Source organism: Miniopterus schreibersii, assembly GCF_964146895.1.
Source record: "Miniopterus schreibersii genome assembly, chromosome: 1".
In the NCBI taxonomy this organism is placed as follows: Eukaryota; Metazoa; Chordata; class Mammalia; order Chiroptera; family Miniopteridae; genus Miniopterus; species Miniopterus schreibersii.
This window is the reverse complement of record NC_138101.1, coordinates 155872066-155944154: the sequence shown is the minus strand read 5'-3', so window position 1 is coordinate 155944154 and position 72089 is coordinate 155872066. Positions and strand designations below refer to the sequence as shown.

Below are 72089 nucleotides of genomic sequence, written 5' to 3'. Positions count from 1 at the left end.
CCTGACCAGGCCTTTTCTTCATTTTAACAGTTTATTTTATTTTTTCTATTCTGACATGCTTGCAATTTATTTTTCTTCTTTGACTAGAACAAGGTTGATTTTTATTCTGAATGTGTATTACAAGTTTGGTATAAAAATTTCTAAACACTTACCCCCACTCTCCCCACCTAATTGTTGCTTACAATGAACCTCTTTTCAATGAATATCTAATGAAGGTAGCTGTTAAGTAAAAATGAATGCTATATATAAAGCTGAGAAATGTTGTTTTCCGCCTGTCAAGAAAAACTGTATCAGTGTGGAATGTGTAACGTATAGTCAAGCTGGAAGACTGTGGCATCAGACATGGAGTGGGCAGAAAAACCTAAAGTCATCAGGGAAAGTTGGGGGATATTCTAGATATTGCGAAATAATCCCGGAAGTTCCCTGTGTTTGCTGAGTAAGGCCCTTGGAAAAACAATCCTGTGGGTTTATATTATTGGCACATCCCCTCCAAATGAGAAAGGCACTTTCTTCTCCTGAAGTTTTCGGGCTGAGTTTCTCAGTTCTAGAATGTTGTGTGTCTGCATATGGAGCTCTAAAATTAGCTGTAAAAGCAGGCATAACAAGCTGCTGGCCTGGATTTTATTTGGTTTGTGCAGTATTTTTAAAAATCAGAAATTTGCACATAAAAACCCAGATTTCCAACTTCTCTTGACATGTTGGGAAATCTGGCAACACTGGGCTTGAATTTCCTCTTGGTAAAGGTTGAGTGTCTCCCATGAACTCTGTGGTTTGCCACAGTCCCTAGAAATCCTTGTTATCATATATCCAGGCAGCTTTATTTAAGTGGCCGGCTCCTGGAAGCATCTGAGTTTGAGACCTATCTTATCCAGCTCCAATTCATTTAGATAAAACCATTTCTTTTTGACAAAGATAGGTGTTTACATCCAGTAAGGTATTTTACATTACATCATTTTATTTAATTCTCCCAACAACCCTTTGAAATAAGTGTAATTATTTATAACCACTTTAAGATAGGATTCTGAATCTTGGAGAAGCTGTGTACCTTGCCCATGGTCACACAGTTAGTAAGGAGCAGAGTCAGGATTCAAACTCAAAGCCTACACTGTCATGTAACTGAGAAAAAGTGAATGTTGAGGTCACAGTTATCTACAACTAATTTCCTTGAAGAGCAAAAAAAGCAACATAGGAGTATCGAACGGACCATGGGGTCAAAGATCCAAGAATTAGGCCTGAGAATACAGGCTTTCTTTCTTTTCTTTTTTGAGGATCTTGCCACTTATTAGTTGGTAACCTTAGGAAATTCCCTTTCCTCTCTTGGCCTCAATTTTGCGATATATAAAATGAGGGGGGTTGTGGGTATGGGGGGGGGAGGGGAGGGCAGTGACCTCTAAAAGCCCCTGGCCTTCCATCTTACTCCCTGTTTGACACCTAATCTGAGAAAAGAACTTGTTCCTTTTCTTTGGCGCCCTCTGCTGGACATGGAGCCAGAGAACACATTTGTCGCCCAAGCTAGTTCATATTTAATCCAATTATTATCAAAGGCTTACCCTATACAAGGTCATGGTGGGCTTCTGGTCGCTTGTTGAGGAGACTTAGACTGGGAGTGAGTATGAGTCATTTTTTGATCACCACTGAGCGGAGCAAAAGGAGCGAAGGTCTAAAGTAACTCAAGATTGTGTTGTACACATGGAAATCACAGACTCAGAAAACACTCTGATAATCATCATCATGGAAATAATGAGCGCTAATATTAAGTACAATAAGCCAGCCAATATCTAAAGTACTTTACCCACTTTCATTTCCATTTTATCCTTAATGTAACCATAACAAAGTTTATTATCCTCACTTGGCACTGGGAGGGAGGTTAGAATTCAATCCCCGCCTCCTCCAGATAAAGAAATTGAGGCCCAGGGACGTTACGTGACTTACCCGAAGTCACACAGCAGCTGGCTGTTGGCAGAGCTAAGACTAGACAGTAGTCCAGAAATCTTTTTATTGCTTTATCCAGCTTCTCCAATTTAAAATCTGGCTGAGGCGCTAGGACTCACACCAAGAAATAATTAACAGAAGGAGGCCTGTAATTAGAAGCTGAGGTTTCCAGAGTTGAAAGGGGCCTTAGAGGCTATGCAGGAGGACTTTCTGCTCAGACAGAAACTTCTCTGCATACCCCCAGACACCTGGGCACTCAGCGTTGTGTTGAGAACGACTTCTAGTACTGATTTTGTTCCCTGGAGCGATATAGGATATATCTAAACCCTCTTCTCTACCTAGGCCTCCAAGAATTTGAAAACAAGTCTTGTGAACCTATAAAACGTCACGTCTGTGCTAAAATTCCTAAGTTTATTTAAGTCTCTCGCCTTATACAAGAATTTTAGAATATAATTTATTATAAACCTGGTTGCCTTCCTCTGATGGACTCCAAAGGTGGCCTCCTAAATGACACCTCCTGGTATGCACGTCCTTGGTAGTCTGTCCCATACTGAAGTTTGGCTACCCTTGACCTACATAGAATAGTCAGGGGTGACTGTGCCAGTTTGGGTGCTAAGCCTTAAAAAAGTCTAACAAATCTTACCTCTGTGCTCTTGGAAGCTAACCACCACGTGAGTTTAGCTACCCTGCTGGAGAAAAAGCTCTTAGAGGATGAGATGCCATGTGGAGAACTGAGATGTCACCTCTGCGAGTGACAAAGCCATCGTGGATGTCCTGCCCAGGACTGCAGCTGCAAGAGAGATTCCAAGCCAAACCAACAGGGCACCCAGCTGAGCGCAGTCAACACACAGAATCATGAGAGATAAGAATACAATTTTTTAAGCCACTAAGTCTGAGTGGTGTTTTACATAGCAATAGATAACTAGAAACATATTCCCAGAGCCAGGATTGATCTGCCTGGTGCTGAGGATGGAAGGAACGGTGCCTCTGTTTATCCTGACACTGCTAACATGGGCCAGGATTTAATTTACATTTAGCAAGCCCATCATCAGATTGAATGTGCAGCCAACTCTACATCCCTGGCATTTGTCATAGAATGACTGTTTGGCTACTTCTCTCCAGTGTTTTCCTAAATGGTATTATGGACCTAAACAAAGGATTTTCATATATCTTTTTCTTCATAATTTCATCTTGTCTGCTGTGACATCATTCCAGCTTGATAAGATTTTTAGAAAATATTTGAGTTCTGCCATCTAATATAATAATTATTCCTTGAGTTCTCTGCAACTTGGCAAACAAGTCATACATATTTTAGCCAAATCATTCATAAAATTGCTCAAGAGGGCCAGGCAAATTCAGTCTCTTTGCAGGGCACTAAATATCTCCTTCTGAGTACTTTTAGATACATGAATTGAGCAACATTTTTAGGAAATGGTCATTCCAGCTAAATAATCTATACAAGTCTGTCATCCAATATAATCATTATCCCCTGTGTCCCCTGCAATTTGACAAACATACCCTACAAATTTTATTAAACTCATTGGTAATATTGTTGAATAGGACCAGGAAAATTCAGAGTCCTTAGGCAGGGCACTAAAGACCTGCTAGGCAGGTTTGTTCTATTGATTGAGCAATACTTCTAGAAAATGGTCATTCCAGCTACAAATCTGTTCAATCTCTTGTCCATCAAGCTGCTTTTCTTCTTTTGATTCACGATGACATTGCAGAGAATTTGCCTTGCTAAAAGTCAGGGAATATTTGGTCGCTTGCTTTCCCCTGAACTTTCTGGGTAAACCTTTCCAATAAAGTGCTTCAAATGTAGTCTGACACAACTGGCTGCCAGTCAGTCTCCTAGTGAACACTGCGTTACTTCCTACGCAATCAGGAACAATTTGTTTTAGCACTTGATGAGCCCAGGCTTGGCAGTCAAACCCACCTGCATTGAAATCCTAGTTATTTCTATTGTGAATTAAGGCAAGTTAGTCAACTTCTCCGAGCTTCAGTTTCTTCACCTGTAAAATGAGAGTAATAATACTGTCTTCATGGGTTTGACGTGACAATTAAAATGGAAAACAGTATGGAGTTTCCTAAAAAAATTAAAAATGGAACTACCTTTTGACCCGGTGATCCCTCTTCTAGGAATATATCCTAAGAAACCTGAAACACTAATCAGAAAGAATATATGCACCCCTATGTTCATAGCAGCACAGTTTACAATAGCTAAGATCTGGAAACAGACCAAGTGCCCATCAGTAGATGAGTGGATAAAAAAGCTGTGGGACATTTATACCATGGAATACTATGCAGCTGTAAAGAAGAATAATCTCATACCCTTTGGGACAGTATGGAGGGACCTGGAGAATATTATGCTAAGTGAAACAAGACAGGCAGAGAAAGACAAACATCACATGATCTCACTTATATGTGGAATCTAAAGAACTTAATAAACTGATGAACAAAATAGATTCAGTGACATGGAAGCATGGAACAGACTGAGGAATCTCAGAGGGAGGGTGGGGGTGGGAGAGTGGGTGGGGAGAGATTGACTAAAGAGTTTATCTGCATATATGCATAACCCAAGGACACGGACAATAGTGTGGTGAAGGCCTGGGGTAGGAACTGGGTGCAGGGTAGAAGGGGTCAATGGGGAAAAAGTGGAACATCTGTAATACTTTCAATAATAAAGATTTAAAAAACCCACAAAAACCTCAAAAGAAAAAGCAATGCTGTATGGTAGGCACACAGCACCGGGCCTAGCATGCAATAACTCAATAGATGTTGAGTTTCATTATTGTTACTGTTATTGTTTTATTATTGTAATGACAAGCTGTTACTCAATCTGTAGTTTCTAAATCTGACCTCTTACTTGTCACTTATCTGAAAATTTGAATGGCACATGCCTATCCCTACTCTTATGGCACTATGTTGAAGAATGTAGCAAAAATAAAAATAGTGTTGCTTTCTCTCTGCCATCTGCTAACATTAACCATCTGCCCAAAGCTGTGGGCATATCTCTTTTTTTGTTCTTCCTGCTCCAAACATTGATTAAAATGTGCCCTCTACCCCATGCCCAGCTTACACCTTTTGTAACTTACGCCCACCATGTTTCACACGGCTCAGTGCCCTGGGGCTCCAACCACCACCAAATAGACCCACTGGGATCACTCTCTGTGTTCCATATTTTGTATCAGTCTGTCATCGCCAGGAGTGAGCTGAGTGAGACCTAGACAGCATTTAGCTCTGCCAGGAGCTCATGGGGTAGGAAACCATTCAACATTGAGAAGTCATGGGATCTAGAGTTAGGGAGCAGGACTTGGAGAAGCAGGAGAGCACCCTAGTCATGGGGAACTAGGGCACCAGGAAGGGAAATGGAACAAAATTGTAGTAGCAAGGACCTGGGTACCAAGTCGCAGAACCATGCACAGGCCTAACATAGTAAAATACCAGAAAGTGTCAAAGCCAGGGTTTCTTGTATCCGCCTCCAAAATTGGTGGCACCAGATCTTGGGTCTGAGTTGAATGTGTAAGCACTATTAGGGGGCCCCCGCAGTGGGGGTTACTGCGCTGCTCCAGCAGAGCCAAGCAAGGTACTAAGATACCTTCTAAGAGAATTTCCAAGATTCCTGACCCTTGCTCATCCCATTTGTCCCAGCTGGTCCTGAATGAAATCCTGGAGAGCCTTTCCCTTATTGATGTCTGGCTATCCTGAGAGATGATCTTATTTTAAGGCCAGTCAGAAACCTATTAGGTGCCTTTCTTTCAGCAGGATGACAATATCTGACGACAGCTGAGTGGGATCCAGGTCACTGGTGACTTTCTGAGTACTCAACATGTCAATTTAAGGCTAGAAAAGATCTGATAAAAATGGAGAGAGGCAGTGTTGGGTTATACCTCACAAGGCAGTCATTTTTAATCCACTTTAATGACCCAAGGGAATGATATTGGTTATAATTCTCTGGCTGTCTGTAGCACCAAGGTGTCCTTAAATGTCACTCAAAAGCCATCTAAGACTTCTGCCACTTTTTTTTTTCAAATCTTTAAAACTAAAAAAATATTTTTAAAAGATTTTTTGTGTGAAAGAGATGGAGGAATAAACCTCTTCACAATTCCACCTCCTGGAGACAATCTGTTGAAAATTTGGAGTGCGTCTGAGCCACCTTCTTTCTGCCCCTGTCTCCTCCCCGCCCCACTTCCTTTTTGTCCGCCCCCTTGTCGTTCTCTCTTAGGATCTCAAGGTCAGAGAGCTGAGTTATTTATACATCTCAGTCATAGCACATTAGCAACATTTGCATGTCCTTGGATTTTGCTTCTATTTTATTTATTTTCATCCTGGGTTTTACTCCCAGTCCCCCTCCCACCACTGGCAGCCATTCTAAGATGCTATCTGCTTGCATTTGCGTGCATCGTTGAAGAATATATCGTATTTATGTATTTTCAATTTACATAAATGGTGCTTGCTCTGGGTCCTGTTCTGTTTCTTTTTATTTTTAACTCAACACTGTTTCTGTGATCTATTTATAGTGTGGGCCGCTTATCTGGCTCATTGCTGCTGACGGCTGCGTGGTGTTTGATAGCCTGTACCCACCACATTTCAATAATCAGTTTCCCTAGTGATGGACAAGGTTGTTTCTAACATCCTGCTGTCAAAAAACAACAATAAACGTCCCCATGCATATGCCACTATGGATCTGATTATCAGAAGTACAGAGACAGGAGTGAGATTTCTGAGTCATAGGGATACAAATATTTAGTATCACCAAGTGCTTCCATATTGTTCTTCAAATGGTTATAACATTCTTTTTTATTGAGAAATGATTCACGTACCATAAAATTTGCTCTCTTAAAGGTATATAATTCAGTGGTTTTTAGGTTATTCACAGAGTTGTGCATCTAATTCCAGAATATTTTCAGTACCTCCAAAGCAAACCTGGTAACTGTCAGCAGTCATCTCCCATTTCTTCTCCCCCTCGCCCCGGTCAACTTTCTGTCTCTATGGATTTGTCTATGTTGGACGTTTCATATAAGTGGAATTATACTATAGGTAGCCTTTTGTGCCTTGTTTTTCACACTTAGCAAATTGTTTTCAGGGAATGTACTTCATTCTTTTTAGCTGCAGAATAATATTCCATTGTATGGAGATACCACATTTGTGTATCTGTTCATCAGATGATGGACATTTGGCTGAATTTTTTTTGCCTATTATGAATAATGCTGCTATGGGCACCCAGGACAAGTTTTGGGTGGTCATACATTTTCAGTTCTTTTGAATACAGACCTAAGCATGGGATTGACAGGTCATATGGTAACTGTTTAATTACTAGGGCCGTTTTCCAAAGTAGCTGCACCATTTTATATTCCCACCAGCAATAGATAAAGGGTCCAATTTCTACACATCCTTATCAACATTGGTTATTGTTCATATTTTTTATTACAGCCATTCAAATAGGTGGGAAGTAGCATTTTATTGTGGTTTTGATCTTCATCTCCTAATAACCAATTATTTTGAGTGTGTTTCTATGTGCTTATTGGCCATTTATATATCTTCTTTGGAGAAATGTCTATTTAAATCCTTGGCTCATTTTAAAATTGGGTTATTTGTCCTTTAAGTATTGAGTTGTAATAATTTTTTTATATTATGGATACAAGTTCCTTGTGAGATATATGACTGCAAATCTTTCCACCCATTCTGTAGATTCGCCTCACTTTCTTGATTGTGTTTTTAGGACACAAAATTTAATTTTCAGGAAGTTCTAAGTTAACTGTTTGTTGTTATTGTTGACTATGCTTTTGGTGTAAACCACTGTCTAATCCAAGCTCATAAAGATTTATGCCTATGTTTTCTTTTAGGAGTTTTATAGTTTTAGCTCTTACATATAAGTCTTTGAGACATTATTAATTAATTTTTGTATATGTTTTAAGGTATGGATTCAAATTCAACCTTATGCAAGTGGATATCCAGTTGTTCCAGCACAATTTGTTGAAAAGGCCATTGAATTGTCTCAACACCCTTGTTAAAAATCAATTGACTGCAAATGTGTAGGTTTATTTCTGGGCCCCCAGTTCTGTCCGGTTGTTACATGTCCTTACCTAAGTATTGGTCACTGCAGCTTCCTGCTAAGTTGTAGAACCGGGAAGTGAAAGTCTCTAAGTTGTTCTTTTTCAAGATTGGTTTGGGAGTGTTTGGGGGCATTATCATCTGTATTAATTTGCTATGGCTTCTGCAACACATTAGGACCTATCTAGTGGGTTAAAACAACAAAGTTTTATTAACGTACAGTTCTGTAGGTCAGAAATCTCACACGGATTCGCCAAAACGAAGGCACTATAATTCATGAGCTAAGCATGGCCTGTGGAGGTTCTTCGCACCAGAGTACATGAAAAGAATTAAAAGCTCAGTCAGTCCCATGGACTGGATTATTTAAATGTCAGCAAATGTACATGCCTGGAGACTTTTCTTCATTAGTTTTCTTGTTTTTAAATGTTAGCAAAGCTGCTATATAGCTGAGTAAGCAAATGTGAAATAATGATAGAATTAGCTGACACTTATGAAGAGGGAAGTAAATTCCAGGCACCACGTGCAATGTTTCACAGCCATTTTCTTCATATTTTCAATAGAAAGCACGTGCCAGCATCATTCCCATTTCACAGATGAAGAGACTGAGGTTTAGAGGGTCTCACAGCTATTCAGCAGTGAATCAGAATTCAATCTGGCTCTCTCTAGAGCCTGACCTCTTGAGCACTAGCCACACAGACTCCCACCCGTGACCGCACAGACTCCCTTCATGGTCTTGCTCTGCGGTTCAGCAACAAAACACCCGTTCCCTGCCCTTGGCCCCAGGCTAAAATCAGGCTCCCGTAGGAGCCCAATGCAACGCATGTCCACTCTTTCCCTCGATCCACAGAGGCCTTTGGGGTTATCTCATCTATCAGATCAGAACCCCGTTCTCCGAATGTCGCCAGCTGAGGTCAGCCAGCTGAGGGCCATCTAAAGCCCCTGTCAGTAGAGGTGGCTTCCTTTATGCAAAAGCTGGGAAGCATTGTGCCACTTCTCATTTGCTTTTATTTTCAAAAGTCTTAAGCCTTTGGGTAAAAAGTATAAAATAAATGAATAGGAAGTCTCAAACTAGCACCGATGCTAAAGGGACAGTGGCTTAGGAGCCGTTAGGATTTCGCTGCCTTAATCAGCCACAGTGTCTCCCCCGGGCTGCGGGACTGTTAAAAACTTGGACTTCTTTTCACAGTGCATTTTAGCTTTTAAAAGGTGAACATTAAGTGGACTATGCATTTTTTTGATTTAACAATAGTTACTAAAGATCTTTCCCACAATTTCAAGGAAATTGGAGACTTCCTCCCTGCCTAAACATAGTTTCACTCCTGCCGGATGGCTACTTACAGCAACAGTGGGCAAATGCATTTCCTTTTGGTGTCAAAATGAAAATATTTTGCAAAAATCTTACAGAAGACTCTGGTACAAAGGAACAAAACACAGGTAAACTAGTGCTACGAAACCCAGTGTTCTCCTGAGGAACTGCCCCCCCATGCTCACAGGGTCCACGTTGTTATTCCCCAGTTAAAGGTCAGTCTCACTGGAAATAGGAACTTTGGATTTTGATGATATTAAGACATCACTGATCATTATTTTTATGTGTAATACTAATATTTTTAAGTGTGATACTAATATTTTTTAAGGCTTCTTACCTTTTAGAGATACATATTAAATATTCATGAATACGATGATATCATGTCTGGGATTTGCTTCGAAACAATAATCCCAGGAAAGTAGGGAGACAGAGAGGGGGCACAGAGGAAACAATACCGGCCATGCGCTGGCAACCGTTGCAGCGGGTGGAGAGCACATTACACTATTGTCCCCCCTTTATCCTCTTGTCTCTACTGTTGCATATTTATTGGCACAGTGGTGGGAAGTGTGTGGGTCTTGACTCAGGACTAGGGTGACTGACTCTTCACAGCTTCAGCAGTGACTTCACACGTCCCAGAAAATCCCCGAGTGCCAGGCAAACTGGGACAGTTGGCTACTCCGCTTAAGACGTGATTTGCATTCCACCTTGTCACTGTTCACTCTGGAACAGTGACAGTGGCTTCTGAGCCTCAGTTTTCTCATCTCTAAATGGGGCTAATAATTTACGTGCTGGGCTGTTCTCAGAGTCTTATCAGGTACTAGATGTGAACGTGCTTTGTAAAGATGCTACACAAGAATTATGTGCTAATAACACAGTGCAGGGCCTCTGCCGTTTATGGTCCCCAGGCCTCAGGACCTCCTTGCTTTCTTCTCAGGAGCTCAGGAAGTCCCCTTTCCTGCTGGGCGCTTCACAAGGAGGGAGGGGCCAAGACGTGGAGAACCCCCATGGCCGTGGGCCTGGCCTCTGGGGCATTCCTCACAACCTCCAAGACTCCCAAAGCTCTCCTCTGTCCCCATCCCCACCTCAGGTCTCAGTCTTCCCTGGGCTGTATTTCCTGAGACCCTACAGCAGGGAGGTGAGGGCCATGAGGAGGTGGCTGCTGTGTGATTGGGCTCCAGACACCAGGGGCGCGGCAGGGGGTGGAAACAGGAGACAGGGACAACGCATTCATTCAGCACAAGACCTAGGGCCCACCATAGTTTTTGTAGTCCACGGAAATGTTTTCATCTCTTCTAAAGTGATATGAAAACTATAATACAATCTATCTTATCACCAGTACAGTCATAAAATTTAATTTATAATTTGTGTATGTGTTGGGAAGGGGTTGGGTGTGGGGCAGGTCTCCCGAAGGCAAAAGTGCCTAAAACCCACAAAAGACATAATATAGCCATGGAAGCTTGACAAATTTTGCTTGGTAAAGTCCACACACAGTTCCATGGATTCTTTCTCTCTCTCTACCTACCTACCTACCTATCTACCTACCATTTATCTGTATAGATTTAGAGAGTCAACACAGTAAGCCTGGCCAGGACTACCATTGTTTCTCTCCATGATTAATAAACATGTATGGAACATACAGCTCCAATTTGAGAATTGATATACAACATCTCTTTGTGGGTGATGTTTGGTGGGTTGAGTAAATCTGTTTAAACTATCTAATTCATTTATTAAGAAGTCTGGAAAATTAGTTGAGGTTGAACTAACATAGCTTTGGTAGGTTCTACCCTTGAAACTTTTATAAAAGCGTTCATCAACAACTTGTCCCAAGTCTTTTATCAATGACTTTAAAACTGTGAAATTGTGTTCTGAAGATTAACCCCCAACACCACAGAGTTTCTCTTCAGAGACTTCTCAGAGGCCGTGTTGGGTTGGGGGTTGGTGTAAAATGGTATCACAGGGAGAATGAAACTCCCATCCCTTTCCCCACTCTTTCTCTATTTCCAGCAGCTCTGGTGGTTTACTTGTGGGTTCCTACATGTTTTTATTTGAACAACAGATTTCTGTAACTGCAAGTGGTAATTCTTTTTTCCATGATGACATTTTTGAGCTCTGATATACCTTTAAATGAGACAAGCATGTGTGTGAAAGCAATGTAAAGGAAATAATAATTTATATATTAAGGATCAGATTTTAAATGTGACACTTTTACTCCTCTTATCCTGTTCAACAGCTGAATATTAACTCTGCCTCTTACTGGTTAGAAAAGTCCTACAAACTTTGACATGCCTTGAAATCTCAACTGGTTGGAAAAATTATAAATTCTGCTTTTGGCATTAAAATAAATGCTTCTATTAAGCGTTAGGATTGACAAAGAAAAAGAGAAAGGGAACTTGTTGCAATTTTAGCCCCTAAAGGACCTATTTAACAGGTAAGTCAGTTGTTTCTATCAGACCAACTCCTGATAACAAATCATTCAACCTTACAGACCTTCTCTTGAGTAAGAACCGGGTGCAGGCAAACCCACGGGGAAGGTGGGGGAGGGGAGGACTTGAATGCGAGCACCTGGAACAAGAGGGCTTTTCCCCATTAAAAAAAAACTTCCTGGGGTTGGTTTCCATAAGTGAACATTTCCTCTTCGTAATCCTAGTCATTAATCACCAACTAGTGTATAACGAACACCTGCGCGGATCATACTCCACAATCCAACCTGAAAACCCAAACTTTGGGTTGTCTCGTCCCTCTAATAATTATAACCCACCCCCAGGGGCTGCGACTGACTTGTTTGTCATCTCTGTTTTTGGCAGAACTTGAATCAGGGAGTAGGCTTTCGATGTCTTCTCTTACTCCTCTCCTCACCTTTTCTCGAATCCAGGGTCTCTCGACCTCCACACTATAGACATTTGGGGCTGCATAATTCTTTACTGCAGGGCTGTCCCATGCATTGTAGGATGTTTAGTAGTATCCCTGACCTCTACCCACCAGAAGCCTGTAACACCCCTTCCCCAGTTATGACAACCAACTATGTCTCTAGACATTGCCAAATGTCCCCTTGCGAGGGTGGTGTGTGGGAGTGGGAAGGGAGCAAAACTGCCCCCCGTTGGGAACCACCGCTCTCTAACCCATGAGGATCCCAAGACTGAGAACCCTACCAGGAATCAGCTGGCCCCCACCAGTCTCAGCTCTGAAAGAAACCGTAGGCCCATGTCATTTACCAAGTCAATGCGCTCAACCCTGGCTGCACGTCAGAATCACCCGAGACAATATGAATGACCAACTGGGCATTACCATTCTTTCAAAGCTCCTCAGAAGATCTCAGTTTGTAGACAGGATAGACCATCTCTGTACTAAGTGTACTTAGCAGTCTTAATACTTCTAGAAACTCAAACAGAAAATGACAGTTTTATTTTAAGATAAAAAAAATCCATATGTCGGTAGATTATAGAACACAGGCCACTGGAGATACTTCACATTTGCATTTTGTTGATCTGTTATCACAGAGCAATTGGAAAACTGGATCCCTCTGGGAATTCTGGGCTTTTTAACAGTTTGACTGAAGGTACATCGCTTGATGTAGAGCAATTTCTCTGGTGTTTGTAACCCAGAGAGTCTTTTTACCAAAAAACATCAATTATAGAAGTTTAAAGGGAAGAGCCTAAGGAGAAGGAAGTTTCCTGAATGTAATGTTTGGGATTGGCAAGGAGGGAAGATCGAGACTGAGCAATATCAACGGTGGCTTTGGGAACGAGGCCTAGTAATGATTTTCAGCAGATGAAAAATATGATCAAACTGCAAGCTTTTTCCTATGTTAATGCTTTACAACAGCAGGAATAAAAGCAGACAATGAAGGTCTTTTACCTTAGGATCCAGGAGAATTATGCCCAGAAGGTGTACATATTCTGGCAGCTGCCAATCCCACTTCTTCTGGCTGGCCAGTAAGGGCTGGACAAGATTCTCATCTAGTTATCGATCTTCTGAAAGGTGTAGGACACATGAGAAGATGTTCAGCTTCCCACCTGACCTAGGACACTCACTTAGCTTCCCTGAGATTGTGTTTCCTTATCTGAAAAATGGGCAGCAGGGTGTTTACCTCAGAAAGTCCCAATGAAGCTTAAATTAGATAATATGTGTGCAAGTACGTTGTATACTGTTAAGCCCAATAGGTATGCTATTTCCAGGGATCTTCCATCCTGAAGATTATACCAGACCAGGAGCCAGTGGCTTTCCATTTTGGCTTCCAGGGCATGTGTAGAATAATGGATGAGTGCAGTCATTGACTTAACTTGTCAAATGTCTGTCCTCAAGTGGGCAATTAGGAAAAGACATTTGAGCTAAAAATACAGAGTGATGTATTTTTCATGACTGAGGTTATGACTATATTGTAGGTTATTACATACTAAAGACCAGGAAATTAATTGGTGCCCTCTAAAAATGCAAAGAGCAAGAGATTAATCTGATAAATGGTTTCCATTAAAAAAATTCCATTTGGTTTCCCAAATTTATCTTGTCTCCTGAGGTTTCTGAATGCCATGGTGTCCTTCTCCTATGCTTTCTAGCTGCATCCTACTGCTTCCTACATCCCTGGGTTTGGAGAATATCAGTATTTCTAGAGTAATACTGGCATCGCAAAACAATAGCATTAACCCTTTAGTTACCTAATTCACGGATATGTTAACTGAAACCACTGCTTTTTCTTTCAATTGAGTTTTGGTTGATATTCAGAATGTAACCTTTATGGGTTTGAAAATAAGGCTTTTGGTGATGCTGTTTCATACAGATAATGCAGTTGAGACCATCCAAATAAGTCCATGGTCAAAGTCCCAAGTTATTAGTGTTCACCCAACAATAAAAATTCACATGAAAGAATGAAATAAACAGGGCGGAGAGAAGGCTGTTTCAGGGGACAGTCCATGCTACTGGGGGGGGGTGGGAGCTCGTAGAGAAGACGTCAGTGTTTTCAAAACTTCATTCAGATGCTTTTCCAATCAGATGTCCCAAATGGCTAGCAGAGAACGTTGGGCAGGTCCACCCCAGTCTTATGAAAACATAGACACCTCAGGCCATCTTTCCTGAAGAGAACATCAGCTCAGCGCACTGTAAACCTAGAACTGAGCACCCTGCTACATTATCACACTGAGTTCATGTTTCTCTGGTTTGTCATCAGTTGATTCTGCCTCGAAGTCTGGGTCCGAGTCTGGGTGGTGAATTTCAATGATAAGAACATAGACGAGGCCTCCAATGGCAGCACCAATCATAGGGGCCACGACAGGAATCCACCAGAAGTTATTTCCAGCTCTGAAATCAAACAAGGAATTAGTGATACATCACTTGGCCTTTCTCCTGGCACTACTGCTAGTTATTCACTAACCAGCTAGTCTTTCTCATGCTTATGGCTCCCTTTTCATGCGGCAAGAGCTAAGTATAAGGGCACTCACCACAGCTTGGCAGCCTGGACTCTCCAACACACCTGACTTCAGATGATCCATTCCATTGGCCTCTTAGCACTTATGAGAGAATGTGTCCCATCTATTTTCCTTTCAGAAAATATAGTCCTACAGTAAGTAGTATGGTCAACATTGAGGGCATCTAGCAAAAGTTCAGGTTGATATTCAGGAGTTTACTTCGCTCATCCTGAAATAACGGGTCCTGAAGATTATGAGTGGGAAGATGTGGAGAGATCCCTGGACATCATTGGTGTGTGAGGCCACCACAAAATAATCAGGAATATTCATCAATGAAAACGAATTTAAAAAATAGGAGGTAGAATATGAGTTATGTACTAAATATAATTTAATTCAGTGCTTATTTTTTGAGGTCACAGCTTGAAGTTATTCTCTGATAAGGCTGTTGTGCCGTGACTCCCTCTCCCCTCCAGAAATCTTCAATGTCAGTACGTTGTATGAAAGGTGGAGTTCTGTGGAAAAGCCTGTCTTTGTGAATTGTCACCATCGTTTTTGGAGACAGGAAATCCATTTAAAGAACTCAGTAGAAAGGATTATAAATACCCAGAAGCAAGCAAAACTATACAATATATTGTTTAGGGATATATGCATTTGAGATAAAACTCTTTAAAAGCAGGGACATGATGAATAAAAAAATTTCAGGATGCTGTGGAGGAGGCAGGGGAAACAAGGGGAGCCCACTGATGCACTTGAGGATTTCATAGTGATCTGTCTAAGGGAAGGATTCGTGGCTGTGCCTTTTATCATTATGCTTAATAACTACACATAGGGTCTTTTGCTTTGTATCAAATTTTGATGAGAAAAGATAATGAAGGAAATAAGCACAAACAAGAGGCCTGTCCTAGGATTCACGGGACCTAGTTCTAATCTCAGGATAGTCTAGAAGGTCTCTGGGCAAGTCTCCTCCTCTCTGAGACCTGTGCTTCCATCCACACGGTGGTCCCTTCCACTTGGATAGCTCAAGCCCCCCTTAGATCATCAATGCGGGCTCCCGGGACCAGCCCTGAGCCTGAGCCCAGAAGCCACAAGGTGTCGCTCTTACCGCGTGGGAGAGAGGACGCGGCGCCTCCCTTCCCGCAGCGCCCATTCCTAGTCCCCAAATCCGCAGGGAAGTTTCTGTGAGAGGCACAGGGGCTTTAAAGAAGTAGGAGGTCCTTCTTTTCCTTTCCTCCACCATTATTTTATAGCGAATCTCTCACTGTAATTTAACAGATTGGGATCCAAGATATCTGCCAGGACACACGTCCTCCTTTCCCTGGATGGACCCCCATCCTTCTATCAGAGCTGATGGCCTTGTGCCAGGGTCACAAGTCATAAATGGACGGGCTCAGATGTGCTTCCCTGCCTGGCCAAGTCTTACATGTACAGGGTCATTTGCACCCTCTAATGTTGGGGATGCCAGGAAAATGTCTGTGGTAATTGCTTAAGGTACCATCATCAGGGATACATTCCTTTGGGTAAACTTTTCAAAAAGTAACACTACCCCTGAGATCCTTCATAAACATCTTAATGTGAATTCATGGAGAGAACCTGGATAGGAAGCATCCTAATACTTACAGGAGAAGCAAGAGTCAGCCAGGGTCTGTTGATTCTTGCTCTCGTCTGGCCTGGTGCCCCACTTCTTGGTCAGCCCCCCGGCTTGCCGTACAGGGGCACGTGAGGATCTGAGGAGAAGGCGTTCTTGGCTTTCTCTGAGGGTGTGGGTTCAAGCTAGGATGTCCACTGAGGTGCTTACCTTGGATACAGAACCTTGAAAGGGTGGGAAGCTTTTTCCTAACTGGTTTCTGCTCCCTCTACTCTCTTCTTTTAAATCCATTTTAGTTTATGATGCCAGATTAATTTTGCTAAATTAAAATTCCAAACATGTCAAACTTCTGCCCTAAATCATTTGCTGCTCCCCATCACCTACAGAATAGGGAGTAGCAAAACCCCCCAATTTTTTATTCTGGGAGTCTAGAACCTCTATGGTCGGTCAGTAATTGCCCTTTCCAACCTTCCTCATGCAGCCTTCCGGCCAGGCTGGATCACTAGTCATTTTAACATTCTGTGTGTACAAGATCCTTTCCAACTGAATTATGCTTGAAAATATCCCATTTAAACATTCCAGATACTACAAAGTGCCCCTCATTTCACCCCTGTAATTCCTAACTTTGGAGCTGCAATCCTTCTCTCAACTCCTGGAGGTACTTAGTCAGATCTCTTCTGTGGCACCTGGCAGCCTCCACCTTGTGTAAGAGCCTGTGCCAAAGCCTCTCCGAAAGGGAACATAACGCCGTGAAGGGCAGCAACTGGGTCTTACCATCTTCAGCACAGGGCCTTGAATAAGAGGTTGGGTGGCTTAATGGACGGGTAAGTGACTGATAAATGACTGCATGAGGGGAAAGACCCTGATGCTAAAAAGGGACATGGAGCTCAGAGCCTGGCATTTGGTGACTCAGCGTTCTCCCACAGGCATGGTCTCCTACCATGTACTTAGCAAAGCAAAGAGAGAACAGGCAAGATCTCTACTTGTTTTAGAACCAGCATACTTGTAGAGCTTTGAGTGAATCACCAAGTAGGGCTCAAAGGGAGGCCAGGTCACCTTGGGCATCTGTGTTTTAGGGGTCTGTGTGAAGCTAACAGAGGTGGGGGGGGGCAGTGGTCTCCTAGAGTGAAGCTCAGGAACATGGGATTAGAGGAAACTCCTGGGCTAGTTCTGGGCTCTGGGAATACGGAGATCTTTAGGACTTGTGTTTTGATTTCTCTTTTGGAGGAACACAGAGTTCTTTTCAGTTGGGGACATTGTGTTCAACCTTCTCACATTCTAGTGGTGATCATTCTGGAACAGAGCTCCGTAACTGTGGCACTCTCGGCATTTTGGGCGGAATAATTCTTTGTTGTGGAGATCTGTCCTGGGTATTATAGGATGCATAGCAGTATCCTGGTATCCTAGCCTCTGCCTACTAGATGCCAATAACAACTTCTGCCCCTCCCCTCCCCAGTTATGACAACCAGACATTGCCAAATGTCCTTGGGGACAAAATGTCTCTGGTTGAGAATCACTGCTCTAGAAATTCATTAGATTCTCCTTGTAACCTCATCTCCTAGGACATGTATGGCACACAGCATTCTTCCACTCCTTTGTTCAGTAACTTTCATTGAGACTTTCTATGTGCCAGGCTGTGTTTTAGTCACTGTGGACACAGTGGTGAAGAAGCTGTTGAGGTTCCTGTCCTTGTGGTGCTTACGCTCTAGTAGCTCTCAGTGCTGTCTGTGGTGGTGATAGGAATGCTGTCAGTTATTTTAATAGCTTGTTTCTCCTACTTGTGAAACAAGACTAACTCTCACTTAAAGTCATCACAGGGGTATGACTATATGCGCAGGTCAGCACTTAGGGACACTCAAGCCCTTTGTTCTCACAGCAAACATTAAACGAAACCTTGTTCTCACACGTTTTTCCTACTTCTCTGTCTTCATGTTAGAGGCCTGTTTCCTGATGAACCCAAGTAAGTTCCTTTCTTGTAGGGAGATGTGATGAGTGGATGGATGGGCCACTGTGACTTTATGGGGTTGGGGTGAAGTGGGAAGGAAGTAATGGGCAAAGTTTGTTCTGAGAGCTTGGTACTAACAGTTGGCATATTTCCTCAGCACATTCAGAGGCTAAAAGCACAGGATCTTGCCATTTCCTGTGCACAGGTTCTCTTTATCTCTGTTCTGCCAGGAATTTTTTTACTCATACCTGAAGTCCTGACTCAGCTCGTTCTTCAGTGGCGCCTTTCTCAACTTTCCCAAGCAGAGCTAGTCATTCCTCAAAACTTTGTTGTACAGGTTGTGCAGAGCACTTATCACATTGCTCAAGGTTAGTGACTTGGCTAATTTTGAAATGTCCTTGCCTAGCTCAATGACCACAGCATAGTGTTCAGTGAAGATCTGTTGAATGAATGAACGAATGAAGCGTAGCTGGCATGGTTCACTAGAAAGAGCTCTGTAGTAGTATCAAAAGATGTAAATTCTAGCCCAACTTTGTCACAAAGTGAATCTGTAAACAAGTTATACAATCAAAATATTCACATAAAACCATGCACCAATTATATATAGGACAGGACTACCTCTTTGGAATCCGGCCCCCCCTCACTGTCTCTGTGCCTGCCTGCCTGTTTCCTTTTCTCACACACACACACACACACACACACACACACACAGCCCCACCATGTCACAATCACCAGTCAGACATTCCATACTTATGACCAGAGTATGCACTTGACCTCCACCTTCCCGTCTGCACTCTCCTGGATCCCAGTTCCAAGCACAGCCCTCCCTGATAAAGCACAGCACGAACCTTTCTCTCCCCTCTCCCCTCACCATTGCTACTTACGTGAAGACCTCAAACCCCCATCCTGCCAAAGCAGTAAACAGTCTGGGACTCAGGTCTCGAGCTGGATTCATGGCACAGCCACTGTTTAGTCCCAAAGAGGAAGAAATGACAATAATCAGGAGGCCGATGACAATGGGCTCTAGGCCTTTGGGGACTCCCAAGTTTCTGGAGTCAAAGATGGCAAAGACAATCATGAGGAGGAACATGGTGGACACTACCTGAGAAAGGAGGAAACGCGCAAGGGGGTCAGCTTATAATCTGCCAGTTGGCCCACCTCAAAACTCATCCCTTCTTGTTAAATACAAGCCTAGTGGTAACCACCATACACTGGGTGAGTGCACCGTGCCAGGCACTCTTCTTACCACAGCGATCTCCAATGTGGTGCTGATATTCTCCTTTACAGGCTAGTTACCTGGCCAAGGTTATGCACTTAGTAGTGGTGAGGTGTGGACCCAGAGAGTTAGGCTCCAGAGACTGTCGTCTTTACTACAGTCTGCTGCTGAACTACTACTCGGTTAAACAGAAAGACAAACTGCAGGCCGGAAAAATGAACAAACAGGCTCATTCAAATTGGCAAGACAAATAATGTGAGATATCAATAGGGACATGGGCAAAGGAAATGAACAGAAAAATTCATTAAAGAAAAGTAGAATTAAGAAACAAGTAAGTGGGAAAAACTGATTTGTAATGAAAAGAAATGCAAATGATACCAAATGTTAGGGAAATGATAGCAATTCTCACAGGCGTTTCCAAGAGAACTAAACATGTACCAGACTTCTGAAAAGAAACTCAGCAGCAATAAAGCAATATGAATTTTTAAAAAACCTACAAAATTATTTATTCAGTTTGACCCCACTGGATATTTGAGAACCATACCATGAAAATAATCTAAAATATGGAAAAATCATAAAACAGATATGCTCACTTTACCATTAGAGTTGACCCTTGAGTAACATGGGTTTTCAACTGCATGGGTCTATTTATATGTGGATTTTTTTCAGTAAACACTGTAAATGTACTTTCTTTTTGTGTGTGATTTCCTCAATAAGATTTTCTCTGGTTTAAGAACATAAAATACATATAACAGAAAATATGTATTAATCAACTATTTATGTTATTGGTAAGGCTTCCAGGCAACAGTAGGATATTAGTAGTTAATTTCTGGGGGGTTAAAATTTATCCAAGGATTTTCAACTGCATGGGGTTGGTGGCCCTAACCCCCACGTTGTTCAAGGGTTAACTGTATTTATAGTACTGAAAAACTGGAGGCCACCTAAGTACACATCAGTAGGGAAAGGGCTATATTAGCAGTGCCCATTTTATAATCTATTATACAGCCATTAAGAACAACAAATATAAAAGCTAAGGGGTATCATTTAAAAATGCTTCTGATATTAAGTAAAAGAGTTGTATGTGCATTATAGTTTACATTAAAAACATGCATAAAAGAAAACTTCTAAGAGAATATACAAAAAGTGACAACAGGTTTTCTGAAGTGAGGGCTTTTAGCTTGTGTCTTCTCCACTCTTTGTTTTCTAAACTTTCCAAACTACTATTTTACTTTAACAGCTAAATGACAGCGACTATTTGTGGAACACTTATTGTGTCCCAGGTATTTTCTATGCTTTATCTCATTTGAGCTTCAGAATGACCTCTGAGATAAATCCTGCTATTATTCTGTTTGCAGGTGAGAAAACCTGGGTAGAATGAGGTTAAGAAACTTGCCTTGGGGCCCATCGCTCATAAGCAGAAGAATCAGGAGAAGACCCAGACAACTGATTTTAGAGTTTAAGCTCTTCATCATTTCATCTGCTTTCTGAATTAATATTATAAGAATCTGTGTTCAAAGAGACATGTTCTCCCGAGAGCTCTCTTCTCTGGAAACCCTGTCTCTCTCCCCCAGGCAGAGTAGAAGCTTTTGCTTCTGGGCTCCTGTTGCTTTCTGACTTTACTTCTATCCCTGTGTTCTCACCTGCGAGAGAGGGATTTGCTACTTGTCAGAGAACCAGGCTTTGTATTCCCTGAACAAGGAACAGCATGGAACTGTGCCTGGCTCAGCAGGTGCCAGCAATGTTTATTAGGCAAAGGAATGATTGTCTGTTAGTTAAATTACGGAATATGCTTGAACGATATTTAGAGTGAAACAATTTAGTAATCTTGAGATATGGTGACCCAGAGATGTCCTGGGGCCAGCGTACTCTCCAGAGGGGAAGGAGGAGAGCATAGCTGGAGGACTCGGTGGAGGGAGGCTGTCTCTGTGGGAAAGTTACAGGGGCTGGAGGCTTCACTTTGCCACATTCTCAGAACAGATCAAGGGTACAGGAAGGTGGCTGTGGGTCCAGATCACAGGGAACAGAGAGACTGGCCTTTTTAGTGCAAGCCAAGGTTTGAGCGAGAAAGTCAGTGGAAAGGGCCTGAATTCACAAGAAGTCGCTAAAGCTCCTTCAACAGCTCTGGACTAAATGCCATCTTCTTCATTATATGATAAACTGGGCTTGAATTGGATGGAAAGTAGAATCCTTGAGAAACCCTTGAATTGATATTGAAATGTCTTTTCTTGTGGTCTCTACATTTAGATCATGTGCACAAAAGAGGCACAATAGCTAAGCAAATCCCATTCACCCCTACAGAGGTTGAAATGTTTAGTCTTCCACTACTTTCTGGAACTCAACTGGTATGAACAAGTGTATATATTAAGGAGGAACTAGAAAACTCTTAATGGTATCAACTTCAACAAATGCAAAAATTTGTCAAGAAAGCTTGGGTGCTGCCCGGCCGGCGTGGCTCAGCGGTTGAGCATCCACCTAGGATCCAGGAGACAGTGGTTCGATTCCCGGTCAGGGCACATGCCTGGGTTGCGGGCTTGATCCCCAATAGGGGGCGTGCAGGAGGCAGCCGATCAATGACTCTCTTATTATTGATGTTTCTATCTCTCTCTCTCCCTTTCCCTTCCTCTCTGAAATAAAGATATATATATTTTTTTTTTTAAAAAAAGAAAGCTTGGGTGCTGCCTAGTGGCCTCTGACTTTGGAAACACAGCTTTTCCTTTCTGATAGGCCCACAGTGCTCTGATGCAGTCCCCTGATCAAATCCTGTCCTTTCATCAAAATTAGCTCTCTGTTGAATGGCCACTTACTTGGTCTGCAAATGCATTCGTCAGAGACAGATATGGAGCTGGGTATGTTGCAAAAATGTGTGCTGTTGCATTTTCTCCCACGATGAGCAGTTTTCCACCAGCAAAGGACATAAGTCCATCTATGGAAGACAGAGTTCCAGCATGTTAGTGTTCTCTGGGAAGGGCTGAGGGTGGTCTATGCCAGAGCCTGTGTTAACCAAGCGCAGTCAAACACTCAGGTTTAGTTTGGCAGATCCATACTGTTTGCCTTTCTTCACTTTATAGAATAGTGGTTTCAGAGAAGTCACAGGATGGTGGGTCAAGGATAGAAAGCCCTGGCTGCCCTCAATGGTTCACTCTCAACTTGAGCCAGATCCTTAGCCAGTGGGTCCCAGAAACAATCTTCTTTTGGGAGAATTGTTGGAATTTTTGAGATTGAGTGAAGGCCAATGTGGAACCTGGTCTACTCTAGGCAGAATTCATAATTCTAACATCAGCCCACAATTTGAGGGTGGCACGGTATAGTGAAGTTGCCCTGGGAACAAGGGAGACAGTGGTCCCCACAGAGCCAGTGCTGACCCCAGCTCTCTGCTACCACAGTCCAGCTCCCTCATTTTTTCAGAGGAGGAAACCGAGACCAGTAAGGTCTGATGACTTAAGTTACTTATGTTGTGCATGTCACATTGCAGCAGTGGTTGAGACTAAATACACGTTTTCTTTAAGTTCTGCTCCCTCTTTTAAGTTGTGACCATTTTAAGTTGTGAATTTTCCCTAATGATAATGTTGGCCCCATTATTTAGAACTGAGAGCTCTTCGAGTTGCCTGTCAATAGTAGGGTGCTTCCTGTTCTTGCCTTATTGCATCTCTTCCAAGTAATTCTGACATTCATATTAGGCCCAGCTCCCCCTCACCTCTGGACTCAGGGGCCTTACTCACCATAGTAAATGCCAAAGAGGATTGCGGACCCTACAAAGGCTCCCAAGAACTGGGCTGCCACATAAAAAGGCAATTTGAACCATTTCATCCGTCCAAAGAGACACATTGCAAAAGACACAGCTGGGTTGATGTGGCCCCCTGCAAGGAAGATAAGATGGATAGGGACGTTAGCGGGCAGATCAGGGAGAATTATTCTAAGGAAAACCTTATTCAGAGACCTTGGGCAGAGTAGGTAGAGGTCAGTATGTGAGGACACAGAGTCGAGTGTGTGTGTGTGTGTGTGTGTATGGTGTGTGTGTCTGTTGTGTGTGTGTGTTGAATGTGTGTGTGTGTGGGGGGGAGATAGAGAGATTGAGTTGGGAGGAAGAGAGGACTAATAATCCTCATGGCATCATTAGACATTCTTTAGGATGTTTAGTTTTTGATATAGAAAGAAACTTATACTCAAATGGCTCATTTTCTGTCTATCTACCTGGCATCTATCTGGCATCTATCTACTGAGTTTTCTCTATCTATAAAGCACTAACCCCAAAGAGACTGATGTGAACTGTTAACTTCAATATATATATTTTAAAAGTCAATAGGCTTAGACTTCAATACACTCAGTCCATGACCAGAGGATATAAAAACAACCTTGGAACTGGAAAAGAGGGAGCATTTTAGATCTTATTCCCCGCATGTCATCAGTTTGGCTCAAATAAACTCATAAATTTTCTTTTAAACCTGAAAAGAGATATCTCTTTAAGGGGAAATGTCCCTTGGTTGGTGGGCTGTGCCCCTCACTGAGGTAAGGAGCTCGGTTTACACAGAGGTGATCACAGTGTCTGAGTGGATTCTCTGCAGTTCTGCTGCATAAACAATATTTTTCTCTCACACAGAGATGTAGCAGCGCTCTGTTACCCCCACCTAAACCATGGCTGGAGAAATCAGCCTCCCTGATCTTCCTCTCACCACAAGATCAGACAGAGCTTGCTCTGGTAAGTCACTAATATCCGCAGCCGGCTTCGCTGGTAACAGCAACGTTCACTGAACACTCTCCAGATGCTGTCACAGGGGTATTACATGCACTTGGTCTTCGAAAGAACCCGGTGAGATGGGTATGCTCCAGTTAACTGGTGAGTAAACTGAGGCACAGAACTAAAGTAACTTTCTTAAGGCCACATGGTTAACAAGTGGTAGAACTAGAATTCAAGTCCAGGTTTATCTGAATGCTAGAGCCCATGTTCTGTGTTCTATCACTTTCAGACCTTCACCAAGTTTGCGAAGGCTTCTCTGCCTTAGTGGGCAGGGAAAAATAAAATGAACGTGAGTGTATGGGCTCACTTCCTACAGACAAAAATTGTCCTTTTGAAGAGTACAGATGACATTTTGTGTGAAGGGGAATTAAAGTTACTGTCAATGGGACCACATGAAAATGTGGACATTCAGGTTGTAGAAATAGTTGTAAACAAGAGTGGTGATGATGACGACGATGATGATGATGATGATTAGGATGATATCTCGACATCTGACCCTCCACAGCACCTGTAGGTGAGCTTGTTTTTGGGAGCCCTCCCTGTGAAGAAAGCCATGCTTTTCCTGAGTCTCTAAGCCAAGGTGGGTTTGCAGCAGAGAGGGGTCCTTTCTACACCTGCCCCTGCCACGCAGGGGCTAATACGAGCAAGAAAATGCCAATAATACCAAAGCCCAGGTGATTTCCACAAGCCTACAAACATGTCACCTGTCTTGTTTTAAATCCAAGAGTTACAATTCTTGAGACCAGCAGGAGTACAGTACACCAGGAAAGCTGGAAACAGGGGTAGGAGCCGGGAGCACACAGGGTGGTGGAAAGTTCCTGAAGCCAGCCCTGTTCCCCTCCCCCAGGGGCAGGTTGGAGAGTAGCCGGCACACAGCCAGCCCAGAGGGACCCACTGTGAAAGGACCAGGTGCACAAGAAATCACCTCCAAACAAAGGTGCCTCCCCTCAGATGGGTCCAAAATAAAACTTCCCATATGAGGCTTTTGCTTTTTAGTCCCTCATAAGCACCTGAGGCAGGAACTATTATTCACTTTGGACTTCACGTGCTGCAAGGCAATTAATAGGTGTTCAACATATGAAAGGTGAGCCCTGGCCGGATGGCTCAGTTGGTTGGAATGTTGCCTGTACATCAAGGGGTTGGGGGTTCGATTCCCGGTCAGGGCACTTACCCAGGTTTCGGGTTTGATCCCCGGTTGGGGGAGGGGGGCGAGTATGGGAGGCAACCAATCAGTTTCTCTTTCACATTCATGTCTCTCTCTCTCCCTTCCTCTCTTTTGGAAAAAAAAAAAAAAAAATCAATAAAAACATATCCTTGGGTGAGGTTTGAAAAAAAAGATATAGGGGCAAGTGTGGGGTAGAAGGGGGTCGATGGGGAAATAAAGGGGACATTTGAAATACTTTCAACGATAAAGGTAAATTAAAAAGAAGAAAGAAAGAGAAAGGGAAGGATATAAAAGCTGAAGAAATAGTCAGAGGCCTTTATCCAGAGAGCTCAGACTACAAGGATCTACAGAGTGGGAAGATTGCGGGTCTGAGAGGGTGCTTTGCAAAGCAATGGGGACAGTTTCTCCCTGTGGAGAGGAGTGGTCACTCTGGCTTAGCCAAAGGACAGGGCAGAGCAGTGTCCTGGAAAGAACAGGAGAGCCAGAGTCAGAGAGTGCCGCATGCAACCTGGCCCTGCCAAGGCTGTTGCGACGATCAGATTATTCACAGTAAGAGCCCCATGAGCAGCCGGAGCCCACGAGGCCTGAGATAAAGTCTTATGGGAGCAGGCGGAACCCTTTCAAGGCTCTGTTCTAGACAAGTGCCCTCCTCCCCACCACCCACAGACAATTCTAGGACAGAGATAACTTTTATATTTTATTTGCCATTAAGCAAAGCCATTTTGATATTTCCATGAATTTATATTACTTATAAAATGCTCCATCAAACCAACCACCGTAGCCTGGGCACGGGTCGGCGGTGTGACATTGGGTGGGAGAGGCTGCATGAGGCGTTGTGAGCCCTGATTGCCTGCGCTGGGTTCCCAGACCACTGGCATGTTCACAAGGGAAGCAGGGTGCGGTAACTTCTTTGCAGTAAGGTAATGTTTTATATTTCAAAACCGGATTTCAGCTCATCTTACCAATCTGCAACCACAAAATGGGATCTCATTTATAGTTATGCCCACTATCCATTGGTTATCTTTGGAATGCTCAAAAGGACCTCACGGGTGCCCACACACCATTAAGTTAGCTGCAGTCGCCGTGAGAAAGTCTCCTCCTGCACACGATCTTTCTCTCCTATTCCTGCGGCTGCTGAAGCCAATACTGAGTCTGCATGGATGTCATTGGTGGGCCAGTGTGCTGTCTGTGAATGTTCCCAAAGCCACCAGTTTTCAGGGAGTCGAAACAGCATTAAGTTCCAAACAGAAAGGGAGAGACAAGCTCCCTTTCCTACCTTTTATCAGCCAGGCTCAGAAACTGACTGCTCTACTTGTATTTTGGGATCTCACAGTCCCTCATAAACAATTTGGCCAGCTCCCGACCCTCACCCAGAAACAACTCCATTAAAACCGGTCCCATCAGTTCTGGCCTTCACCCCTCTGAGCACAGTGGCTGAACCCCAGTCCAGGCGCCAGATGGCAAGACTGCGTACCAACTTTTACTCCCTCCTCCCTGCCTTTTCCTCCTATGGCGACTGCCCAGATTCCCAAACATATCAATGAATGCGAGTAGTCATGGCAGTAAAGAGTGTTAGTTACATTGGTAGGGTGTGGGACAAAGTAATCTTAACTAAATGTTTGACTATGTTCAATTCAGGGTATCATGCAAGCAAAATATTCCAAAACCACATGTCCACCAAAAAACAAACAAAAACTAGGTGGGAATATGCCCACATTTATATTGCATGGTTTATGGAGACCACGCTATGAATGGAGTGGGAGCATGTAGGGGTGGCAGTGGAGCATCCTGAATGCTGGCTTTTTGTTTTTGTATTTTAAATCTTCACTGGAGGATATGCTTATTGATTCTAAAGAGAGGGGAAGAGAGAGGGAGAGGAAGAGAGAGAGAGAGAGAGAGAGAGAGAGAGAGAGAGAAACATCGATGATTGGTTGTCCTCTAGGGATTGAACATGCAACTTTTCAGTATATGGGACAATGCTCCAACCACTGAGCCATACCAGCCAAGGCCTGCATGCTGGTTTTAATTCAGGAGTGCATCTTTTGGTAGGTAGCACAGTGCTGGGATCACAGCAGAGACTCAGCAGGAATTTGAACAGAAACACTGCTCATGACAAACAAATTCCATATATAGGAATCTGTAACCTGGACCGCCCCGGGATCTGAGTCTGACTGTGCTATGGGAAGGGTGCCGGCCAGAAAATGACTGTTCCAGGTGCCAGCCCATGGAGGCTCCCAGGGAGTCAGCCATCATTCTTTAGAACTGCAATGATAGCGCTTGTCACCAGGCCAGCTGGCTGGGCTGCAGGCCCTGCCTGTAATGCCCTTCCCATAACAGGCTGTTGGAAACGTTGTGAAATAATGGGGACATGAGCTTTGCTGTCATGGAGACCTGGGTCTAATCTCTGGTCTGTCTCTTTACCAACGGTGGGACTTCTGGCTATTTACTTAATCCCTCGGAGCTCCAGTTTTCTCTGCATAAGGGAGACACTGATACCTGCCTGCTGGAGAGGAGAGAGGAGGCAAGGTATGTAAGGCAGCCAGCAGTGCCCGGCATGCACAATTCCCTTCCCCCCTTATCACTAACAGTCTTGTTCTGAGCGCCCAGACCAGGCTGCTGAAAGATTCCAAGAGCCTTTGGGAACCAGATCATTTTCACAGTCCCTTCCTAAGTTCCCAGGCTGCATTAAATGTTATTTCATCTTGCTTCTCAGAACCTTGAGAATGGCTACTAATCAGCCCACCACTAGGGGCAGAATTAGACCAAGACCTCTGGATCAGGCCTGCATGTCCATGAAAACACCGGCCAGTGACCCAGGCTCTCTGCATGCTGCGGATAAAGGTCCAAGGACTGTGCTTCTGTGGGGTGACAGTCTTCCCTGGGCTACTCACAAGGTACCTGGGAAGTAGTTTCTGAGTGTGGGGTCAGGCAAGTCAAAGACCATATTCACAGATGAAGAATATGACTCAGTGGCCAGATATAGGAATCAGTTAGTTCTGATTCTGTCTCTTGCTAAATGTTTCCCTTGCACACGTCACTTACCATTTGCTGGACATTTTAATTTTGTCATCTCTAAAAACAGAACCAAATACATATTTTTGCAGCACTGTTGAGATCTAAATACATGAGGGTATAGAAAGCACCCAGCACTAAGCTAGCACACTGAAATGGTTGAGATCATAGTAGCTATTATTATTTCCATTACTTACCAGAGACACCTCCAGTCACATAAATGGCCATTACGACTGCCATTGCAAATCCAACATTGATAGTGACGATTCCTCCAAAATGTCCTCGACTGAGGATAGCTTGGGCAACAGAGCCACATCCGAGGACCTGGAATGAGAGGAACCTCAACAAGTAAGCGGAGATGGCCACCGTCAAAGACTTTGATAAAGTAAAAAGAAGTACTTTTTTAGCAAATTCATGGATTGGGCTGCCACAGGCTTCATACAAATTAAATTATAATGCTCTAGCCATGCACAGATCATCAGGAGTCAGAGCTGACTCAACAGCATATAGCACATAACACACAGCAGAATGATGGTCCCTGGGCTGCATCCGGCTGACAGGTGAGTTTTGTTGCACCTGAGCAGTGTTAAAATTTTGCCTACTTTTATCAAGTAGGTCATTTCACACAGTGATCCAGGTTTCTGGCTTTTATTTTAAACTTTCTATTTATAGATAATTGTAGATTCACATGAGGTTGTAAAAAATAAAATAAAAAGATCCCATATATGTTTTATACATGGATTCCTTTCAATCAATCAGATCTAGCAACCCACAGGGAAAGAATTTCCTGGAGCAAAGCAGCAGTTGGCGGCTCCCTTTAAACAGAGCTTGTGCTCTCACTTCCTTTCACTAACTTAGGTCTCCTTCCTGGCCCCCATAGGCACTTATGTATTCGATCCCTACTTTAGAGGCTCCCAGCATAAGCCAGGTCAGTCTCACAATCATATGCACATCCAACAGGTGGAAAGGCTGTTTATACCATGTACAAAGCCATTAGGAAGAGTCTGATGTGCTTGAAGACAAGGGAAAAGTGTGGGGCGATGGAATTGGCAATCAAGAGTGCCTCATCCGCAGGCCTTCTCTCCCTGATGGGGCCATAGTTTCCCAGAGAAGAGGCTGCCACACTTACTGCTTCCCGTGTGCCCTGTGGCACGAGCACGCTGCCGGAAACACTTGGGAAGCAGCTGTACAGTGGAGCTGGAGTATGAGAGTCTTCAACAGTCTTTAGCTGGTGGGGGATATTTGGGAGAATGGAGTAAGTGTTCAGAAAGGTTTGGGATAAATACATTACGGTACATCCACTCAGCAGAATACTCTACGTTATTCTGTACAGTGTAATGAAACAATGAGGGTGACCTACGTGCGCCAATGTGGACCTGTGTGTACCAAGGCGTATTATTAAATTTCAAAACAAGATGCAGAGCAGTGTTAAAGCACACTGCCAGTTGTATTAAGAATACATTGTATATATTTATTTTTACATGCATGGGCTATCTCCATCAATACACAAGCATCGGGAAATGGGATTGGACTCTGCGGGAGGGAAGTAGATGGCTGAGACAGGGGTTGGAAGAAAACGTTTCATTTTCATTGTATGGGTTTTTTTTTGTGTGTTTTTTTTACCATGTGTCTTAGTCCATTTGTGCTGCTCTGACAAGATATTACAGCCTCAGTAGCTTATAAACAACAGAAATTCATTTCGCATAGTTTTGGAGGCTGAGAGTCTAAGATCGGGGGCCAGTATGATGAGGGGAGGTCCCCTTCCTGGTCGCGGGATTCTCACTGCGTTCCCTCGGTGGAAGGGCCAGGCAGCTCTCCGGGGTGTCTTTTTATAAGGGCACTAATCCTATCCATGCAGGCTCTGCCTTCATGACCTAATTATCTCCCAAAGGCCTCACCTCCTGACACCACTACGTTGGGCATTAGGTTTTCAACAAATGAAGTTGGGGCGGGGAGAGGAAACAAAAACATTGAGACCATAGCACCATGTATTTTCTAATATTTAAAAAAGGTGTCCATATATTCATTGAATAACCAATTAAAACCATTTAATCGTGGTCCATTAAGGAAATGTTTGGTAAGAAACTGTGATACACACACACACAATGGAATATTCAGCCATAAAAAGGATGACCTCTTGCCGTTTGCCACAATACTGATGAAACCTGAGAGCATTACCATGAGATGATAACCAGCTATTGTGTCTCTTCACCGGAGAGTGAGAAGGGAAGTTCAAGATTGAAATACGAGAGCTTGCACATAAACAATTCCCTGATAGTAATCAATCAATTCTAAATAGCTTTCCCAGGGCTTGCTGGTGAGCTCCTTCTGAGTAATGTAATTTACAAACAAAGGATATTTAATCCATTTGGAATGCTTTTGGTTTACTCCTCCTTGAGGGCACAGAAATTATCTAGATGATCTTTTAAAATCCCCTCCGGTCCCCAGGTCTAAGATCTATCGACTTGTGTTAGTTCTAATAGCTGGACAATGGAGAGAAGTAGGAGGACCTGATATCTCGAGGGAAGCACTTAGGCTACCGTCTCAAGCCCAAGGCTGCCTTTGCCTTTCATCCCAAACTTGCCTCCAGACCTTACATTGATGCCAAAGAAAGTTGCAACAAGAACATGTTCCCTTTTTTCTTAAAAAAATCAAAATAAAAAAAATTAATCCCTAGCTTCCATGCATAATAGGGGGAGAGGGGGAGAAAAATTTTACTGGGAAAGGAAGAAAGCCATTTGAAATGTAGGATTCTTTCAAAAGACTGATGGGTGAGCAAGGTTCCCGCAGTCATTCTCAATCACCTAGGCCAACCATCCTGGTATTGTCTAGTGTTTCTTCCTCTCTTCTCCCTTGGCCACCCATAGCCAACCATTCCCAAATCTTCTGAGCCTTCTTCTGCAGCCTCTGAACAATGTCCCCACTTCTAGTGTCTCCCTATCCAGCACCCGATGAAACATGACTCATATGCCCCCACCCTCCCATTGCTGAGAAGGTGCCGCGCAAACCCCTCAGCCTGGCACCCAGGGGCTCTGCAGTGCCTTGCCCATGATCCTCAGCCACTTCTGCCTGGTATTGTTCAGCATAAATCTTCTGTATGAGCCAGGCTGGCATCCTAGTCACCTTGAGCCCTTTGGGCTCATGACACCCATTCCCACCTCTGCACACCTGTTCATACTGTTCTTTCCAGGAGAATCTTTTCGCCTTGCACCTTCCCCGACCAAACCCATTCCATTCTACACACTGAGCTAAAATCCTAAATTTTTGTGGGACTTTCTCTGACAGCTTAAGGCCTCGAGGGCTCTGCTGCTGCTTCTACCATGTTTTCACAGTGTCACTTCATTATACTCGCCTTTGCCCTGTGGCACCCCACCAAGACTGCAGTGCCACCAGGGCAGCTTGGGCTTCTTTATATTCCTTGCCCAAACAATATTTGATGAAAGGTATTAAAATATCTAAACACAAGCAGGGAAAAAACCCTGTGCAAATGCCTTTTCAAGAGAAAAAGTTAGCTTGAGGGTAGAATGTGAAAAGTGGGAGGTGTGACTTCTAAGAAATATCAGTTGGAACTACTGGGAAGTTCCCAGCTGAGCCATGACCTCTATGACAGGCTAATTACTGGACACAACATAAAACCTGACGTCATGCGGTCATTATCATGAACCAAGGTGCTGGGAAGCAAGGTGGGAAGAGAGAATAAGCCCACAGGTTTCTCTCACCGACCTTTCTCAGGCCGCTTGCCCATCCATTTCATCCTTTAAGGGGCAGCCTAGGGTGTTCCTAGCACAGTACACAGCACATGACAGACTCAGTAAGTATTTTTTCAGTGAGTATGTAAAAACCGAGAGCCCTTTCAGGAAAGTAAGTGGTAGTTAATGAAGGTTAGGAATTCTTTCGAGAAATGTTTGCAAATGCCAGCAGCCTGGGGTCAGGGATCACCAGGGATGCTTACAATTATTGCAAGGGGTATGCAATTCTTTGTGCACCTCAAACACTTCCCAAAAAAGGAAAAAATACCATGTCCTGTGTCTACCTGTGGAGGTTCAGTGTTTTCAGGATTAAAAAATGTTTCTATCCTACAGAGTTCTTGAAAATGTTTGAAGTTAAAAGGAGTTCCTTGGGAAACACCGCCTGGCCTTTAATAAAGGCTGTACGTATGAAACGTTGGCTATCTGTGCTCCTCTGCTTAGGGTAGTGTGTGCGGATAAAATAATACAGGCTCCAGCTACCATCCACCTGGCATGTTCTCGGCGCGGGGCCCAGTGCTACATGCCTGACCTGTATTACTTCATCTTCAACTCATTATTAACTTACAACCGCCCTGGGAGGAAAGTTATTATCTTTATATTGTGGGTGAGGAAACTGAGGCCGAGAAAGGCCAAGCAATTTGCACGATGTTACATAATAAAAATAAAGGAAACAAAACCAGAATTGGATCCCATCTGCCTTAGTCAGAGGCTTGTGCACTTAACCATGACACATTGGGTGAAGCAAGACATTATCAGAAGCCACTGATGCTTCCAAGCATTCATGCAACTATTCGCGGGGGAGCACTGGGCTTCCACAGGGTGTGGGATGGGAAACCAGCTCCCTATCTGCATACTGAAAGTGAAGGGCTGTCCTGGAATGCCGAAGGACTTGGAGGTGCCAGGCGGCAGCCGTGTGGTAGCAATCCACCCAGTATTGACGGTGTCACTGGAAACCAGACAGAGTCTGAGAAGAAAGGACGGCCATTCCGGAGCCACCTTATAAGTCCTGGACAAGTGGCTTTTCTGGTGACATCAAAGGTTATAACTCTGGTTTTAAAAAGTACCTAACAACTTGTGCTGTTTCACCAAAGCTTCCCATGACCTAGAGAAAAGTTCATTTTAGTCCCATTTCCCTTTTTTCCCCCAAAGATTAATAAGACACATTGGTGATGAAGTGCAGTTTTTTCAGTTTATGCAAAACCTGCTTATGGACTTCTATTCGCTTGATGTCTAGCTTCCCTCGCACAGACCGCTTCCCCTAGATGACCAGTCCTCACCAAGGGAAAGCAAACCTGAAGGCAGAGTTAAACCCTTCCTTGCTCTCTCCTTTCTTCATGATGTCTCCCAACTTTGTGGTCATCAAGCGGAAGGCACGCTCATCTCCCAAATGTTGGCCAAACCTGCCCAGTACTGGGATGCATGGGCTGAGATAATGGTGGGATGGGCCTTTTCCACACTGATGAACCACATTCATGAGCCACATAGATTTCTTGTGGCACTGGGTAGCATCTGGGGAACTTACCAGCATTCTCAACACCAAGACCCAAGAAGTCAAGCAATTCCCCACCCATGCCTGTGCCTCCAGTAACTTTTACTGAACGAGATCCAGAGAAGTAACCCTGGTGGCAGTTCTAAAATGCCTAATAGCTCCAAAGTTCACTCGGCTAGCATTTATTGATAATTGTTCTTTTGGGACTTTTCTGGGAAGTTCATTCAGGAGTGACAGTTTGGGCATGTTTGCAGCAACAAGATTTGGCCCAAGATCCTGAGTCATGTATGACTGCTTGCCTTCTACATTGCTGCAGGTCTTCTTGGAAACAGGCAAGGAATTTGTTTTAAGTGAAAAATATCCTTCAGGAGATAATTTGTCATTAAATGATGCAAACACTCATGAAACAGAAGTCAGCATTAAAAAAGCATGTCTGACCCTGGCCGGGTGGCTCAGTTGGTTGGAACGTCATCCTGTACACCAAAAAATTATGGGTTTGATCCTTGGTCTGAGCACGTACAGGAGGCAACCGATTGATGTTTCTCTCTCTCTCCTCTCTCTCCACATATCCTCAGGTGAGGATTTTTAAAAAAGCATGTCTGGAGTCATCGAGCAGGTCTATGCCCTGCTAATCCCTGTCCTAGAGCTTGCCAGGAGGGTGAAAGGAGAAAGCAGAGAAAGCTCCAAACCCTTTCTGCTTCTGCTCATCACAAGGGCCTCACCACCTCCTCCCTCTTCTCCCGCCTCTTCGGCAACAAGCAGATGTGCATTTTGATGGTTGGATTGGATGCTGCTGGCAAGACAACCATTCCATATAAACTGAAGTTAGGGGAGATTGTCACCACCATTCCTACCATTGATCTTAATGTGGAAACAGTAGTATATAAGAACGTTTCACAGTATGGGATTTTGGTGGTCAACATAAACTAAGGCCTCTCTGGGGGCATTACTTCCAGAACCCCCAGGGTCTTGTTTTTGTGGCAGGCAGCCAAGATGGTGAAAGAATTTGGGAAGGAGCCAAAGAGCTGCAAAAAATGCTTCAGGCAGATGAGTCTCGAGATGCAGTATTGCTGCTTTTTGCAAACAAAACAGGATTTGCCAAATGCTATGGCCGTCAGTGAAATGACAGATAAATTAGGTCTCCACTCTCTTTGTAACAGAACATGGCATGTTCAAGCAGCTGTTGCTACACAAGGAGTGGGTCTGTATGAGGGACTTGAATGGCTGTCAAATGAGCTTCAAAACAATGAAACTGAATATCTTACCAAGGACATGTTTGATAGAATTGGTCTAGGTTTGTTACAACAAAATTAGTTTGCATCTTGGTTATTAAACAGTATCTGGGGCTGGTTTGGGCAGAGTATTAAAGTGTTTAAACGTATTTTGTCTCCAATTATTGCTTACCAAATGTAATATTGTACTTTAGCAATATGTTTGTTTTTTAAAAATATGTTTTTATTGATTTCAGAGAGAGGAAGGGAGAGGGAGAGAGAGAGAAACATCAATGATGAGAGTCATTGATCGGCTGCCTCCTGCACGCCCCCTACTGGGGATCGAGCCCGCAACCGGGCATGCGCCCTGATGGGTATGGAACCGTGACCTCTTGGTTCATAGGTCGATGCTCAACCACTGAGTCACCATCCCGGCAGCAATATGCTTGGCTTTAAAGAAATTCTCTTTAATTTAGGAAAAAATGTGTCCTCTTTCATTTTTACTTCCTTTAAGCCTACATGTCTGGACTTAGCTATTGTGACACTTTTAATAAACCCATTTTGAATGTTTTATGATCCCACAACAAATAATGTGTTAAAGTCATCCCCTTGCTACTTTACTGATACCTTTATTATTACTGGGACAGTGTGCTGATTAAAAAAAAAAAAAGTAATATTCTATGTATTTATTTATTTTTCTCCCTTGCCAAAAAGATTTTCTAATGCTGTTTGCACCAGCCAGGGAAATGCTCCAAAAACACTGCTGAGCTCTCTTGTACTGAGGAACTTATTATTTCCTCCCATTATTGACTCCTGGCTTTTATCAGCCAGGTTTATCTTGGTGTGGTTTGGATTCGATAGCTAATTAGTTCTGTGCTAGTGGCAAGGAATTCATATTGAGATAAAGACAATATAAAGACAATACCCAGTAGATTTTCTTTTTTTATATTGTATCTCCTTTACGCTGTATGTTGCTTTTGGTACCAGCCTGACTCTTTGCCCAGTACATGTTAGTTGTCCTGATGTTTTATTGTTCATTAGTGAATATATCTTCACTAAGAGTTTTTGGAAAACTCATCAACCCATTTGGAATTATTCCTAATAAAATGATAAAATATGTAAAATTTTAAAAAAGGCACGTCTGTCACTGATTTGTTTTATGTGTATGTGTGTCAGATATGTATACACACAAACACACATCTGTTATAAACACTCTCGGACCCCACGCTAACCGGAGGGGGAGGAAAACTCTACTGTTCTCATATAAAGAAACCTGACAACAAAGAAATTAATTTGCCCAAGGACATACAACTAGTGAAAAGGTCTTTTTGAACATAAATTTAACATCTGTGTCCAAAGTTTTGTGTGCCTTCACTAATTACACTAAACTACCCTCACCTGAACCTGAGCCGAATAAGCAGCTTGTCCAGATGGGTGCTTTAGAAGCCTGTCTTTCGAAAAATCAACTAGTGGGAAAGTAAGATCTGTACCCACATCTACAAGCACCTCTAGTTGGGAGTCGGCACTCACTCAGCCATTCCTTCCTTTCTCTCCTCCATGTGTACGCACATTTGAAAATTCTAGGTGCCATGTGTGGTGACTGGTACTAGTGAGGATGCAAAAAAACCCAAAAAAGGTCCTCTAAGAACTTATAGACCAATAGAAGAAGTAAGATAGCTGAGAACTGGTAAGAATCATAAGAAAAGTATAGACGGAGTGTGGTGCGTCATTTCATGTTATAAGCTTGTTATTAATGAATGGCTTAAGCTTTTATGCCTAAGGAAAGTGTGCATGGAGATACAGTTTTGAAATTCAGCTTTACCGAGTAGATGATGGTTATTTTGACATTTAAGTTCTCCCCATGTTCTTGAATCTTTTGATTAATACTTCAAATCACTGAAACTCCAGACATAATACTATTGGATCTGAGCTCTATAATACATGCACGTGAGCGTATAACAGACTGACCTAATGAGAAACTTGACTGAGATTACATAAGATGAAGATTTCTCTTCTGATATTGCTTGAAATAAAAATGGTTTTCACACTACTGCCTCAAGGAATTTGGTCAGGTGGTAGAATAGGGGCAGGGGGAGACGACCGTCTTGCATACGGGAATTAGATTTCCAATAGCCAGGCCTCTTAGAAACAAATGCTATTGAACAGAAGACTTAGACCCTTACAATCTCTCCATTTGCCCTTTCCTGGTGAAAATATTTTGTCTTTATAGAATGTGATTAAAGACACTGTAGAGCAGCCTTGCAAGCTGGTAGTCCGAAGCTGAAGACAGCCTGTGAGTAGGACTGACTCATAGATATGTTTAGTTTGGCACACAGGGCGATTTTTTAAAATTTCAGTAATTGTTACCAGTATTTAAAAATAGAAAAGTTACACATAAAACCCTTGATGTCTGGATATTCCTGAAAAACTGGAAAATCTGATAAAGCCTTACACCACTCCTGCTCAGCCACAGTGGAGAGGGTCTGGGTGGCAGATGCCTCCTACGACAGGGCACACGCTGTCTACTTCCTACCTGAGCCCATCATGTTCACTTCACTCATGTAGGCACCTGCTTGTTCATAATAAGATTTGGGGCTATTGACTGCATTGTTAAGTCCTGGAAAGAGGAAGCCGCTTAGCTTTTGGTGCCAGTGACTCCCTGGCCCCTGATATCATGGAACACACGTGGGCTGAGATCCAGCACACTCCCCAGTTCCTGGAGGGTCTGGACCACCTTCCAATGAAGGACCAACTGCAGATAAAACTTTAAGATGGTGGTGTTAGGGAGACCAAAACACACACACACACACACACACACACACACACACACACAGAGTCTTCATTCTTGAGAAGGGAGTCACTTTGGGAGAGGTTCCACTCCTCCTATAAACATTTTACTTTTTGCAACTAGAGAGAAAGAACAACCAGCAAGCTGTCAGTGCAGCATTCTCTGCAAACTTTGGCTTTCCCGCCTGCCGTAGGCATGCCTTACCAGAAGTCCCACATCCTGCTCCACCCTTCTATATATACCTATTTAGTTTATGTGACTATATCCATTGGAAGATGTAACGACAATAGGAACAACAATAACAACTCATATTTATCGAGTGCTTTTTATGAGCCAATTTCCACACAACAACCCTATGAGTCAGGTCCTCTTACAGTCTCCATTTTATAAATAAGGGAACAAAGCTTAGAAAGGTCAAGAGAATTTCTCATGTTCACACAGGTAGTAAGTGATAAGGCCCAGGTGCGGCTGCACGTAATTTTGACCTGTGGATGGGCGCAGACGCACACGTTTGCAGCATGCATGGTCTGAGCCAGGCAGCCTCACACACATTACTTCCATTGTTCCTTCCAATATTTAATTCCCATTTAAAAAGTGAAAGACTGGATGACTTGACAAAATTCATATCACTACTAAGTGGTAGAATCTGATTCTGGAGACAGGGTCTCTGATTCCCAGCCCCGGGTTTCTCTGGTGACAGCTGCTGCTGTCTCGGTGGGTCTCCTTGTTCCTTTATTAGGACAGAATGCATACGTATGCACTACTTTCCAGTCAGTTAGTTTTCAATTAAAAGATAAAACTTTCTCAATCATAACAAAAATAGTCACAAAGGACCAGGACTGAAACCTGGACATTCTGGTTAAAATAAAGTATCTGGTGGCATGCAGCATGACAGAATATCAGGACGTCAATCAACCCTTAAGAACCAGCTGTACTTGAAAGAGATGATATTAGGGCAGCCTCATAAAAGGAGAAGAATCTCAAATCTGAGATTTGAGAAGCAGGTGAATGGACAAGTGGCCAACCTTGGTGCTCTCCGAGTAGGAAAAAGTATAAAGGACAGACTTGGGCCCCAGAAATGAAAGGTGACTAAACTCTATTATTTCTACCAAGCTGAAAAAACAATGCTCTTCTTTTCTGACATCCCTCAACTCATCCCAAATTATGCTAGCTTTGACAAGAACTTGATCGTGATCCCAGGGCCAGAATAAGAACACAGTAAATTACTCCTTTATCAAGGCGTGCACGTTTATGTTAGGATGACCATGGGTCTGGGTGTGCTGGATCAAGTTTACTAAGGTCAACTCTCTGTTTATTCAGACTGGCCCAAAGATGTCAAGTATAATGTGGCTCACTCTCAATCTGGAAGATTCCTGAAGATGGGGGAGTTCTGGGAGCTGATTTGTTTTAGATTTATCCTAGGCCTTAAAATTCCCAAAGCATATTTCAAGAATTATCAGTTCCATGAGGTGCTCCTCAGAAAAAGGGATCTGTGGTCAGGTCAATCTGGAGATGGCATATAGTCTATTCCCCTGTGAGAGATTTCCAGTGAACCTGAGAGCCTCTGACAATTTCTGCAGTTGAGAGAACGGCTTAGCCTGGTTTAGCCCAGTGTTTCCCAGCATATTTGGGAAAGACAGCATATTTTCTTTCACTTAATTCTTATCTGCATCTCATGGAACTAGTTTTCTTCAGAACCTATTTTGAGCAACTCCCTAAAACATTAGAAGGGACAAATTCTGCTGAGCTCTTTTATGGGAAACAGGGGGAGTAAAGAAAATGTACATGAACATGTAAAATTTTGTCAATTACAAAGGATGTACAATAAAATATAAGAAATTTATCTCTTTCCCACCCCAGTTTTTATATTTTACTACCCACAGGTAACTAATATCAATATTTTCTGGTATAGTCTGTCCAAAATATGTGTGTGTGTATACCATCAGGGGTATTTTATAAATACCATTCTCTGCCTGCTTTTTCCACTTGATAGCTTGGAGGGTCATTCCATATCAGCATATAAAGATCAGCTCCACTATCTTCAATAGCTATATAAGAGCTCATTGCATGGATGCACTCAAGTGCAACAGATTCTTTTTTCTTTAAATTTTATCTTTCAATTATAGTTTACATTCAATATTATTTTGTATTAGTTTCAGGCATACAGCATAGTGGTTAGACAATCATATACTTTACCAAGTACCCACCTGGCCCCATACATAGTTATTAGGATATTACTATGTTCCCTGTGCTGTGCTTTACATCCCCATGACTAGTCTGTAACTACCAATTTGTACTTCTCAATCCCTTCACCTTTTTCACCCACCCCTCCCCTCAGGTAACCATCTGTCTGTTCGCTGTATCAATGAGTCTGTTTCTATTTTGTTTGTTCATTTATTTTGTTCTTTAGATTCCACATACAAGTGAAATCATATGGTATTTGTCTTTCTCTGACTGACTTATTTCACTTAGCATAATACTATCTAGGTTCATCCATGCTGTCCCAAATGGTAAGATTCCATTCTTTTATATGGCCAAGTAATACTCCATTAATTTTCCATATACTAATCCTGACAAGCTCAGGGGAGGCCTATGTGGCAACCTTACAAACTCAGAGACCTAAAGTAATCACATAGGATGTTCTGAAATTAAAACTTTTTAATTAAAAGCAGTTTATGGCAGGTAGTCATGACCTAGGCTAGAATCTTCTCTGACAAAAGTCAATCTTTACCTTAATTGAGACTGTCTATTATCTTTTTGCATCTCATAACAGACCTTTGGAATGTCAAGGTAATTTCCCTTTTTCCAGACCCTTCTGGGCACAGACCACAAATCCTCTCATTGTTATTGTGTTAATATCTAACTTATACCCACCTATGTTAAAGAAGTATGTCTATCATTTTATTTTTTATCCAATCCTAGAGGCCTCCCTAACCCCTTTGGCTTTCTCCTGCCTCCCTAACGATCACCAGTGGATTTCATGTAACCCACTCAGGCCTCCTCTTTTGATTGTAATGTATAAAACAAGGTGCAAAACTGCCCTTTTCTGGAGCATTTTCTCAATCTGTGAGATTTTCCTTCTGGGCAATTGTTGTCAGTTTGGCTCAAATAAACTCATAAAAATTCTCTACAGGTTTGAATGTTTCTTATGTTCACACATTATAGATATACCCACAAAATTATCCACTCCTCTATAATAACCCTGCAATGAGTATAGGGATGCAGACAAATACTCTTTTGGATTAGTGTTGGTTATCTTCAGATATATACCCGTAAGTGGAATCGCTACTCCAACTTCTTTAACCATCCACCTGTGGCTAGAGGCAGAGGATTTTGGGGAGGTTTTCTCCTAAGGAAGTCTAAACTTTCAGGCAGAGACTAGAGCATGTGGGCTGACTCTGGTCTGCCAGGGACTGAGCCCTCACCTCCTTTTGTCCTGACAGGCCATCCCAGCCTGTGTCGTAGCATGGCCAACCAGTCCATCAAGCTGGAGAAGGGCTTGGGGGGCACATTTCGCTGGCATTATTTTCTCTTAAAACATTTGCTTTGCTTTAGGTAGCAATCCTAGCTCAGACATGAAAAAGATGCCCGCGGGACGATGGGAGTAACCTTCCCTGCTGGGCTGCGTTAGCATTTTGATCAGTTCCATTGATTATCTCACTTTTAGGAGGCTTGTCTTCCTCACCTGTCCTTCACTTTATGCCATAACTTCATCACAAAGCTGATGAGTAAAAATGAGCCAACTTCTGCTCTCATTCCTATGTTCTCCTTTCTTGTCGAGTAATGAGAACATGTTGCAATGAACTTTGTCACTAAAGTAAAACCAACCGAACCCACTTCTGGGAAGTAGAAAACAAAAGTACTTCCCCTTTGAAAGTCAAGGTCATTTCTGGGTCACAATGAAAACTCAGGGATCAAAAGCAGAATTATGTTTGGCAGAATCAAGTTTGGCTTTAGGAGTCTGCAGCCCTTAGGTCAGTGACCCAGAACAGACTTTCTCCCCCAGGTCCTTTGGAACTCTGAAATTTTCCAGGTTAGTCTGGCCCTTCACGTTCACGGCTAGTAAGGGAAGGTCTGAGGGGAAATCTCCCTTCAGCTGATACTGACTCAGCGTCTAAGGGCTGGAGAATCAGCTTATTTAGGGAAAGCATGAGGTTTCCTAGTCACTCATGGTCATATGTCTCATGTGGGAGAAAGGGAGCGGAGAGCCATTCTTCAGGGAGAGTGCTCTTCAGCAAGGAGCCCACATTCACCAATTTCCTTTTTTCAGTTTTCTGTTTCATGATAATTTTTTTCTGGTTGGTGATATCCCTGGGCAACTTAGCAGAAGCAAAGGTAAATGTGTCATGGGCATATGAAATTCCCACAGAACCTTCCTGAAGTGTTTACAGTATAAATTTACAAAACACTAAAGGAAACGATCCTTTGTGAATGAGAGTCAGTAGATAAAATAAACCGGGAGGTGATAAATAATCATAAAATATCATAAATATATTAGCCTTTAGTGAGTTAAAGAGATCAAGACAAAAACACATAAGGGAAAAAAAAAGACGATTAAAAAAACCAACAAACAGCAAAGAAAATATATTAATATTTGAAAATATTAATATTTTCAGAAATGAAAATATATTAATAAAACTACAGTCAATGACTGTGTTAACCAGAAGTTAAATAGAACTGAACAGGGAATTAGTGAATTTAAAGATTGATTTGAGACATCTACACAAAATTCATTATGGAGAGACTGAGAGATAGGAATATGAAGGAGTGATTGAGATATAAGAAAGTGAGAGGGTCAAGCATATGTACAAACTTAACAGGAGTTCTAAAGGAAGAAAATAGAGAGACTGGGGTGAGGCAATGTGATAAAGCTGACAATTTTTTCAGAACTGGTGGAAATTGTAAATCTTTAAATTGAAGATGAACAATTAATCCTGAAAAACTACATTTGAAAACAAAAATGAAGTACAGTTTCCTAGAAAAAAATATAAATTGCCGAAGTGGAATTAAGAAAAGAAAATCTTGCCCGGTTGGGCGTGGCTCAGTGGTTGAGCATCGACCTAAGATCCAGGAGATGGAGGTTCGATTCCCGGTCAGGGCACATGCCCGGGTTGCGGGCTCGGTCCCCAGTTGGGGGGCGTGCAGGAGGCAGCTGATCAATGCCTCTCTCATCATTGATGTTTCTACCCCTCTCTCCCTCTCCCTGAAATCAATAAAGATATATTAAAAAAGAAAAAGAAAATCTAAATTAGACTTAACTGCTAGAGAAATCTCTCATACACACCTGTCTTTCTCTTCACTTCTTGTTTTTTAATGCATATGCAAAACAATCTTCAAGGAACAGATAATCCTCATTTTACACAAAGTGTTCCAGAAAATATAAAGAGAGGGAAAGAACTCCAGTTTGTTTTATTTCATTAGACTAGGACATAATAAAAATAATTTATAGTCCAGATCCTTAATAAAACATTGCAAACAAAACACTGTGTGATTAGGTGAGGATAAATCTCAGGAATGTAGGGGCGATTTAATGCTAAAAATATTTATCAATGTAATTTTCTTCATCAATAGTTAAAAAGAAACCCAAATGCTTATCTCAATAGATGTAGAAAAGATATTTTTTTAAAACATCAATGATCATTTCTAATAAAAGCTTTAAATGAATAAACAGGAATTTTGTTACTCAAATCAAGAGTGCCCAGCAAAAATCTAAAGGAACTATTGCACTTAATGGTAAAACATGAGAAGCAGATTCTTTAAAATTGGAAATAAAATGAGAATGCCACAATTGCAGCTTCTTATAACATGGCGCAAGAGGTTTTAATTGCAATAATAAGACAGAAAAAATTAAATATTTAATGACTAGAAAGAGAGAAAATTAAAGTTCTCATCTTCTCAGAAAAAGTATCTGCATCAATACAGTCCAACAGATCATTTTGTAACAAGGGAAAATTCTGTAGTCAGTAGTCATACATATGGCTCTTGATCACTTGAAATGGGACTGGTAAGACTGAGGAACTAATTTTTTAAATTTTATTTGTTTAATTTAAGTAACCACACATGACTACTGGTTATCATATTCGACAGCTCTGATCTATATAGAATATCCAAGATAATCTATAAACGTACTTAAACTAATGAGAGTTATCAAGTTTGCTGAATTTAAGATTCAACATATAAAGATCAAGATTGTTCCTAAACCCTGTAATAACCAATTAGAAAATATAATTGTAAAAACATACCATTCACAGTAGTAATAACCATTAGGTACCTAGAATTTTATCAAACAAAATATATATGATTAATACCAAGTAACTTAAAAAAATTTAGGAAGAAATATAATAAGCAGGCCTATGAATGAAGAGCTATGTCATGTTCATGGGTGAGAAGATTCAATACTTGAAAGATACCAGTTCTATCCAGAATAATACATAAATTTGATGCAATTCTAGTCAATATCTCTAGGGAGTATTTATGGAACTTGATAAACTAATCCTAAAATTCATGCGAAAGAATAAAAGGCTAAAAGCAGTCAAGACAAAAATTGAAAAATTAATAAGGAAGAAAAATACCAGAAAAAATTATTTAGAAAGTGATTATAACAAAAATTTATGGCATCAGTGCAGGTTCAGACAGAGAGATCAAACGAACTAAATAAAGAGCAGACTTGCAACCACATTTATAAGTGAACTGGTGTGTAACAGAGAGGCCATCACAATCGGTACAGATAGGAAAGACTGGTCAAAAGTGGCACTGGAGCCACCGACTCTCCTCCCAGGTAAGGAGACACTCTACATCATATACCACAATAAATTCTAATAATTTAAAGACCTAAATACAAAAAGCAAAACACTGAACCATAATAAGAAAATACAAAATATATTTAATATCTGGATTTAAAACAAATACCAATATCCTATAACCAATAAGACAGTTTTTAAAAAATGTGCACAGGATATAAACAGGCAATGTACAAAAGAGAAAATCTAACGTTTCAGTGACCATGAAAAGACGATCAGCAGCACTAGAAATTCATTAAAATTACTAGTGAAATACTTTATCCTATGTTTCCAAAGGACAGAAATATAAAAGTTGAATAATATCATGGTTAGTGACTATGTGGAAGATGGGAACTCACATATTGCTGCTGGTAGTTTGAATTTCAAACCATTGTGGTTTGGCGTAGTGGTTAGAGTGTCCTGGGTTCGATTCCAGCCAAGGGCAGGCACCTGGGTTGCAGGATTGATCTCCGGCCCCTCTTGGGGCATGTTTGGGAGGCAACCAATCGATGTCTCTCTCTCCCAACAATGTTTCTCTCTTTCTTTCTCTCCGCTCCCCCCACCCCACCTTTCCACTCTCTCTGAAAAGCAATAAAGAAAATATCCTCTGGTAAGGATTAAAAAACACCACCACTGTGGAGAACTTTACAATACCCATCTAGTTCAGCATGCCAGCCCCGAGGTCACCAACCCACTAAGTATACACTCAAGAGAAACTCTGGAACACGAATATAAGGAGACACGTACAAAGATGTTCATTGCAGCGGGGGTGGTAACTGTGACAAATTGCAGTCAACACAACAGTTCCCGAGGGCCCTGGATCGATAAACCCGCCGTATTGCAGTGGCTAAAATGAATTACCTTCCATCTACATGTCCCCAAATAGCTGAACCTCCAAGAGTGTCTTCTGGAGAAAATCTCAGACTGTGCAAGGTGTACAAGGTACGAAGCCATGCATGTCAATTTTTAAAACATACACAACAGTACCATGTATTGTTACCGGCAGCCGTGGTAGAAGTTCAAAGCACACAGGAGGACGGAAAGTAACTTCAGCGCAGTGAAGAGACCAGAGATTGGACTCCAGCCCCAGCCCCACCGCCCACCTGCCTGTGGGCAAGGTGCTTATTCTACTGAGCCTTTATTTCCTCAACTGTAAAAAAATAACCATCCCCTTAGGTCAGGAGGTTTTTTCAAGGAATGAGTGTCTTGGTACAAGGTACGCTCAGTAAATGTTAACCCCTTCACTGTCTTTGGTCGTCACCACCACTTGAAAAGAGGGAACCAGGCCTCTCTAACCTCCTGCTTCAAGGCCCCTTTACACCCACTTCAGGTACAGGGCAAGAGGCCTCCATGTTTAACTCTTTCATAAAATTCAGATTTTAGAAACGTGGACTTCCTTGCTGAGACAGAACAGGCAAGTACACAAGTGCATATTCATGAAAGGCTGAGTAGTGGGCATAAATCATGAGAAAGTCGTTGGAAGCAGGAGGGACTGACTGTGGACGGTCTTTCTGATGGCCTGCTGTGGTAGAAAGAGCATTTGATAGAAACTGTTGGCAAATGGGTCTCTGTTTCCTCATCTGAGAGACACGGGGGCTGGACAGTGGAGACCGAAGCTGGCGTGTGAGAACCTGAGGATGGTGGAGCCTTGCACACCTTTGGCAGACTAGTCACGTGCGGCCAGAATTGGCCAGGGCACTGCTGATAGCAGAGACTTCTGTTCTATTATCTGCTGGCAAACTGACACAGCCAGTTCTTGGGGACCCTCCTCCTGAACATCCCGGGCTTGGAGCAGGGGGCAAAGCTTTATGAAGCATTAAGTTAGAGCCAAACAGAGAGGAAACAGATAGAGGGCAGGGGACTGCTGAGGCAGAAAGCAAGAGAAGAGTTATGAGGTTTCTTGAGACCCACTTTCCTGTAGATCCTTTACTGTGAGCCAAAGGGTGGTCTCAAGAGGAATATAGAAAATAGAAGTCCTAGAGGCAATGTGTTCATTAGCGCCACCTCAGAACTCTGGTGTTTGTAGGTAATAAAGAGATCCAAAATCTCTATGCTAATAGGTTTTTAAATAAAATTTCCCTGCTATGATTATGTCTGGTCTATATAATCATCTTTTGACACCTCTACTGTCTGATGTATTTTATGCTATAAACCTAGTGATGTTCTCTTGGTCTTTCACATGAAAAGAATTATGTCTCATCAAATTACAGTATATTAGGAATGACTGGAGTAAAAATATCAAGCCCAGTTCTCGAATCCATGGGCCGGGTGACCTTGGGCTAACTTCCTAATTATGCTATATCTGTTTCCCCATCTAGAAGAATGGAGTTGATCCCTCCCTCCCTCCCTCCCTCCCTCCCTCCCTCCCTCCCTCCCTCCCTCCCTCCCTCCCTCCCTCCCTCCCTCCCAGGAAAGGTATAAAAATAAACAAGAACCTACGTGAGAAAACACCCTATGTTTCTTGGAGGAAAGGCACAGTGGAAACCTATGGGCAAGTAAATGCATATGGTGGGGCAATTGAGCTCCTCTGTGATTCAGAGGACAAGTGATTGCACCAGCCTGTGCCTCAGCTTCCCCATCAATTCTAAGGGCCAGTTCCATCCATCCCACCCCTGTCTCAGAGCTGCCTTCCCAGTATCTGGGAATTCTAAATAATATAATAGACCGAAACTGCCCTGAATTTTGCCCTGCAAAGCAGACTTACTTTAAGAACTGGCTATTTGAAGAACTTTCCTATTTTGTTCTAAATTATGACCATATATTTTTCCCCCCCAAAAGCTCCCTAAAACGAGCCCTGGCCAGGTAGCTCTGTTGGTTAGAGCATCATCCTGATACCCCAAGGATGAGGGTTCGATCTCCAGTCAGGACATATATAAGAATCAACCAATGAATGCATAAATAAATGCATAAATAAGTGGAAAACATATCGATGTTTCTCTCTCTCTCTCTCTCCCTCCCTTCCTCTCTCTCTCTCAATCAATAAATTAAAAAATTTTTTAAAAAGCTCTTTAAAATAGGATAGGCCTTGCCTACTTCAAGATCTGAGCACACTTTGTACTAATAATTTTAAAGCCCTAGAATTTTCATAGGAAGCCTATCTGAAAACCCTCCTAGAATGAAATGAACTCAGTGACTCAAGGGGTGAGAGAAGTTGGGACATGAAGTCATGGAGAAAGTCTAGAACAGACGCTGGAAATGCTGTGGGTCTGAAGTTTCTCACGTACCATTCATCTCATTTCCTCCTTCCCTCTTGCACTGCCCACTCCCCTATGCCGTCCATAGCCTCTGTCCCAGGCCTCTACCCCTTCTATTTCCCTTCAGGACACACATCAACGATATTACTTTAAAAAGAAGTATTCACATTTTTTCCCCCATTTTCAGAGATTCCAAAAAATAGACCTCTAATGTGCAAGCTTGACCAGTTTAGAAAAGAATTTGGGGCCCTCCCCAATACACAAGTAGGTGCCACCTACTCAGAAGTCCAGCCCTAGAAGGATGCCCTCCCACCACAGGTGGACACATGGCTGCTTGCTGGGCTGACCTCAGCATCTCCAAGAGGATGAGCTCTGTATCAAAGAACATTTGAAGAGAGAAGCATACACAGACTACTGATGAGTAAACACATGAGAAATGACTGGAGGTGCCAGAACTTTCAGCAAAAAATAAAAGAGATTTAAATTCAATGCACATCTATGGGCTCCCATTTATATATGTGCAGAGTTCTGTGGCAGATGCTGGAGAAAGGAGCCTGCAAGATCTCGGCCAGCAGCTGTTTTCAAAAGCTACAAGGGCTCCAGAGTAGAAGAGAGGAAGGAGTGAGAAAGGGGAAAAGGCGGTGGCACTGAATGAGTGTTTCCTATATCAGGAACTTTACATGTGGTGTGTATTTAATGTGCAGTTTGCAATCACCAGGCCACGAGCCCAGGCGCATGGGCCTGAGCGGAGCCTTGCCCTCTGCCTTTACCTCCTACCTCTCCACCTGCACTGAGCAGTCTTCGCAGCTTCAGAGAAAGCAGACATTGGCTTCGGCGTCTAACTAACAAGTGGGTCTCAGGTGCTTACGGGTTTAAACTCACATGCCCGATGGCCCTACTCTATGGAACTGTTCAAGCAGAGGGAGTCTCACAGTCTATCGGGGACTTTGCTAAAGCAGCTCCAGCAATGGGTGTGGCAAGTGCAGGCTCTAGAATTAGAAAGAACCTCAGCTCACTGCTTTTCTGATTTTGCCAGTTATTTCACCTCTTTGAGCCCTCATTTCTCCAGCTGTTCATGGGTGATAAAAGCCTCCCTAAAGCAGCTGTTGTGAGGATTAAACAAATGTACATAGAGAAGCTAACGAATGGTAGGGGCTTACTACATGGTTCCCACTTTTGCAGCTCAAGGCTTCCAAACCTCTTCTCTGTGATAAGATGCTTTGCAGACCTCCTCCCTGACGTTAGTGAAGACAAAAAGACCTACCTACCTTAGTGCCTAAAAAGCCAAATTCGAGCTAGTTCTTCAGCTTATGATATAATTACTGTTGTTTTTAGCTGTAGTTTCCAAAGAATTTCTCATGGACCATCTCTTCCCTTAATACTACCAGGGAGCCTTATTAGTCATTTACACCATGGTGAGAATGAGTTTGAATGGCTTCCCCTAAAAGCAGGGCTTTTTAAAAAATTTTTAAATTTTTTTTGTAGCTTGAAGAGGTGGGGAATGGCCCCAGACTCCCAGGTTCTGAGGAAATAACCAACTTTACAAACACGAAGCACAAATGAGTCCTGAATATCCTCTGCCTTATCAAAATGCAAAGCTTTTTCCTAGAGAAAGCGAGGCAAAATGCATTTTCTAATATAGCAGAGCCAACTACTCTGAAAATCTTTGAGCAAATCCATGTAGATTTATGGATTAAGAAATGATTGTGCTTGCATGGCAACTTCCTGTCTACACATCCCCACAGGCCTCCACAAAATTGAAGTTTGTAATTGCAATCAGAGATTTCATCAGGGTTTGCTTTAAATAAACACACAGCATTGATGGAATCAAGCCTTTCAGGAATGGACTGGCATTAAGCTGAAGATACAAAGGCTAATTTTGCAACATACAATAGTAAGATATTATTTCTTTAGCTTCCATCTTGAATACTAGGGGAAGACACAGTGCTAGTTGTATGAGTAGTGTTTTGGTTTTTTAAAATTTCTTTTCTTTTTAAAAAAATAATTATCTTTATTGTTGAAAGTATTACAGAGATGTCCCCCCTCCATTGTAAATCTTTTTTACATCCTTACCCAAGGATATGTTTTTATTGATTTTAGAGAGGGGAAGGGGCAGAGAGAGAGAGAGGAACATTGATGTGAGAGAGAAACATCAATCAGTTGCCTCCTGTATTCATCCCAACCAGGGATTGAACCCACAACATTTTGGTTTATGGAACGACGCTCCAACTAACTGAGCCACCCGGTCAGCGCTGTCTGAGTAGTTTTAAACAGAAAACCACAGCCCAAAATGGTGTCACCTGTACTGAAAGCCCATGATACCAAACCTACATGTAATACCTGATTTAACTGAAGTTTCAACCCATCCTCTCCCAGAAACATAATTTTAATCAACTAGTCTGGACTTTTCTGGCAACGCACCAGCAAGGTAACCTGTCCTGTGGGCCCTCTCCATTCCTCCCAACCCATGGAAAGAGGTGATCTGCATGTAAAAAACCCTTCCCTTTTTTCCCCAGACGAGAGTGTCCTGGCCCAAAGAGAACCCTTTCTTTTCTATCAGACCTTCCTAATAACACCCTGCCTTACCCTAAAGGAAGGGGCCTTGCCTGAAAGGATCCGCTCTCATTTCTTAGCGGCGCCTCTGTTTAGAAAACCTTCCTTTTCGTACAACTCCTCGGACCGCCCTCTAGTTGCTAGATGGGCTGCTGCCCTACTTATGAATCCCTTAATAAAGCCAATTAGACCTTCACATTCACGCGGTCGGATTCTGTTTTTGGTTTTTAACAGTAGAATAGTGAATGGCTGAAAGCAATTTCCACTTACTTAACCCAGACAGAATGAAATCACAAAACAGGTTCTTGCTAAGAAATGAGACAGTTTTAACTTTTTCGGTTGCAAAATGGATGTTTGCTTCATTTCCGCCGCTGTGTTTGTGCAGAACACTCAGAACTGTAAGGGCTCTTGCTTCACTTTCTCTCGACCACAGATTACTGTGGAACTGAAGCCAGCGGGGACAACCTCTTTCCTCTTTGGGACCAAACTGCCAAGCAACGTGACACTGACCCAAGGATGTCTGTCTCCTTGAGGGCAATTTTCAAGTAGCAATGACTGAAGTCAAAAGAATCCTGGGCTTTTGTTGCCTCTTTTCCTTCAGAAATCTCCCCTACCTGATCAGGAGGAGGGCAAGAAATTGCCCATAACGCCTTGAAAATACTTGAGCCCAATAAAAAGAAGCTGTCAGAGACCAGAAAACACGACTCTCTCTCATTTTACACTAATTCAAGCTTCTGAGTTCACATTCATTTCTCCTAAGTTACCATGTATTTACCCAAAGCAAATAACTTTTTAAAAATTGAGGTATAACTGACATAATTATACTAGTTTCAGGTGTAAACCTAATAATTGGATATTTGTATATACTGTAAAATGATCATCACAATAAATTAACATCCATCACCATACATTGTTATATGTTTTTTTCTCATGATGATAAGTTTTAACATCTACTTAGCAACTTTCAAATATACAATACAGTATTATTAACTGTATTAACTGTAGTCACCATACTGTACATTCCAAAGGACTTTTTCTTTCTATGTTTTTTTCTTACCAAAGAACTTTTAATGTACAAAACTTATGAGCAATTCTCTATAACCTTAAGAAAAATAAAATTATTTATACCTGGAGTAGGGAATGCTTGACGAGATTACTTTTTAAAACAAGTTAAAATCAGTAGTTGCTACAAATGAGAATAATCACAGATTTAATTTTTTGTTCACAAATAGTCTGGCTGCAACTGAAAATTCAGGGTCCAGAGAATGCAGGGACATGCAATAAGACAAAAACCAACAGCCCATGCCACTCAAGTAAACTTTCTAGTCTTTTATTAATAGCTGTTCAGATCTCTAGATAAAATTCTCAAGAGGTTTAGAATCTGTCCCTCATATATATAGAAGGTTCTTGTAATTGTCTAATTAAGGATCTTTAGAGATGAGCTTGAGTTACGGGGTGTGTGTGTGTGTGTGTATGTGAGATGCAAAACCAAAGCTGGACTATTGCACAGTAAACAATTTCTACCTAGTGCAATTTTTAATTTAAGAGTCAAGTGACCCGTCAACACAACCTTTGCCAAGCACTTGTAATAATGAGCGGTTTCCCACCATCCATATTTATTGGCTGTCAATACTTATTTCAAGTGACCTAGTCACCTCAATGTTTGTGTGAAACAAGCAGGGTATAAATCAATGAATCAATGAGACAAATCTCTCATGTCTGACATTAACCACAGAGCCATCTTAGAGTCCGAGTAAATCTCTCAAATGAAGAAAGTACGTCATTCTCCCTCTTCTACTCCCATCAACTCTTGTGGATAAACGAAATGAGTAAATGGAAACCTAATATTGAGGCCACTAGGTAGCCAAACAGCCTGGAAGTAACTTGCTGCTTCCTGGAAGAGATGAACCTAGTGACAAACTTAACGAAAAGAAACCAAAACAAAACTCTCCCCCAGCAGCCAGGTTGACAGGGAGGCATCACTGGTTTGGAACTCAGAAAATCAGGCAATACTCACGATCATTATACATGTGCCCAAGAACTCGGAGACTGTTTCTTTAGCTAAACTGCTCTTCAACATCAGTCTCTGCTTGAAGCTTTTCCTCCTCTGTCCCTTCTCAGGCTGCATCGTGCGGCTTCTCCAAGGACCACTCTTTCCACCGGCGCCTGCTTCTCCTGGTCCCTACTTCACTCACACATGTAAAAGGAAGTTTTGACAACTGCTCATAAATTCCTTGAGATCTCTGAGATTATTTGACTCCGCACTGTCCCAATTACTGCCAGTGACTTAATCTTCTTCTGGTGAAATCGTCGCTCCCTGTTCACTGCTGTTTGTTGGAATCAGCGAGTTAAATAAAGCCTTTGAAATCCCGAAAGGATCTTTTAATCCTTTCTGTGCCTGATGGATTAATCATTACCTTTATTCTCAAGGTACTCTCTCTCCGTTGGCTTTTTTTTTTCTTCTTCAAGAGATGAAAAAAGAGATGTGCTGATTGTGTTGCCAAACCACAGCGATGGGCTCCAGGCCAGAGGAGATTCTAGGTTACACAATGGCAGGCTTCTCATTTTTTCCCTCCTGTTCGGAAGTGGGTGGTTGTGGTGCAGTTTGAAATTGTCAAGTCAGGTGTACATACAGCTTTTCTGAGAAAGATTTTCACATCAGTTGGAGAATGTGAAGAAAATATAGATGTCTTTCTGTGAGATGAATCACGCTTGTTTTCCTCTGATATCATTGCAGTGATTTAACGACGTGTCCCTAAGAGTGGTAAGAGCCATTGCGTCCATTCCAGGGATGGAGAACTTCACACGCAGAGGCCATGGCAAGTTTCACACTGAGAGTCCAAAGCAGGGTGGCATCTCCTCCTCAATTACTGAAACTAGGCTTCATCTGCGAGGAGGTTTCAGGATCCAAGAGTCAGAAAGGTGGAGAAGGCAACTTGTTGAGTTTCTTCCGAAGAAACATTCCGGTTTGAAAACCAAGTTTCTCCCCTTCATTTACCATGAAGTATTTAGGCAAAATACATAGAAATAAACAATAGCAGCCCGAAAACTCATACGGCTTAGAGATCACCGAGCTAGGAAGAGATCAATCTGGATATTTGCCACTCCAATTAAACAAGAAAGGGGGTAAATGCACCTAAACCGGGCTCCTAGAGTTTCAGTTTGATGAATTACTTCCTTTCAGGCAACAGTGTTTAGCACTAGCTTCTTGTCATGTCAAATATTCAAGCCTTGTTCTTTTCAAAACTAGTTTGTCTGAAGAAATAGAATCCGGCAGTTGTTTCTGAATACAAAGGCAGTCCCACACTTCTCCCAACCCTCCCACAGAGAAACTGGCTCTGCTTTAGGCCCTCCCCTACCTTTGCATGAGGCCAACAGTCATTTCCAGCTGGGGAGGCAGGCTGAAAGGAAAGGAGGAGAGGTCTAGAGAAACAGCTGTTGAAAGTTCAAGGGCAAATATATGGTGCTGGGGGAAGAGATGACTTTGGGTGGTGTTCACACAGAGCAATATACAGATCTTGTAACATAGAAACCCACACCTGAAACCTATATGTTCAGATTAACCAGTGTCACCCCAATAAATTTTTAAAAGTGTTTAAAAAAAAAGGTTTTGCAAAGCAAAGGAAACCATCAACAAAATGAAATAATAATAATAAAAAAAGAAAGTTCAAGGGCAAAAGGAGGCACCTACTCTGTAGGTAAAACACAGAGTTTAGACCTAAAAAACGTATATCTTGCCTAAGGGCACACCACTGTGGAGCCAGGACAAGAATAAAGCATTTTGGCTTTAACTGCCTATTAGGTTATCATGGATATCATTGCCTAGAAGAGTCCATTACGACCACACTATTCCCAAGTCCCAGGGGATGGACCCAAGAAACAAAACTTTATTGCTGTGACTATAGCTAATACCAGACAGAGGTGTTTTTGGTCTCTCCGTTTGCTCATCTAAGAAATATTTATGGCATACTCATTATGTGCCACGCCCTGTGCTCAGCAAAAATACATAGGGTTCTCGGCCTTCACAAGCTAAGAGTCTAGTGAGGGAGACAGACATAAGTGAAATAATCATGCACACAAAAACATGGAATCACAACTGAAATGTATGCCATAAAGTTGGGGGACACTAGTGAATATAACAGGGAGATTTCACCTGGTCAGGGAGATCTCTGCAGGCTCCTCCAAAGAAATCAAGTCTGAAATGAGATCGAAAGGAAGCGTAGGGGTAAATGACAGGTACTGGGGAAGGAAGAGCATGTAGAAAGTCCGTGGGGGCTGGGGACGGGAGCAGTATGATGCCTATCTAAGAGTGAAACAAACTCATTGCAGCTGGCTCCCAGACGAGGCAAGGAGTGGTGCAAAACTAGCCTGAGGCTGTGGGCAGGCCTCAGACCTTACTGAGCCTTGTTAATCAAGTTTAGGGCTAAAATCAATAAGTTGTTGAGGTGGTTTATGATACCAACAGATTTAAGTTTTGAAAAGATCATCCGGGCTGATGAGGTGGAGAGGGGATTGGAGGGGGCTCATGTGGGCGTAGGTGGATCCATTGTGGGGTATTTCAGAAATCTAGGACTGGCTGGTGGCTCTGACAATGAAGAGAAGTAGAATGATTCGAGTTCTTTGTATCTTAAATTGGATGCCTCGATGGGTTGGATATAGAAGATGAGGCGAAGGGGCTCATCGAGATTGATTGCTTGGTTCCTGGCAGCTGGGGAACAGGTACAAAGCAATGGCAGCACAAACCCTGGACCAGGAGGACCAGGATTGCAGTGGGAGATCAGGATCTCTGCTTGCGCAGGGTGGGCCTCAGGGGATCTCCGGTGTTTCTGAAAGAAGATGTCAAGTGGGAAATAATAAGGGTCTGGATTCAGAGGGAAGGTCTGATGCACATAGAGGTGATAACTGAAACCATGAATAAAGATGAGGTTACCTAGGGAAAGAGTCTGAAGAGCGCAGAGGCTGATCATTTCATGCTCAGGTAGAGGAGAATGAAATCTTCATTTTTCCCTTTATTCTATCTTCAAAACAACAGTCACACTTTTCACTTCCATCACCATGAACAACTCATCATCAAACATAACTTACACTCCCCAGCCAACCACCAAACAAAACATCTAGAGAAGCATCTAGAGAAGGCAGACAATGAATAGCATGTCTCCTCCAGACAGGAAGAGATTTTGCAAAGCACTCTCATGCCACAGTTCCTATTGGAAATAAGGCAATGCTTAATTTCTTTCATGCATTCATCCAGAAAAAACTTTTCTTGAGTATTTATCACATGTCAGGCACAGTAAGTATTAAGCAGTGGGAACTTAAATAAGAAGAGAAAGACCTCTGCTATTAAGGAATTATATAGTCCAAGTGTCAAAGACCTCCAAATGAATACATCATAGAGTAAAATAGAAGTATTATACAAAGTACTGAACTAAAATTCCAGCCATCACCACAAAGATATCTGAGAGGTCATTGTCCATTGCCAACATATTGACCTATCCTGCCACCAATAGTTTAAAAGTGTGCTCCCCTAGGTGCAATGTCATGCTGAATCTCCAGGACTAGCCTACCCAGCTCTTTAGTTCCTCTGACTCTGTCCCACCCTGACCCTAACATTCTCTTTTTCACTATCTGGTTTGGTCTTGAGTAACCGCCTTTGCCTCCATCCACAGGATCCAACAAACCTGGTGTTCATAAGGATAACCATCTCACACTCTGACCTTACTTCTCTCACCTCTTCTACTGGGGTCAACTTTATCTCCACTCTAGTTCAGAAGCTCCTTTGATGGCCACAGTTGGGACTGTGTCACCATCTCTTTCAAAATCTTTTACACTAGACACATCTCACTGACCCAAACATCTAGTGCTTGCATTTCACCCTCTTTGGCTTTCACAAAGCTGCTTCACACCCTCCTCATTAATTCCAGTCCAACTCCACCCGTTCTTACCTTGTGATTACCCCAGTTAACAAGGCTCTTACCAGCACCTGAACTCCCATTGATCCATTGACTTAACTTCTACACCCACATTGTCAAAGCTCAACTCTGGGTATACCCAGCCATTGATTTTTCTCAAATATTCTCTTCCCAGGTTGTTAAGTAATGCTGGAGAAAATCATATAAATGTATTAATTGACTCTATTTCAAATAATTGTGACCTATCATCAGCAGTGGCCTCATAGCCTTAGTTAACCTTTTGTTTCAAAGGTTCCAGATTTTAGGGTACATTAAGATCACCCGCCTTCAGAGACTATGATTTGGTAGATCTGGGATGAAGCTCAGGAATATCTCACAAGCATAACTGATAATTTAGACACCATGCATATTTCATTATGTGCAGCAGCAATATACCTCTTCTACACCCTTCCAGCTCCTACTCCCAACCGTCCTACTCAGCTGATGATTTTTTCTCCCAATCCATTGGGAAAACACATGGGTTCATTGGCTATAGTACCTTTTGTGTCCCTCCTCAAAAAGATGCCCTAACTTTATTTATGTTGGCCTTTTGTCCTTTCCTTCTTCTTTCTGAAGTTAGCCCTGATACTGGTGTACAATTCCAGTCCCTCTGAGACCTTGGCTGGTTAATGCTCCCCTCACCCTCCCAAATCTCTTCCCACGTTGGCTTCTTTCCCAAGGTCTAACACAAGCTCAAGTCTTACTTATCCTGAAAATATGTTTTCAAAGTTACTTCACCTCGAATTTCATTGTCTTAATCAGTTTGGCCTACAAGACCTATAAACTGGTGTCTTAGACAATAAACATTTTTTCCTCATAGTTCTGAAGGCTGGAAGTCAGAGATTAGGGTGCCAGTGCGGTTGGGTTTGGGTGAGGACCCACTTCCTGGCTAGCAGACAGCCACCTTCTTACTGTCTCCTCACATGGCTAAAGACAGCTCTGGTTTCTTTCTTTCTTTTTTAATCCTCACTTAACAATATATTTTTATTGATTTTAGAGAGAGAGGAAGGGAGACAGAGAGAAACATCAATATAAGGGAAACATCAATTGGTTGCCTCCCACATGCACCCAGACTGGGGATTGAACCCAAAACCTAGGTATGTGCCCTGACTAGAAATCCAACCTGAAACCTTTTGGGGTATGGGATGATGCTCTGACTGACCCACTTGGCCAGGGCTAGAGACAGCTCTGGTTTCTTTATTCCCTTTTAAGGGAACCAATCCCATCATGGGGACTCCACCCCTATAACTTCATTCAAAACTGATTTCCTCCCAGTGATCCTGCCTCCAAATTCTACCATATTGGGGATTAGGGCGTGAACATATGAATTTGGCGGGCATACAAGCATTTGGTTCATGGTAACCATTTTATCTGTTTCCTCCACTTTCTTTTCTACTTGGGGAAGAAATAACTACTTCCCCTTGAGCATAAAATCATATTAAATTGAAAAAAAGAAAAAGAAATAATTAAAAAGTATTTAAATTAAAACAAAAAATTTATCATAATGCCAGCCTAGAGATAACCACAGTTAACAACACATTTCTCCAGAATTTTTTGCAGTGTTTATATAAATATTTATTTTTCTAAAAGTGAAATTATATATATATCCTAAAGTATATATTACATTTAAAATATCCCATTTATCTTTCTATGCCAATGTATAACATGCTTTAATGACTGTGCAATATTCCAATGCATAAATATGCCATTATTTAAACAAGTTTTCTTTTATAGACTGTTGGCTGTTTCCAATTTTCCCTCATTAAATGAACATCCTTATGTATATATTTAATTATCTCTTAGCATAGCTGTCTAAGAGTTGAATTACTGGTCAGAGAATATATATATAAAGTATTTAAAAATTACCTATTTCTCCCATTCTTTTCAATATTGGTTAATGTAAATCCTTTCCATCTTTTCCCAATCTAACAGTTAAAAAATAATATTGAAGCTTTGAGCTATGTGGCTCAGTGGTTAGAGGGTGGGAGTTGCTGAGCATGAACTTTCTTATAGTTTCAAATAGGTTTGTAGTTGGTATTGTTGCGAACAGTTAGTTGCCTATTTGGCATCTATTAAACCCTCTTTCTAATAGCATCAGATTTTCATTTGAACAGCTACCTTTTTTTTCTATGCAACTATAGGTGTTGGGTGGAACACAGATTCTATCGAGGTTTAAAGGTAAATACTGATTAGTCTAAACTTATCAGAATCATTTTTCGTCCCTTGAAACCATGCCGGGTTCGGAAGGAATAATATAAATTAATCTGGGCCAATGGTGTTTGAGAAGAAGCTTTCTGGGGCTTTGGAAAGGAATCTCTCACTTTTTTGAAAGTTAGACAGACACCATTTTCTATCATTCCTTGGACATAACAAGAAAAATAGCCTTAAGTTTTACAAACACCCTTCCCACAGTCTTGTGGGGGAACTAGTCTTCTAATTAAGCTGACACAGAGACTAGCACGGCATGAAGACAGGATGTACCAGAGCCTTTAGTGATATCACCAAATTACCGAATCAATCAACCTTGAGGCCCACTCCATTTCTAGGCTTGCAGTTATGTAAACCAATAATATTTCATATTTTCAAAGTCAGTTTTCTTTTAAGTATGTTTTTATTGAATTCAGAGAGAGGAAGGAAGAGGGAGAGAGAGATAGAAACATCAATGAGAGAGAGTCATTGATGGGCTGCCTCCTGCTCTCCCTCTACTGGGGATGGAGCCCACAACCTGGGTATGTGCCGTGAACAGAAACTGAACCATGACCTCCTGGTTCATAGGTTGACGCTCAACCACTGAGCCAATCCGGCTGGGCCAAAACCAGTTTGAATGGTTCTGTTAATATCAATCTTGGAAAGCCCTAACATGCTTGGTTATTTAGACTTTTGAGGTAGAATAATATGAACTATAAATAATTATTATTTGTTCCCTTCCTTTTTAATTTTCCTATTTCTTTCTTTTTCTTGCCTTATTGTATGGATGGAAATCATTAAAAAATATTGAATCATAATCATGAAAACAGGCTTCCTTTGTTTTTGAATTTAAAGACAATGCCTTTTAGTGGTTCATTCATTAAGTTTCATGTTTCCTATTTATCATGCTAAGACTTTTTGTTTTTGTTTTACTGAGATATTATGTTAAAAACAGGAATGGATATTGGATTTTATCAAATGTCTTTTGAATATTTAATGACGATATTACATTTCAAATATTCTTTTGTTACTCATTATACTATTAATAAGTAAAAAAATTGTATTTTAATTTTCCAATATTTAGTTTTTTTATTTTTTTAGCTTGGATATTTACATGTAAAATTATAAATAGATGATTTGTGTTTTATTTTTCAGACTTTGATATCAGACTAATATTAGTCATGGGTAAATAAAATGGAAAGATTTACATATTTCTCTATCTTATGAAAGTTTAAATAATCCAAAAATTATCTGTTTCCTAAAAATTAATAGGCTCCATTTACATACAAATCTGAGCCAAGCTCCTCTTTGGATAGTAGATCTTCAAAAATGTTTTAATATCTACTATAGTTACTGTTGTTTATAGGTCTTAAGAGAATTTTGGTCAGTTATGCTTTCTTAGAAATTTTAAAATTTAATGTAGATTTTCAAAATTATTAATACAGATGTAGCTTACAATTTAAAATATCCTTTTTCATTTCAAACTTTATTTACTAATATTTTCCTCTCTATTCTTCTTGGTCTCAGTTGCCAGAAGTGTATCACTTTTATTGCTGGTTTTGAAGAAACATATCTTGATTTTTGTCAATTATAGTTTTGTTTTATTTAAAATCGACTAATCTCTTATTTTTCTTAGTATATTTCTCCTGATTTATTTTAATTTCTTTTAGTGTTTTTATTTCTTTCTTTAAGTTTACTGATTAATTAATTTTATTCTTTCTTATAGAAGTAATTAAGGTCTCGAATACTCCTCTGAGTACTGCTTTAGTTGTATCAACATATTTTGATATATTGTGTCTCTTTGTTAATTCTCAGAAAATCTGTCATTTGTTTGATTTCTTTTAGCTATTTGTCGGTGTGATTTTTTTAAAACATAGTGTCCAAAAAAGTTTTTATACGGTCCCTGGCAACCCAAGTTCCCTCGCAACCCGAGTCCAAAACTGCCATCTTGGTACTAGTAGTCACAGAAAGCAGAAACTTGGCAACCAACAGGGACGGGACTCTGGAACTTGGCAACCTACAAACCACAAAGTGACCACAAGCCCCTGCCAAAGCACAAACGACCGGTGAGAACATCTGTACCTGACTCCAGGAACCACAGAAAGAACAAAAAGATTGAACTCTTTACCCAACTCCCCATTCCCCACTCCCCCTCCAGTCCGACTGAGCCCTACACCCAGGTGATTTTCAATAAATCTGTTTTTAACTCTCAACAAGCCTCGTATGTCTCTCCCTTGGCAAATCCCCCAAACAGTTTTATTATTTCAATCAGCTTTATTGTAGAATATTCAGAGACTATACTGTAAGATTTCAAATATTATGAATGTATTGAAAATGTATTTGTGGCCTAATATATAATCAAGATTATTAATGTTCTGCAAACTTTTGAAGAATATCTCTGCTTTGCATAAGTTTATATATTCATATAGTCGAGAAGAATACTTATTTAAATTTGTGTTACTTTGCTATACCTAGTGTACTGATTTTCTACTGTTGAATAAAAATTAGCAACTTAAAAGAACACAAATTTATTATCTCACAGATTCTATGGGCCAAGAATCTCGCATGGCATAAATGGTTCTTTTGCTCGTGATCTTACTGGCTGAGAAATTGAAGTGCTGGTCAGCTATGTCCTTACTTGGAGGATCAACTAGAGAAAAACACATTTCTAATCAGCTCAGCTTGTTGAAAGAATGTTTCCATTGTCCTGCTAAATGTTGGTTGGGGGCTGCTCTCTGCGCCTAGAGGTTGCTTTCAGTTCCTTGCCATGTGACCCCCTCATAGGCCCTTTCAGAATTCCAAGTCTCTTAGTCTAAGTTTACGAATGGCCCAGTCCATTTTAATGGCTAATTAGATCAGGTCCACCCAAGGTAAACTCTTTTGTTTAATTCAAAGGCTACTAGGGACCTATATTATATCTGCAAACTCTCTTCAGCCACATACTACAATATAATCATAGCAGTGATATCCCATTATATGTACACGTCTGGCTCTCTTACGGGGAGTGGATTACAGAGAGTATACACACACCAGAAGGTGGGGGACTTGTGGACCATCTTAAACTTCTGCTGACCACACTTACCCTATCAAATTCTAAGTAAAGTTTGTTCAAATCTTTAACCATGATAGTGATTTGATGAAATTCTCCTTGTATTATTGGAAGATTTGCTTAATATATGTCTATGGTATATTGTTTATGGTGGCTTTGTAATGTGTCAACTTGGCTAGGCCGAATGCATTTCCCAGTATTCCCTTTTCTGTATATTTCTGGTTGGGGTGAGCCACCAGAGAATTCTTGTTCAAGATGCAGGGGACAGAACTGAAGCAGGGACCGTTTTGTAGCTCAGACATGTTGCCCTTGTCTGCTGGCTCACCTCGTTGCAACTGCTCCACCTTCCCCTGGATCACCGTTAGCTCCTCTGACTCCTGTGCTAGGCGGCTTTAATTCCACGAAGTATCCCAGCTTCTGCAGCACATTCATACCTCCGGGGTCAGAAGAGATAACTGACACAGGTCTCAGCTGGGGTCAGTCTGGCCTTGCGAACTCCTGATTGTGCTAGTGGGCCCCAGCTTGCTCTGTTCTCCCAGACTTTTTGTTCATTTTCTCTTCCTGGCTGCCCGCCCTGTGGACCTGAAGCCTCCAACCACTGGAAGTGAAGACAACGGTCTTAGAAGAGACTGTTAGACCAGTTCCCACAACTACATAAAGTCAAATCCCTTAATAAATACCTCTACACACACATGTGTGTATATATACATGCATACATGACATAGATAAAGGTATAGATATACATATTCACACATATGTGATTCTGCTTCTCTGATTGAAGCCTAATAATTATTTCTGCATACATTTTTATGACTATTACAACTTCTTTATGAGCTAAATCTTATATCAAAATAAACAGTTCTCTTTGAACCATTAAATGCTTTTGGGTTTATATATTATACTTTATGTACTATTAATATCACCACCTCTGCTTTTACATTTGTTTGCTATATCTTTGCCCATCCCTCGATTTTCAATCTGTTGAATGAAAATGAGATCTACATTATATTTTACAGTTGATCTTTTAGAGTTATTTCTTTATTTTACTAGTAAAATGGCTTCTTACAAGGAGGAAAGAAAGCCTTTAGCTATATTCTTAACTTTAAGTGAATCTTTACAGTCTATTTAGTTTAAATAGAACTAGATGAATGAAGCCATGGTAAGCAGATTAATCAGCACATAGTAAGTGACTTTTTATTGCAATTAGAATTTACAACTTTACTGTACAAGTACAATTTTCAACAACAAACACTTAATAAATGCTTTCCCTTTAACAATGATTCATCTTCTCAATGTTACAAGTCAATAGTCCTTGGAACTTGAAAAGAAACCTCCAAATATTGTAGGAATTTTTTGTCCGTTTTAGTAAACAATGAACACCTACCTTCTGAAGACAAGGTTTAGAATAAGAATAGATATAATTTAAATTTTTGAAACTGGTATGCAACTGTCTTACCTGTATAAACTAAGGTGACTGTTACTCAAGTACTTTGCTATTCTTAAAATTACTTATGGGAAAGTTACAGCTACTGAAGTAGGCAGTGTCTGGTCCAATTTTAATCAAAGTTGTATTCAACATATTTGGGACTTGTAATAATTTATTTCTAGAAATCTTTTTTCTGTCTTTTATGCAAATGATTGAAACTGGCTGCTCTTCCTATCTTAGAGTCCTTTCCAAAACAAAATTTAGGCTGTTTTTAGACATAATCCTAAAACACAAGCCATGTCTTACTTCTCTTTTCAATAAAGTAGGAAATTAAGTAAAAACTTTTAGGCTGAGCATTCGAGGTCCTGTTGTCAGTACAGGGATGGATGTCCTAAATAAGACCCAAAATGCACAAATCATTGTTGGTATATTTGATACATTAAGATTAATGAATGTTTACCAAACGATAACACAAAGGGAGCCAAAAGAAGATACATGCATCACATATAACAGTTTTTGCTTTTCGTTTTTTGGCCAATGGGCAAAAAACTGAAGAGGCACTTTGGAAACTTCCAGATGGCCAATAAACATGAAAATATTCTCTGCTTTGCTAGCAACTGAAAAAATGAAAATTGAAACCCCATTGAGATAACATTTTATACCAACGAGACTGGCAAAAATGAGACAATATAATAATAGCCATGGTCAGCAAAGGTATGGAACCAGTGCAACTCCAATGCATTGCTGGTGACGATGGAAACTGATAGAGACCTTTAGAGACCAAATGCCGTTTGGCTTCATCTAGTAACTTTGAAGGTGTGTACATCCAATGACCCAGCAACTCCACACCAAGAAATACATCCCGAAAAATTGTTGCAAAAGTGCATCTAGAGAAATACACAAAACAGCTCCCAGCAGCATTATTTCTAAGAACAAAATAACTAGAAACAGCCAGATGCGAAACAATAGTTAAACAGATTAATTCCAGTTACACAGAACAATATAAGTGAATCTCAGAAATATAATGGTGAACAAAAAAAGCATGTTGCAAAAGAATGCATAAAAATGATTCTTTTTACATTATTTAAAAAAGATACAAAATTGTTCAATGTGTTTTTAGGGGCAAAGCATAGGTGGTAAATCTATGGAAAAACACAAAAGAATGACAAACAAAAATCTCCCGATGGTGTTACCTCCGAGAGGGGTGGGAGGTGGGTTCATAGGTGTTCATTGTATCATAAATCTTTATACCTTACATTTACTTTCTTAAAAAGAAAAAATTGAAAAATAACAGAAAAATGAGTTGCCTGTTTTCCTCTGTTCACTGATTCACTCTGCATGTCCTTAAGAAAAAAATCTCTTTAAAACATGATTTAGTTACAACATTCCCTTTCTTAAAACTCAATGAACCCATTCTCTGAAAGGTAAAGTCCTAAGTCCCCAGACTGATATGCAAGATCTGCCACAAATCTGGCTCTTCCATATCTGCCCAAATCTCTATGTCACTGCTCCCAACAAGACACAGTCCATTTGACCTGGAAGGGGCCATACAGGTCCCACAGCGTGCCCTGCTCATTTCTGCCTGCAAGTCCTTGCTTGTGGTATCTTTTCACCTGGAATACCCTTCCTCTGCCTCTCTTCCCATGCAAATCATACTCACTTCATCTTTTCTTTTATTTTCCTACTCATCTCGTATTTTGAAGGCCACACCCACTTTCCATCTCATTCATGAACTCTTCTTTCACAATTCCACTGAACGGTGAAATCTCCCAAAATCAAATACTTATACCCTTAAGGTATGAGTTACTCACTTAATGCTTAATCATACTTAGTTTCTTATCTTTGTGTGTGTGTGTGTGTGTCTAAGTGTGTATGCACACATGTGTTTTTCTCCCCAAAGAGATTATAAACTCCTCAAAAACAAAAACTTTGTTTTACATTTCTTGGCATGGGCTAAAGAGCTTAGTATAGTAAACATTTGTCATACAAATAATTAAGCTTTCTCAAAATTTTTTTCATGATATGGGATGCTTTGAAAACACCTCAAAGTAAAATAAAACTTGGAAATGGTTTTCAAAATGAATTCTAATGTTAACGCAATGGAGTGTGTCTAGCTTATAATATGTGCTATGACATTCAGATGTCCCTGTGGCCCTTCCTCTTCAGAAATCCCCTCCGTTATATGACATTCTGATGGAACCATTTTTACCTGGGCACCATGATACAGGGACATTGCTACATGCTCAAGAAATGAACTTTTAAATATTCAGCGTAAATAAAATTTAGCAGAAATGTGCATAACTTAAACTCCAGGCTATGTTCCCCATGTGTCCTGAGACTCATCCCATCTATGACCTCATCTTGCTCAGGGGCTTCAGGAGTAAGTAAGGAATGGTGTGCGTTAGAGGCTGAGAGAGGTGGGTAAGGCTTTGGGAAAGGGTAAGAGAAAGTACACAACCACATCAAGGTGGTCCTGTCAGACAGTCTCCTTCAGAAATGTCACCTTACTTTTTTTTTGAAATTTATTTTAGAAAGAGAGAGGAAAGGGGAGAGAGAGGCATTGCGTTGTTGCTTCACTTGTTTATGCATTCATTGGTTGTTTTTTGCATGTGCCCTGGCCAGGGATCGAACCGGCAACCCTGATGTTTTGGGATGACTCTCTAATCAATGGAGCTACCAGGCCAGGGCTTGTCACCTTATTTTAATATACAGTACTCCATTTTCATGAATTAAGAAAATCTATAAATCTGTCTTTATCAAACACACAAAGAATATCACAATAAAATTATCATTCTAGAAGAACAATTTAATAAATATTTATGGAGAATCAAGTATGGGTAGAAAGTTTGGGCCTTTTTAAAAGCTCTTCACAATTTATCAAACATAGTTTGTTTTTTATTTATATAATTGCTTTGTATCTCAAAACAATGTAGTAAAATGAATGGGACAGATATAAATAGCAATTTCTTATTACTTGCCTGCCTCTCACTGTGAATGCCTAGAGGGTTAGAAACTCTGTTGACTGTTAGATACCTAGTAACTGGTGTGTCCATGACACATAATTTTTGAATAAACACATGTAGTATTAGGGATTGAAGAGAATCCTCACTTTACAGTTGAGGAAACTAAAGCCCAAGAAAGAGCAGTGACCTGTCCAAAATCATGCAGTTAACAGGAGAAATGAGATTCAAATCGGAACCTTCGGACTCTGGATCCACTGTATCTTCTACCATTGCTCAGGCACAATGGAGAAATCCCCTTCTGTCACAAACTGAAAGGAGATTTTGGCCTATGGATTGATTTTTATTTGACCTTTCCTAGTTCCTTTATGAGTATGCTATTTCACATAATGAATACACTATAATTCACTATAATTGGGAAAAGGTTCCTTTGGTAGAATTGCAGCTCTCTGTGAGAGTGAGGAGAGGCCAAGGGCTTCGTCCTGCAAATGACACTTAGCCTGGATGGACTGCCCAGCCCCGGCCATATGTGCCTCCCAATCCCACACAGCTGATCACAAAAGCTGGGGGTGATCTTGTGCAAATTCATCTCCAGAACTGCAAATAAACGAAAAGCATGTGCCCTTCTGATAGTGCATCAGTAACACAACTGTGTATAGAGCAATTAGCATTATATAAATACAACTTTAGTATTTCAGAAGTCTAAATTGTTCATCAGGTTGCAGATCAGTGTGACGACTGTTAGGACCCACACATTTATAGTGGATTAAACATTTAGGATATCTAGGCCCCTGGAAGTCCATGCTTCATCCCACTAGTAAGAATGCTGGATATAATATCCTGAGAAAGGCATTGAAGGTGCCCCAAATATCCCAGCAACTGAGATAAGAGACCATTGCTTGCTTTTTGAGCTCTGCCAGTGCCGAGCCCCAAATGCCTGCTGATTGCCTGTCCAGTGTGCTCCACATATAGTTCTGAGAATCTGGAAGTTCCTTCTTGTTCTAGCAGGTAACAACTCATCTTATTCTATTTTAAATCTTTATCTGAGGGTATGTTTTTCATTAATTTTTTTAGAGAGAGAAAGGAAGAGAGAGAGAGAAAAACATTGATGTGAGAGAGAAACATCAATCAATTGCCTCCTGTAAGTGCCCCAACAAGAGATCAAGCCACAGCCTTTTGGTGTTTGGGATGATGCTCCAACCAACTGAGCCGCCCAGCCAGGGCATGACTATTGTTCTTTCAGTTGGTTATATTGCCAGGCATGTCTACAAAAGTGCTAGATCAGAAGGCTCTCCTCCCAAAAGCCACTCCACAAATCACAATTCTCGTTTTGTTTTTGGCTAACATAATAGAAATTTATTTCTCACGTTTCTAGAGGCTGGGAAGTCCAAAACCAAGGTAGGAGCATGAGGGCTTTTGTCCTGGCTTGCAGGCTGCTGCCTTCTCACGGTGTCCTCACGAGGCAGAGAAGGAGAGGGAACCCACAAATCACAACTGTAACTGCTCCATTAAGCACAGAGTATGCAAGAATCTATTTTTAGAGCTCTTTTCAAGGTAGCCCTCTTCTCCTAACTTATTGTTGTAGCACAATGGGGAGAGACAGCAACGGTCACTAGTTCATTCCTCAGTAAAGGTCAGAATAAAAGGTGACCTTTACCTTATTCTTAGAGAAAACGTGGCATCGTAACCTGAAGGACATCCTGGAGCTCTCTATAGGCTCCATGAGACCCTAAGGCCCAAGTGCAAGGTAACTGTCTCTCATCTGTGAATCCACAACAGATTTTATTATTACAATTTTTAAAAAGTAACTTACTAGTTGGTGAACAATATATTATAATCACCTCTAGAAATCTTAAAAACAAAATCATATAGTTTCAAATAGATCATTATCTCGAAATTCACAGCAGAATATGCCACTGGCAGCAAAACCTTTATCCTTGGTAGTGAGTTAAAAGGTGTGTTTTGAATGACATATTTATCAATGGAATCCCACTCTCAAAACTCCACTTGGAAACTAAGATAGTAGCTACTCATACAGATCTATAGCAGATTAATTTCTGAATAATTGATCAAATGCCTATATAACTGAGTTGCTTTGACAGGTGAATTGATCAAATTAACTAATCAATTAATGATCACATAAATAACAGAGAAAAAAAATTTTAGATGGATAATTCTATTTCATTATTAAAATCCCAAAGTTGACACTTCAAATAAACTCATGTTTAAAAATATGTCATAGTAAATGTTCCTACCTCCCTTTGAGGTTTTGTGTATAACACCAACCAGATTTGAGCACAGTCTGTCTATTTAGATTTGGGTTTTGATGAATATTGTGAAGGTTAGAAGTTTGAATAAGCAGTATATATCAAACCACCCTAAAAATAATAACAGTGCTAATGATGATAATTACTTTCTCCTGAGCAACAACTTAAAATTAGCTATTTATACCTGTTATATCTTTCACCCCTTACGATGACTGGAGGAGGCGGTGTCATTGTCCTTCACAGGAAAAAACTGAGACTCAGAGAGGTTTAATGATGTTGCCAAGGAAATGAAAAACATGCTCACAGTCCTCTTATTTCCAAAAGGAAAGGGGAAGGAAACAATTAAGTACCAGAGACCATGCCTGGACCTTTTGTGTAACTATCTTGTTTAATCAAAAGTCAGAGTTATGAAATAGATTGTAATATGAACTTCATGCTTAGCACTTTGTATTATTGTGCAAGAGTGCAAGTCTGAGTGGCATTTTAAATTAGAGAAAATTGCAGTGCATTTTAATGACTTTTCCCCATCTCAGCATTGCATTTTATAGGCGATGCTTAAGTCCTAGACCCTATAAAGAGCTAAAGGAATTGTTATTTCACATCAGTATTTTTTTTTTCCTTTTATTTAATGACTGCTGAAGCATTTCTTCTTTGCAAACCAGCTTGTAAAACCATTGGCCTCTACTTAAAAATAAAGTTACTGGGAATTAGGTTCTTGATCTGTGCCCATATGTTGCAATCATAGGGTTAGCCTTCCTTATTTTAGCATCCAGGCACAAGCAAGGGCAGGATATGTTGAACTTGTGTAATGGTAGTTTCTCTAGAGAGCTTTACTTCCATTTGCTGGTTAAAAGTTGGTAAGTGAGCTCTAGCTGGTGTTGCTCAGTGGTTAGAGAGTGGGCCCCGTGCACAGAAGGGTTGAGGGTTCGATTTCCAGTCAAGGGCACATACCTGGGTTGCAGGTCAATCCCTGGCCCCAGTCCGGGCTTGTGTGGGAGGCAACCAATCGATGTGTCTCCCTCACACAATGTTTTTCTCTCTCTCTCTCCTTCCCTCCATTCCACTCTCTCTAAAAAAGTCAGAGTTATGAAATAGATTGTAATATGAACTTCATGCTTAGCACTTTGTATTATTGTGCAAGAGTGCAAGTCTGAGTGGCATTTTAAATTAGAGAAAGTTGCAGTGCATGTTAATGACTTTTCCCCATCTCAGCATTGCATTTTATAGGCGATGCTTAAGTCCTAGACCCTATAAAGAGCTAAAGGAATTGTTATTTCACATCAGTATTTCCATTGCTTTCCAATCAATGGAAAAAATATCCTCTGGTGAGGATTAACAACAACAACAAGTTGGTGAGTGAGTTTTGTTTCTTTCTGCAGTCAGTCACTCTGCTGTGACTCTCTTGAGGTAAGTGCCTCTAAAGCCTGTAGAGAAGAATCTTTCCTGGCCTCTTCCTAGTTTGTGCTGTTTGCAGCAATCCTTGGCATTCCTTGGCTTGCAGCTGCATCACTTCAATCTCTGCCTGTCACCACAGCAGAGAAAAAACTTAAACTCAACTCCAGTTTGACTGAATGATCTGAATTAAACATAGTCAGGGCTGATGTGTGCTTGCTGAAGGGATTTTTGACTCCATGACTTTCCCATCTTCTGTGATCTGAGTTCATTGCTTCATTGATCTTCTGGGTACAAAGATGAAGAACATCTGTTTACTCAAATATTTGCTCAGAGAGAATTTAAGGGAAAGTGTGTTGACTAAATGAAGCAAGGTCACTTTTGTTTTTGTTTGCTCTATGAGAGCAAAGGGTTTTGACCGTTGAAATTTGATATGCTATTTAAGGACATGAAGGAAAACATTATAACCAATTTGAAACAAAATGGCAGTCAATTACATTTATCAAATGAGCATTTAATCTATACATTTTAAAATCTTCACCCAAGGATATTTTTTCCATTGATTTTTAGAGAGAGAGGAGGGGAGGTGGGGAAGTGAGAGAAAGAGAGAAACATCATCGATGTGAGAGAGACACATGGATTGGTTGCCTCTAGCACAAGACCCACCAGCCCAGGGATGGAACCTGCAACCCAGGTATGTGCCCTTGACCAGGAAGTGAACCCATAACCCTTCAGTGCCCAGGCTGATGTTCTAACCACTTAGCAACACTGGCCAGTGCTCAACCTATAATTTTAAAGTATCTATTATATTTGGTACATGGAGGGGAGTAAAGTGATATCTTAAAAGTGGTCTAATCCACTGTCTGAAAACATATTGTGCATGTTGCCTGTACTGTCTACAGTACGGTATGTTCTTATGGACACTGCTTCAGTGCAGTTCAGCAAACATTTTTTGGGTATATAAGTGCTTGGCACTGTGGTAGGTCCTGGGAACATGAAGCTCAGTAAAAAGTGGCTTGGGCCTTCAAAATGAACTCAGTCTAATTAAGAACCATGTAGATTGTTGGTAAATTTGGTAAATGTATGAATGATTGAACTGAGTAAACTCTTAGTACACAGAACTCCTGGAACTTCTTGCCCCTAAAAAGACGTTCAGGGAGCTGAGTAACTCTCCTATGAAAGGAAACTGCCCTTTGAATAGAATCAGTTGAGACCCAGGATAGTGTCTTCAGCTTCACAGCTGTAAAACTTAATTTTATTGTGTCCAAATATGACTGAGTCCTAGAGGACTGAGTCAGTTACCAAATTCACTAGATGCTGAGTAATAAATGAGATGCCTGTTTCTTAATTTACAATGTGAAAAACAATAATGTCACTCCTCTTGGCTGATTAGCACACACCTCTTCAGAAGTAGTCTTCATAGAAGCCAAATGACTCTTGCGAGCTTGGCAAACATGGAACAGAGCAGAGGAAACTGGCTGTCTCAACAACTGCTCCTTCGACCCACAGGCTGGCTTGCCCCAAGAAATTACTTACTTCACATTCCACACCCAGGGATTCTCTCTCCAGGCTCCAGATCCTCCTGAGTCTGATGACTGCATCTTGTTGGCTTTTTTCATACTCCCTTTTCTTCAAACTGGCTTCACCTTTCTGTCCATCTGCTTTGGAACAGATGTTTCCTTAGATGGTCCCTGGTTCTCAACCTGACTTTCACCCTCAGCTTCTGTCCTTCAGATAACTCTTGGAACTGACCCTGCTCGTTTGCACAGCCATCCCAGTAACCAGAATCCTTCTCCCGCCGATAGTATAGCACCCCCACCTTATTGCTTTGTCCTGGAGAGGATTCAGAAAGTAACCTGATCGGCGTACCTATTTCTACTGTGGAGATCCATCCACGGGAGGAACCACAATATTGTGTCCATTGGTCATGACTCCATCTGGAGATCATTCCTTTTTTGGAGAGAGTAGGGTATAGGGTTGAACTTGCAGATCCCAGAGTTAGAGAGCTTGGGTTTCTAATCCCGCTCCACTGCTTAGTAACTGTGGAACCTTGGGCAAGTTGTTAGCTGCTTTGCATCTCACTTATTAGCAGCTTTGCATCTCAGAAACTAAAATGAGTTTCCTAATTTGTAGAAAGGGGATTATACAATTCAAATCTCAGAACACTTTTCTGAGGAGTAAATGAATATTTTCACTTAACAATCTGTATGGCAATAGTAAGCATGCAATACTTGTTGCTGCTCTTTGTCTCTACTTTTTCTAGATTCTAAGCAGTTCCTTTCCTTTGAGCGAGCACGATGACCTCAGATATTTCACAATACAGTTGAGTGGGTTACAGTTTCAGAGTAACACCCTCTTGGTTTGATGCAGGGTTTGATTAGATTAGATAGCACATTCATATTTACATAACATTTCCACGTACACAGCTCGACAGCTGCCTAATCACTGTGACAACCACCACCACTTAATAAGCACTTTTTACATGCCAGGAACCACACAAATTGCTTCATGACTATTACCACAGGTAACACTGGCAATATCTTTGTAAAGGAGGGTATTGTTTTTGTAGTTCAAAAGATTAGGAAATGGCTTCCTGGCATTAGTACATTTGCCTGGGATAGGGAGCAACTGGAGGAGCCCTGATTTGAACCGAGATCTTCCTAATTCCAGAACCCATGTTTTTCTCCAGAATCCTCTATTGTCTCTCTCATAAAATTCAGAGTGACCCTTTCCTTAAGTTGTCTGCAT

The 72089-nt window shown here is 41.4% G+C and overlaps 1 protein-coding gene and 1 pseudogene across 2 annotated transcripts; one reads left to right on the top strand and one right to left on the bottom strand.

The window, feature by feature from the left end:
- Positions 1-12672: 12672 nt before the first annotated feature.
- Positions 12673-52624, bottom strand: AQP9 (aquaporin 9). Its single transcript, XM_081151587.1, has 6 exons — positions 52130-52624; positions 28547-28673; positions 23157-23294; positions 22242-22360; positions 19106-19323; positions 12673-14584 (listed from the first exon to the last, which is right to left on the bottom strand). The coding sequence occupies exons 1-6, from the start codon at positions 52238-52240 to the stop codon at positions 14410-14412; spliced, it is 888 nt and encodes a 295-aa protein (XP_081007713.1). The 5' UTR covers positions 52241-52624; the 3' UTR covers positions 12673-14409.
- LOC308564521 (ADP-ribosylation factor 4 pseudogene) lies at positions 34304-37568 on the top strand (annotated as a pseudogene). Its single transcript has 2 exons — positions 34304-34881; positions 37414-37568. The product of its transcript is annotated as an ADP-ribosylation factor 4 pseudogene (transcript).
- Positions 52625-72089: the final 19465 nt, after the last annotated feature.

What these genes read in the sequence shown, in the direction of transcription:
- AQP9 (XM_081151587.1), bottom strand. Translation starts at nt 52,240, where the DNA reads ATGCAGCCTGAGAAGGGACAGAGGAGGAAAAGCTTCAAGCAGAGACTG. An exon ending in TGTGACTGGAGGTGTCTCTG is followed by an intron (nt 23,295 to 28,546) that starts GTAAGTAATGGA and finishes TCTTCCTTGCAG; the next exon opens with GGGGCCACATCAACCCAGCT. An exon ending in TGGGGGTTTGAGGTCTTCAC is followed by an intron (nt 14,585 to 19,105) that starts GTAAGTAGCAAT and finishes GTTTGATTTCAG; the next exon opens with AGCTGGAAATAACTTCTGGT.